Consider the following 72089-nt stretch of genomic DNA (forward strand, 5'->3'; position numbering starts at 1 on the left):
TTTCTTAACAAGAATAAAAAAATCAAATAAAGAAGAAGAAGAAACACATAATGATACAAAATTACTTGGAAGAGGATAAACTTACATTCATTCAATTAAAAAATAAGAAAAAATAGAAGAAGAAAAAATGTAACATTCGAGAAAATATTTTTGTGTAATTGCAGCAAATTTCGATGTAAAACTAAGACATTTATGTGTATTGTTTAAGAATTTTCGGTGGATTTGTACTGATAAATTTTGTATAATTTAAAACTCTTATTCTTTCTCTTCCTCATCTTCTGCTATTTCTTATTCATCTTTTTCTTCTTATTTTACTTTCTAAAAAAAATACATAATGTTGTAAAATCAATAGAAAGAGGAGGAGGAAAAAAGTGCAATAACAACCGCAACAATAAAAAGAACAACGAAGAGGATGAAACATACAAAAAAGAAGAAGAAATGCGAAGAAAAAGGAGAAAGAACGCAAAGAAAGAGAAGAAGGAGGAGGAGGAATGCGGGATACAAACGTTGGAGGAAGAACGGCGTAATTTCACGCGTGCGTTATGAAAGTGAGTTTTGTTGGGTTAGGATTAACTTGTATAAACTTGTATGACAAAAAGAATTGTATGTGTAATAGATCTGAAATATTTATAATTAAAAATTATAGCTAATACAGTGCATTGTGAATGATATTTTCTATAATTGGTAAAAAGTTTAAAGTAATTAAAAAAAATTAAATAGTTAATATTTTTATTTGAAATCTTTTATTAATCATATAAATGTTAGGTATAAAAGTAAAAAATATTGAAATACATCTAAAATCTATTATTCAATAAGTACAAAATACTTAAGAAGAGGTAAATTGATAAGGATGAACAATTTTAATAAGTTTTTGTAATATTAAAACAAGACAAAAATATGACACAATTAAATAAGAGATAAAAATAGGAGTTAGAAATAAATCAAATATGACACAAATAAGTTAAAAAGGTTAACTTATGGGTTTGTGAACAATAAAAAAATATTAATTTAGCTTTTAAAACACAGAGAATTTCCACTAACAAAATAATTCTCAAATGTTATATGATAATTATTAATTATTAGTAAAAATTTTAAATTACAATTATCATTATAATTACTTATTTTATTCAAACAGCCAAATAGGTTCATAAATTGTCTTTTCGATAATTACTTATGTGATTTAATGATTTTAAAAAAGAGTACAAATTGTCAAAACGTTTTTATTTTAAAAATATTTTATACACAATTTATAACTCAATCAAAAGCAAATGTAAATCACGTTACATTGTATATCCCAAACAAAATAATTGAGCATCCCAACATATACTGTCCAAAAAGAAAATAAAAATCATGTTACAGTGTATGTTTTAGGCTTTCGGCCAAGCCAGCTTTTTCATAAGCCATGATCATGATCACAAGCTCTCATCGCTACAGGAAAGAGCAGAGGCACGTGTCCTTAAACAAAAGCACTAAGAAGAAAATCTGTATCTAGCATCTATATCGTAGTATTCCTATTATAAAATATGGGTAAACCACAAAAAATACACCTGAATAATTTTATTGTGGACAAAAACGCACTCAAATTTTTTTATCGAAAAAAATACTCTCAAATAATTTTAAAATGCGATAAAAATGGCCAACATTAAATATATATAATTCTCAAAAAATATTTTAAAAATTGAATTTTGATGCGATTTTTTGCAAGTATGATTAGAAAAATAAAATATTTTTATCCTGAAAATTTGATAATTTTTTCTAAGTATATATATATTTTTTGAGATTTTTTATTTAATGTTCAATATTTTTGTCGTGTTTTTAAATTATTTGACGATATTTTTGTCTATAGAAAAATTTGGGTGCATTTTTATCGAGGACAAAATTATTCGAGTGCATTTTTAGTAGTTTACCCTATATAATATTATATAAAATATATACTATAAATTAAATAAATAAAAATTAATAAATTTGAAAAATATATAAATGTTGTAAAATAAATAAATAAGGAAGAAGAAATAAATATAAAATAAAGAAGTATAAATAGAAGACTCTAGTACTAATATTTACCAATATAATAATTTCAATATAATAGAGATGATTCATATATATTTACTAATATATGTAGTAATATATATGTAAGAGAGAGAAAGAGAGAGAGAGAGGAGTGTTTTATATATTAGCAGTGCAAATATAAAAGAGAGATAAAGAATTGTTGTTATTAATTGATAAAGAAGTGTTGCTATTAATTGTGTGTACGTATGCAAGACTATGCTTTACTGTTTATAGAGGTAAAATGTTTACTTTTTCAAACCTCTTTAATATAATTCAGTTTTGAAAATGTGAGCTGCCTACAATAAATGGGCATCCACATCATCATCTTTATCACAACACTTCCTCTTGGATGACCATTTAGGATTATGTCTCATTAAAATCTTACTAAAGAAAAACCTAATGGAAAAAAAACTTTAGTGAAGAAAAAAGAGTACAATATCCTTTGTGATGGAGACTACCTCATTAAAAACTTTATCAAGAAAAATCCAATGGAAAAAAAACTTGACCAAGGAAAAAAAGTACAGTCTCCCCCTTTTGTCACCATTATTTAATATCTAGAAATCGGCGCATTCCAATATGATATACCAATCTTTCAAAGGAGAATTTTGGAAGTGACTTTATAAATAAATCTGTCAGATTATCGTTTGAGCAGATCTGTTGGATATCAATTATTCCTTGATTTTGAAGATCATGAGTGAAGAAGAATTTAGGAGAAATATGCTTTGTTCTATCACCTTTGATATATTCACCCTCAAGTTGAGAAATGCATGTTGTATTATCTTCAAACAGAACAGTTGGAGCTATTTTTCTATCAGTCAATCCACAAGTTGATAGAATATATTGGATTAAACTTCTGAACCAAAAACACTCACGACTTGCTTTATATATCACTAGTATTTCAACATGATTAGAGGATGTTGCTGCTATCGTCTATTTTGTGGATCTCCATGATATAATTGTATCACCATATGTGAATAGGTATCCTGTTTGAGATATTTCTTTGTGTGAATCAGACAAGTATCATGCATCGCATAGCCAACTAATTGTGACTTGGATTTATATGGATAAAATAGTCCAATATCAACTATTCCATGAATATATCAAAAGATTTGTTTGATTTCATTCAAATATCTTTTGGTTGAAGAGGAACTATACCTTGCTAGTAAATTCATAGCAAATGATATGACAGGTCGTGTATTATTAGCAAGATATATAAGTGCTCCAATGGCACTGAAATATAGTACTTCAGGACCAAGGATATTTTCTTTTTCTTCTTTAGGACGGAATTGATCCTTTTTTACATCCAAAAACCTTATAATCATTGGGATACTTAATGGATGTGACTTATCCATATAAAATCTCTTCAAGATATTTTTCTGTATGTTGTTTGATGAATAAAGATCCCATTTTTTGTTTGCTCGAGCTGCAGGCCGAGACAAAATTTAGTCTTTCCAATATCTTTTATCTCAAACTCTTCTTTTAGAGCTTTTATAATTGTTAGAATCTTTTCAGGAGTTCCAATGATATTTAAATCATCAATGTACATAACAATTATAATGAATCTAGATTGTATCACATGGGCAGATATCATCATTCTTAAATCCATTTTTGGCCAAATATTCAGTAAGATGATTATACCACATTCGTTCAGATTGCTTTAGACCATATAAAGATCTTTACAATTTTACTAAGTATAACCCCTACAAATATTCATGGGATGGTTTAGATATCTTTAGTCCTTTACAGACTTTTCTATAAATATCACGATCTAATGATCCGTATAAACAGATTGTTACTACATTCATTAAATGCATATGTAGTTTATGGTATGTGGATAAATTGACCAAATAACACAATGTTATTGCATCTACTACAGGAGAATATATTTCTTCATAATCTATATCGGACTTTTGTGAAAACCCTTGCGCCATAAATTGAGCTTTGTAGCGTATAACTTCATTTTTATCATTTTGTTTTCTCATAAATACCCATCTGTATCTAATAGGTTTTACATCTTCTAGTGTACAGACTACAGGTCCAAAACTATATCAGAATTTTGAACAACTGTATGTGTCTTTAATATGTCTTTATCTTTTTCAACAAGAATAGTATTTACCTCTTTTTTTCGAGAATTTTTGTCTTTGGAATCGACAGACCTACCACGCTTCTAACGTAAGTTTGTTTCGGTGGCTATTTTTCCGATTGGGATATCAATTCGAATTAGAGCATTTTCTGCTGGTATATAGGATTTAGTAATCCTTTTCGTATTAGAAAATGCATCAGACAATTCATTTGCTATTCTTTGTAAATGTATAATCTTTTGAACTTCTAGTTCACATTGCCCTGATTGAGAATCTAAATGCATCAAGGATGATGTATTTCAATTAAGTTCTTTTTCAATAAGCTTATTTTCTCCCCCTAATCTTGGAGATTTTGATTCACCAAAATGACAATCTGCAAATCGAGCTTTAAACATAACTCCTATTTGTATCTCAAGATACCTCACTATAGAGGGAGAATCATATCCCACATAAATTCCTAATTTTTTTGGGAGTCTCATTTTGGTACGAGAAGATGGGACAATTGGAACATATATCGCACACCCAAATATCATCAAATGGGAAATATTTGGCTGCTGACCGAAAGCTAATTACAGATGAGAGAATTGATGGTAACTTATTGGTCTCAAATGAATAAGTGCTGTAGCATGTAAAATGGCATTCCCCAAGCAGAGGTTGAGAGATTCGTTCTCATAAGTAAGAGTCTAGCAGTTAATTAGAGGCATTTGATAAGTGATTTTGCTAACTCATTTTATGTGTGAACATGAGCCACTGGATGTTCAACGCTTATTCTGTTAGCTATACAATAAGCATCAAAAGTTTGGAAAGTGAATTCACCAGCATTATCAAAACGAATTGCTTTTATTAGATTTTTTGGAAATTGTGCTTTTAATCAAATAATTTGAGCAAGTAATCTCGCAAACACTAGGTTACGAGAAGACAAAAAGCACAAATGTGACCACCTCGAAGATGCGTCTATTAGGACCACTAAAATATCTAAAAGATTCATATGGAGGATGAATAGGTCCACATATATCGCCTTGAATCCTTTCTAGGAGTTCAGGAGACTCAAATCCAATCTTTACTGGTGATGACCTTAAAATTAACTTTCCTTGAGAATATGCAGGACAACAAAATTCACTAGATTTAAGAATTTTCTGGTTCTTTAGTGAATGTCCATGAAAATTTTAATAATTCTCTGCATCATGGTTGTTCTAGGATGTCCCAATCGATCATGCCAAATTATGAGTTCATATGGGCTAATAAATTTCTAGTTTACAATGACATGTGATTCAATTGTACTAATTTTAGTATAATATAACCCAGAAAAAAGTGAGGGAAACTTTTCTAATATAACCTTTTTATTTGAATAATGAGTTGTGATACATAAGTATTCATGATTTTCCTCATTTATTGTTTCAATATGATATCCATTTTGCCGAATATCTTTAAAACTCAACAAGTTCCTTAGAGATCTGGTAGACAATAGTGTATTATTTATTACGAATTTTGTTCCTCCAAAAAATAAAATTATAACTCTTCCAAAGTCTTCTATCACATTACTTGAGACAATAATATTATTAACATATTCTTCTTTTGGTACAAGATGAGTAAAATATAGACTACTTTTGATAAGCATATGCAAACTTGTACTATCCGCAAGGCAAACATCTTCATTATATGTCCTTGTCATTTTCTTCAAAGATAAATAATAATAATAAAATGAGTAGTAGTACATGCGTAGTAAAATTGTATTTCTGATTGAAATTGTTTTTCTAATAAGCATTGTACATAAAAATAGTGTCATATACTAAAATTTTAGTCTTATTACTATTATTATTATTTTAGAACTTGATACATTTAGTAATTTTAAAATATATAAATATTTTATTAAACATTATTTATAGGGATAAGTACTTTTTTCGTCCCTAAGGTTTGAGGTCAAAATCAAAATCGTCCCTGACCTTTTTTTGTTATTAAAATCATCCTCAACGTTACAAAATGTTATAAAATCATCATTTTTTTTACTTTATTTTACCAAATTACCCTTATCAATTAATAAAAATAATATTAAAAAATAAAAATAAAACCCCACCCCGATGTCTCTTCATTGTCTTCCCTCCCCATCCCCTTCTTTCTACCATTTCTGCTCTCATGGACCCCTCACCGCCACCGCCATCTTATCTTCCGCCCCCCACCTGCACCCCCACTCCCTTATCTCTTCCCTTTCTTCTCTCCCCATCCAAACAGAAAATCTCACAACAAACTCAGATTATGCAATACAAACAGAAATTTCAGTTCACACAGAAGATGAAGATGAAGAAGATGCAAAAGAAGAATCAAATTTCTATTTTCTAGTCCAACCACAGCAGCAACAAGCAAAATCAACAGAAATGGCAGTTCAAGCAACAATTCAACAATCCTCATTGTCAAGTTATAGTTACAAATATGCGGTGCCATAATTTCAGCAACAACAACAAAATTCATGCCAAACTTCAAAAATCATGGATGCAGAAGAAGAAGAACTCGATGCAAACTCAGATTCAACAAACAATTCCACAACAAATTTGCAGAATGTATCAACAATTTTAGATCCAGATTTTTAATTCCACATCCAAACAAAACCGCATCAGAGATATCTTCTTCTAGGAACAAGTTCAACCGATTTGAACACACAAGCAACCTAAATATCAATTCTGCAATCAGATTTCCTGATTCAGGGACCAGTGATGAACGGATTTCTTGCTAGTAGAGAATTCACAAATCAGTTCTCGTTGGAAGTATAGTTTCTAAACTAACAATAATCCTTTCATACAAAAACTTGTTTGTCACTAAAGCAAACCCAATAAAAATAAATCGAAGTATTCAAACCTCGGGTCGTCTCTCAAGGAATTGCAGGGAGGTGTGTTTATTATTGGTTATGGAAAATTATCTTTTTGGGGTTTTTGAATAAGGAACAAGAAAAATAATTGCAAGAAAGTAAATTAATAATTAAGAAAACTCTTAACAAGATATGAAAACTAGACGTCCTATCCTAGTTATCCTTATCAATTGTGATGAGAATTGTTCATTACTCCCACTTAGTTAACCCTTACTAAATAAAGGAAAGTCAAGTGGACTAATCAACTTGATTCATCAAGTCCTAATCAACTCCTATGGAAAGACTAGCTTTAGAGGTATCCAAATCAACCAGCAATTTTCAATTAACAAGCAACAAACGAGTTTGATAACTCAAGTGTCTCCAATTAATCAATTCAAGCCAAGAATGTAAAAATCTAAATAAAAATCATAAATATGAAATACCTCAAATTGCATTAAATAAGAAAATCAATTCTAACATGGAGTTCATAAACCAAATTGTCAACATAAAGTAATCAATAAGGAAAATAAATAAAATAGAATTCTAAAATAAATAAAAGTAGAAGAGAAACTAAATTAAAGGAACATTGAACCTAGAACTGAGACGAAATAATCCTAAAACTAAGAGAAATCATAAAACCTAGAGAGAGGAGAGAGCCTCTCTCTCTAGAAGCTACATCTAAAACCTAAAATTTTTGTGAATGAAAAGTGTTTTCTCATTCCTCCACTCTGCAGCCTCTAATCTGTATTTTTTGGGCCAAAAACTGGGTCAAAAACATCCCAGAAATCGCTGGGGGCGAATTCTGATACGCTGAAATTTTGCAGATGCGATGCGTGCGCATTGCCTATCTTCAGGTCAACTATGAAAATTTATATATCATTTCGAAGCTCCGAATGTTAGTTTTCAAACGCAACTAGAACCGCCTCATTTGGACCTCTGTAGCTCAAGTTATGATCAGTTAAGTACGAAGAGGTCAGGCTGGACAGCTCAGCAATTCCTTCAATTTCTTGTATTCCTTCCACTTTTGCATGTTTCCTTTCCATCCTCTAAGCCATTCTTGCCCTATAAACCCTAAAATCACTTAACACACATATTACGGTATCGAATGGTAATAAGAGAGAATTAAAATTAGTAATTTAAGGCCAAAGGAGCATGTTTTTAATCATAGTACATAATTAGGAAGGAAAATGTAAAACACGCGAATTATATGAATAAGTGTGCAAAGAATTGATAAAAACCACTCAAATTAGCACAAGATAAACCATAAAATAGTGATTTATAAACCAGCTTACCTGTATGCCGGAACGCAACCTTTTGATGCCCGTGGTCATCCGTGGCAGGGAACAAATCCGGTCAAGGACGAAGCAGCAGCAGATCTGACAACAGGTAGCGGCGCCGAGGACGGCACCTCCGTGAAGGGGGAGTAGATGCTCGCGACGTCCTGGGTTGACGGAGTGGCAGCAGCGACCGGCACCGGAGAACATAGAAGACACAGCAGCAGCTGCAACAACAGTAGAACTCGTTGCCAATTCCAAAACCTCCTTTTTCTTAATCTTCTGCCCTAATTCCTTACTCCAGCGATGGCGACGGGACTACCCTAATTCCTTACTCCAGCGATGGCGACGGGACCTCACTCTTGGTGGTGGTCTTCCCTTGGAATCGAGACGGAGGACAAAGCGGCGAGGGCTTGCAGGGGCAAGTGGCGGCTTCGGGAAGAGGCAGGGAGAACTCGAACAGCAAACAGCAGAGGGTCGGGAGTTGGACGGCAGCAGCGGTGCCTCCATGTAAGCTTGCGACGGCCGGTGGCATGACCTCCCCCTTCCCCTTCCCCTTTCTTTTTCCCTGCCCCCCCACCCTCTGCGTGATTCCCCCTTCCCTTTCCCCTTTGTTTTCTTTCTTTTTTTTCTTTTTATTTTATTTTATAATTTTTAATTATTTTTATTATTTAATAAGGGTAATTTGGTAAAATAAAATAAAAAAGGACGATTTTATAATGTTTTGTAATGTTGAGGATGATTTTAATAACAAAAAAAGGTCTAGGATGATTTTGATTTTGACCTCAAACCTTAGGGACAAAAAAAGTACTTATCCCTTATTTATATATATCATACTTGAAATTCAAATACAAAGGTAATAAAACTTAACAAGAAGTTTTTTTACGTTATTTATTTACATAAATACTTAACGAACCTAAATATTAAACTTTTTTATCATTGACCAAATGGCCAATATTTCATTCAGGATCCTAAAAGAAATAAGATATTTCATAATGAGCTGTGTAATTTTTAGCAATATCCTTTGAAACAAAATTTGTCTCATTTTTCTTGTCATTCTTTTTCAAAGATGCTTAATAAGGATCAACTATGTGCTTTGGTGTACGATAGGTACGTGACCAATGACCCTTTCCACCACAACGGAAATATTTATTCTCTGTTGATTTATTTTGCCCTTTATTTCTTTCTTTATCCAACTTCTGGTGAGATCCTTTCTTATGAACATAATTTTACTTCCTTCCACAATTTTTTTGTTACCAAAACCTTGCCATTTACTTATTTTGGGATTATGATTTGTCGCATTTGCTTTAGGAAGGCGGTGCCAACTGAGCACATTTCATGATTTCTTAAAAGTAGTTCATTGTTACGTTTAGCAACAAGAATGCAAGAAATTAGTTCAGAATATTTAAAAAAAAAATTTCTCGATACTGCTGTTGTAGGAGCACATTCGAGGCAAGAAAGGTTGAGAAAATTTTCTCTAACATATCATTATCAGTTATCTTTCTCTACGTAAGTTCATTCGTGAGCTAATTCGAAACATTACTTAATTGTGTTCATTTATGGATTTAAAATCCTATAGACGCAAGTGTGTCCACTCATATTGGACTTGAAGAAGTATCACTGTCTTTTGATGATTATACATTTTTTCAAGATTCTTCCATAGATCTGCAGGATCTTTTAGTGTGAGATATTCATTTTTTAATCATTCGTCAAGATGACGACGAAGGAAGATCATGACTGTGACTTTATCCTTTTAGAATGCATTATTTTTAGTTTTAATGGTATCTTTAAGATATATTGAATCAAGATGAATTTCGGTATCTAGTATCTATGATAAATAGTTGTTTCCAGATATTCAAGAGTATTAAATTCAAGATGAGAGAATTTTGATATAATAAAAATATATTACTTGAATTTTCCTAAATTTTGATCAGAATCTCATATTAATAATATGTTATAAAATAAATAAATAAAAAAATAGATATAAAATAAAAAATATAAATAAAATACTCAAATACTAATATTTATCAATATAATACTCTTAATATAAAAATGATATATATATATATTTATTAATATATATATATATATAAAAGAAAAAAAGAATGTTTATATATTAACAGTGTAAATATAAAAAAAGATAAAAAGTATTATTATTGATTATATGTACTTATATAAGACTATGCTTCATTATTTATAAAAGTAAAAATTACTTTTTTAAATTTGTCTAATATAATTCAATTTTAAGAATGTGAGCCGCGGAATTACGCTTTTTAATTTACATATGGATGCATGATACGTGCTGGACTCTAATATGGGGGAAGGGTGTGCTTAACATTTTTGTAGTGTCAGTGGGAGAACAATTCGGACTCTGCGAGTTGAGATCACCACACGGACCGTCCGATTTGTTCTTCACCAAACGCACGGTCCGAGTTCTTGCAGCCTGGACACACGTCGCTCAGCAGCGTCTCTCCAAAGCGGTGCCCTCAAACCCAACAAAGAGCCAAGGAACCTACTCTCACCATCCGAATACACCCTTTTTTCACATTTCACTTTCAACCTTATCCCCACCTTCTTCTTCTTCCTTTCTTCAGTTCTGAAACTTGCATGTTAGAAAAAAGAAAATCATGCCAAAATAAAATAAAATTAAAGATGTTGATCGATCTGAGCCCCATGTTATTCATTATCTCAGTCATCCTGATTATGTAAGTGTTATTTTTAAATTTTTTAAATTTTTTATGTTTATAATTATTATTGTTAGAAATTTAATTATTATGATTGTTGTTAAAAATGCAGTTTAGAAATATAAATAGAATAATTATTAGGATTTTTCAATATTTGTTAGATTTTTTTGAAATTTTTCTGAAATTTTTTTACTATTTTTTAATTATAAATATTATTATTAGGAAATTAGTTATTATTATACTTGCTAGTTTTTTATTTTAAAAATGTAAATAGAATGGTAGTTATTTTTTATAGAGAATGTAATATTTTTTTAATTTTTTATTAAATTTTATTATAATTATAAAGTCAAAGAACGTGTATTTTTTTAAAATTTTTTTAAAATTATAAACTATAACTGTTATAGATGAAGTTAAATATTAGGGCAAAAAACCATATTAAGCCACATGCAGAAAAAGTTTAACCAAAATACGCCAAACAGAAATTTGTTTCAGCAATAAGCCAAGAGGCATTTTTATATAAATCGAACCACCATGGTTCGAACTGTATTAACTAGTAATTCGAACCAACTTGGTTCGAACTACTACTGGAAAAGTTTGAATAATTCGAACCAGATTGGTTCGAACCAAGAAAGCATGTAATTCGAACCTGGTTGGTTCGAATTATGGGGAGAGAGCTTGGTTGTAGTAATTCGAACCAGGCTGGTTCGAATTACATGCTTTCTTGGTTCGAACCAGGTTGGTTCGAACCAAAGAGAGGTTGATTGTAGTAATTCGAACCGGCTTGGTTCGAATTACATGTATGATGGTTCGAACCAGGTTAGTTCGAATTAGTAGGAATCAGAGCTCTATATAAACGCTGTAAACGTGAATTGCTCTCAATAGAGGACGTAAGATGGCTAGTGAGGAGGAGAGTTTTGCTGTTTTGGTACACCACAAAGGATCCATCAAGAGGAAAACTCGGTCCGGAGTGAAGTTCACAGATAAGAATCCTCTCTATATTGTGGTGAATCGAACGACAAGCTATGATGACCTGGTTAGAGCTGTGCTGATGAAACTTGGCCTGGAAGGTGCGAAGCGGATTAAGAAGTTTTTCTATCGCATTCCAGTCACGATCCTGCACGATACGGTGAAGTATGATTGTCTGACGATTGGTAGTGATGAGGACCTCCAAGTCATGTTTCTTTGTCGGAGGCAGTTTCCGGAGGTCCGCACACCAGAGTTGCTGGCAAAGCTGGTTGATGTGGTATCCAGCTCAGGGGGTTCGAACCGGAATACCGCCAATGTAGCCACGGCAGCTGGCTCCAGTTCGATGGCTACTGTGGCCTCTTCCTCCGTACCAGTTTACGAGCCAGCGGCCCAACTTGTCGCCTCTCCGTCATTTGCTGTTGATTTGAATGACGGCGTCCGCGACGAGGTAGGATCCTTTGATGTTCTGGCAAACGCTTTACAGGGCGTTCCACCGGTTGGCGTCGGAGACGGAGAATTGGGTGATCCTGATGAGGACGACGTTGAGCCCGAAACGATTGAGGATGATAGCGGGGACGAGGTTCAAGCGGCTGGGCCTGCATTGGCTGGCGGTGGTTCTAGCTCTGGCACACAGCAGTATCCACCATATTTTTCTTCTCTGGACCTGGACGCCATGACGCATGAGGGTGCGCTAGGTCACCCTGTTGGATTCGGAGCTAGAGATGCGGAAGGAAATGCTGGTCTCACAGAGTTCCAGGTTGGTCAGCAATTCCAGGATAAAGATGAGGCCCTGTTAAGTGTGAAGACTTACAGCATCTGGCGAGGGGTACAGTACAAGGTGGTGGAGTCCGATCACCGCCGGTATGTGGGCAAGTGTTCGGAGTTCGGGAATGGGTGCACATGGTTGATTCGGCTCAGTCTCCGGAAGCGCAAGGGCATTTGGGAGGTCAAACGGTACAATGGCCCTCACACTTGCCTGGCCACATCCATATCAAGTGATCACAGAAGTTTGGATCATTCTATGATTTCGGCGTTCATTATGCCAATGGTTAGGGCTGACGCATCGGTTAGCATAAAGGTGCTCCTGAACGCCACGGCAGCGCATTTTGGTTTTAGGCCGACTTACAGGAGGGTTTGGATGGCGAAGCAGAAGGCCGTTGGCCTCATCTACGGTGACTGGGATGAGTCATACAGCGAGATACCTAGGTGGGTGTTGGGTGTCCAGCTGACGATGCCTGGTTCTGTTGCGGTCCTCAGAACGAGCCCGGTTCTAGTTGGAGGACAGGTGGACGAGTCTCAAGCTTATTTCCACAGACTTTTCTGGACTTTCCCTCCATGCATCGAGGCATTCCGGCATTGCAAGCCGCTAGTCAGCATTGACGGCACACATCTATATGGTAAGTATGGGGGAACGTTGCTAATTGCGATTGCACAGGACGGGAACTCCAACATTCTACCTGTCGCATTCGCACTAGTAGAGGGTGAGAATGCGGAGTCGTGGACATTCTTTCTCTCGCACCTTCGGCAGCACGTGACCCCGCTTCCCGGTCTGCTGGTTATATCGGATAGGCACAACGGCATCAAGTCTGCGCTTGAGGCCCCGGACGGAGGTTGGTTACCACCTTCTGCGTACCGTGCATTCTGCATACGACACGTAGCAGCCAATTTCGCCCTTACCTTCAAGGGCAAAGACGCTAGGAGGCTTCTCGTGAATGCAGCGTACGCGAAGACTGAGGTTGAGTTTGATTACTGGTTTGATATACTGAGGTCTGAAGACCCGGCGATGTGTGAGTGGGCGAACCGTATTGATTACTCCTTGTGGACGCAGCATCGCGATGAGGGGAGGAGATTCGGTCACATGACGACGAATATCTCCGAGTGTGTAAACTCAATCCTCAAGGGTGTAAGAAATCTTCCTGTAGCATCCCTGGTGAAGGCAACATATGGTAGGCTGGCCGAACTCTTTGTTCGCAAGGGGCGAGAGGCTGAGGCCCAGATGGGCACCGGACAGCAGTTCAGTCAGCATTTGGTGAAGTGTATTGAGGCCAACTTGAAGACGGCCAGGTGCTTCACGGTGACGTTGTATGACCGTGATAACTCCGAGTTCACCGTAGCGGAGACCACTCCGACTGGTACTTTCTCATTGGGTACTTACCGAGTATCGCTTGCCTCCCGGACATGTGACTGCGGGTACTTTCAGGCTCTTCATTTCCCGTGTCAGCACGCACTTGCATGCTGTGCCTACGCACGTGTGAGCTGGAGCTCCTATGTTCATAGCGTCTATCAGATTAGCTCGGTGTTCAATGTCTATCGGATGGGATTCACACCTCCAATCCCGGAGGGCTTCTGGCCACCCTACGATGGGCCCACGGTGATTCCGGACCCAAACAGAAGGCGTGCGAGAGAGGGGAGGCCTAGATCCACAAGGATACGGACGAATATGGATGAGGCAGATCCAAACAGGCCAAAACGGTGTGGATCCCTGAGGTCTGGATCCCTGAGGTCTGGCCAGCTTTGCGGGGGGTCACCTCACCCTGCATGATGGCGGTGATCTCATCTAGGAAGCGTGGACTCCCGAAGTCCCCAACAAACGAGTCTGACCCAACAAAGTCTGCCCACTGTGATCCTGATATGCGCCAAGGTGTACCACCCTGCTCAGCCTGATCATCCGCTGGCACACCAACGAAGTAATCTCCAAGCGGGCCCGGTCCAGGTCCAGCGTCACCAGTATCAGCCCCGTCACCGAGCCCTGTGCCATACCACTCACCTCCATGACCGCCATCGTGTGTACTAGTACCTCCATCGTGTGTGCCTCCTCCAACGTGGCCCGGCTGGTCGTCATCGTCGTCCCCAAGGTCAGTACCACTCCTCGCCGTATGATCCGGCCACCTGAACTGACGCTGGCTCCTCCATGTCCCTACACCCATCCTCCTCTCAACCCTGCGCCTGTCAGGCACGTCATCCGGAGCATCCATGTCAGGCACTCGCCCCGGACCCCGCTGTGAGGCCTCAACTGGTATAGGAACTGATCTCGGATCCCCCAGGTCAATGTCCGGGGCCAAGAACCTCTTCCCATACTGACTCCACCACTGAAGGAACTGATGAGACGGTCCAGGGTCGGCAACAACGTCAAACCTCAATACACTGTCATGACGAGCGTCCCAGTATGCATGCCACTTCGGCATGGAAGAGGGGAACCATCGATCGCCGCCTCTCCCGTCCTTGGACATCAGAAAGTCGATGTTCAAGGCGGGCCGCGGAGGGGCCTGTACCCCTCCAAACTGAGGAAGAACACGATCTATCTGATGCCACTCTATGACAGCAAAGTAGATCAGCGCGGTCACACTGCGCCACACCGCCATGTGCCGAGGCTCCAAAACCTCCGGGTGCAACACCTGAAGTACGTCGGGGCTACTGTACGGCATCCATATAAACTGCAGAACAAACCGACCCTTATCAGGGCAACTGTACGACCCAAGTGTAAAATATTTAACTAAAATGCATCAGTTATTAATTAGCAGACTAACCTCCCTGGACTGTAACCGGTCTATCCTAAGCCTCCACGACCGCACTCTCGGACCCTTCTCGCTACCGGAAGGGTTGTAACCTGCCCATCTGCACCATACACATGAGTTACATATACTAATATCTGTGTTTACATTATGCAATAGAGTATTAACATACACGCAATTCTCTAAGTCATATTGAAAAAGAATAGGCCCAGTATAGTACCTCGACGCCAACGGCCAGCTAAACGTCTCATGTCCTGCAGGCCTAAACTGAGGAAACCGGCAAAAGATCCAAGACTGCAGTAGCTGGAGCGGGCCCGCTAACTTCACAACATGTCTGTTTGCCACTCTGCACATGCACCGGTACAACCAGGCCAGTGCTGCCGAACCCCAGCTGTACGTACCCAGCTCCTCCAGCCTCGCTACATATGGAAGCCATCTAATGTGAATCCGGTTGCCAGACTTGTCCGCAAACAACTGCGTGCCTAGCAACATCATGATGTACGCACGGACATATCGGCGAACAGTGTCATCATCTGCATCCTCAGGGCACTCACCAAAGGTCTCCTGAAACCAGCTGCAGTTCACTGCGTACTTCTGAACCTGACTGGGAGGAGGTATAACTCCTAGCAACTCCTGGAACCAGACCCAGGGTGGACGGCCTCCATCGATGTATATATGGAACTCTGACAGGCACCCACTCACGTAACGGCCATCGACTGGCAAACCCAGCTGGTATGCCACGTCCTGGAGTGTGATCGTGCACTCTCCGAACGGCATATGAAAAGTGTGCGTCTCGGGACGCCATCTCTCAACGAATGCACTGACGAGCGCCTCGTCTAGCCGGAACCACCGGTCGTTCAGCCGTGCAAGATGGTATAGCCCTGCCATCTGCAAGTATGGAACGTATCTGTCATCAAGACGCATGCCCTGCTGCCGCCTCATGCTCCTAATGCATCGCTCGGGCTGCGCATGAAAAGAACCCCATACTGAGATATATAACTACACAGGTTTTACAGTAAACCGGTTCACATATACCGGTTCACAGTAAACCGGTCTACGTAAACGGGTTTACATAAAACGGTTTCCATAAACAGGTTTACATTAACCATTTTTCTAAATTAAACAGCATAACATTACATGAAAGATAACTAACTGGAAAACAAACCCTAAACCACACAACTAAACCGCTAGCATATACCACAATTAACGAGACCCATTAACAAGAAACAAATTCAATAAACCGGCTTACTTAAACCACCTAGCATTAAACAACTACCATAAACCACATAAAAAAACCGCTTGCGAAAACCGCTAACAAAAACCGCTAACATAAACCACCAACATAAACCACTACCAAAAACCACTGACTTAAACCACTAACAAAAACCACTACCCTAAACCACCACCCTAAACCACTTACATAAACCACTAACTTATACCGCTAGCTTAAACCACTATCATAAACCACCTACATAATCCCCTCACCTAAACCACCTACATAAACCACTAACATAAATTACCGTCTAACCAAGATACAAAACCACTAAGGCACAACTAACGCTTGAATCAAAAAAAATTTCCGTACTAACCTCGTCGTTGATGACCCCGGCTATATGAGCGACTCCGTCCAACCGATATAACTGTGCCGGATCGTCCCCCATCAGCAGAGTAGTCCGTTCAGGTCTTTCTCGGAGAGAATCTAGGTCGTTTTCTCTGAGATTTTGTGGGGTAGGGGGGAGGGATAATGGTTCGAATGAGGGTGATTCGAACTCCTTATATAGTCGAATCACACATAATTCGAACCAGCCTGGTTCGAATTATGAAGGAGTGCATTAGGAGTAATTCGAACCGACCTGGTTCGAATTACATGGACTCGAATACAAAGCATAATTCGAACCACCCTGGTTCGAATTATGCATGAGAGAAGTTCGAACCTTATTGGTTCGAATTATGTGTGGGAGAAGTTCGAACCATCTTGGTTCGAATTATTCAAAAACGTGGAACACTAAATCGAACCATCTTGGTTCGAATTATGAAGGAGTGCAATTCGAACCAGCTTGGTTCGAATTGTATTAAAATACACTTTGGCTCATTGCTGAAACGAAATTGGATTTGGCGCATTTTGGTTACAAGTTTCTTGCTCTGGCTCAATATGGTTTTTTGCCCTAAATATTATTGTTATTGTGAGAAATTGTTAGTACTTACTAATGAATGACCGATTAGTGGGATTATTTTTATTAAAGCACGTTAGGTTTTATTATGAGAGTATTTAAATTTTGTTAATTGTAATCATCATTATTAGCAAGTTAATTGTTGTTACCGTTGTTAGAAAATGAAGGATGGCATATACTGGTTAGTAAGCTATTTTTTGATAGTTGAGGAAAAAATATTTAAAATATAGTAAATCAGTAATTAATATTAGATATTATGATAGATGTTGTAAGTTCATAATTTTGATTAGGAATATATGTATTGGTAATTATTTTCATTAATTGTTAGTTATGAATAAAATTAAGGAATAATAATTAATTTTAGAAGTTAGAATAATTACTTTTATAAGGATTCAGTAAAATGATTTATGATAGTAAGTTAGGAATTGTTAATGAGCTGACTATTAATTTGTTATCCTTTTTGTAGAAATTAAGAATATTGACTTGTAATCACCCAGTTCCTCCGGATCGGTACAACAATAGGATGGAGGACCATTTACAACTTACCGGTTTTTATCATGTATCTCAGATTGGGGTAGTGCAGTGTCAGAAAGCATTGGTGAATGCTCTGATCGAACGTTGGCACCCCAACACATATACGTTTCACCTTCCCATTGGTGAATATGCCGTGACTCTTGAAGATGTTGCTCTAATTCTTGGTCTTCCCACGGATGGTCTTCCAGTCACAGGGATGACAATGAGTAGTTTTGAAGCCTTGGAGGCGGAGTGTTTGATTCAATTTGGAGTTGCACCGCGTAAGTCGGACTGTAGAGGTAGCTGCATAAAACTGACATGGCTGCGGGATCTAAAAGAAAATTTAGAGTTAACTGATGATATTAGTATACAGAGGTATGTGAGGTGTCATATTATGTTGCTGATCGGGACGATCTTGTTTGGGGATAAGTCTGGGGCAGGTGTGCACTGGAAATTTCTACCCTTACTTCGTGATTTTGTTAGTATTGGACAGTATAGTTGGGGAGTGGCATGCCTAGCACACCTCTACAGGGTGTTATGCAGGGCATCTCGTTTTAACTGTAAGGAAATAGATGTTCCACTAACACTTCTACTCGGTTGGGCTTGGATCCGACTGCCATATCTGTCGCTGCTACCTAGGAAACCCCGCAGTTTTCGATAGCAAACAGGTAATAATGTGTTACAATGTATCCGTATGTTGATATTTAAGCTTCAGTTGAGCTAATTGAATATATCATATTAGGTGGCGTAATTGGGAGCGTGGTGACCGACGATATAGATATCTGAATCTAGCTCACTTTAGGAAGGCATTTGATGAACTTCAGGAAGGGCAGGTGTGTTTTATTAAAGAAGTATTAGTTTCGAGTTTAAGGTCTGGGACATAATTATGAAGCATTGTTATTGTTATTGGTCTTGTAGGTTGTAATCATGAGTTTCGTTTATTTTTCTCAGTTTGTTTGGGTTGCTTATGCTGTGCATCGCGTGGATCCGAACATCATTCCTGCTGAAATCTACATGCAGTTGGTTGTCTGGAGCGCTACAGTTCCGTTGGTATCATTTGAATGTATTGAGTGGCATGCTACCAATAGGTTTAGGCGACAGTTTGGTTTTGTTCAGGGAGTACCTAATCAGGAGCGGAATCTGGACAAGGCGCATGGAGAAGTCCTGACTGGTCCTAAGAATCTTAACTGGGCCACATCACCGAGTCTTTCAATTTGGGTGATGCATTGGACAAATAGGTATAACTACGTTCTATCTGAGCTTCCATGCCCTTCACAGCATCCATTGGATAGTTACATGTACTGGTACCAATCAAAATTTGGGGACCACTTGAACTTGTCCAATCTTGTGGGTCAAGAGAATGATGAATATAATCAGGATATGGATGAGGGTAATCAGGATACCGATGCGGGTAGTCAGGATATGGATGATGACAATGAAGAACAAGAGCCACACTCGCCGCATATATCACCTCCAAACCCGCCTCCAAAGGAACAACCTCAGTCCTCAAGCCAGTATGTACCTCAGACACAGTTTCCCGCATCATTTTCAATACATCAACAATATTGGGGTATGTCACAGTTTGAAACAGGAGAAGGAGGTTCTTTTAGCCATTTGCTTGGGTTCATGGCTGCAGATGCAGGATATTCACAATATGGCCATCAGCCTGAGTTCATAGCAGGTAGGTATTCGTTGGATGCGAGGTATCCGGGCCATACCTCATCGGTTGCTTCTGGAGGGTTTGTATCTATTGACTCTAGTAGGAGTGATGGTGGACGCGGAGTTCTTAATAATTAGAATCCTAACCGTGTTTCCATGGGACTCATTGAGGAAAATGCTAACACACTCGAGAGAGAAACCGATGCGTATCTAGTAGATGACCCGGATGATGAGGACGACGATGAGGAGGATGAAATAGAGGAGTCCGATGAGGATGAAGAATCTCGTAATGATGGTATTATGTTGTGTATTTTGCTTTACATGTTCGATTAGTTATTTATTTTGTGTTCATAAATGGTATCTCTGTTTGGTTTTTCCTAAATGATATGTGGTATCAATGTCGGTTTGATTACCTGATGTGCTACATTTAATTGTATTTTATAAATTGTATACAGGTCAGGCACACACTCCGGATGACAAAGTCAAAGGTTACAATCTGAGGATTGATCCACCACATCGTAGCGCTAATCGCTACACTCCATCTGTCTTAAAAAAGGCGGCCAAGAAATGCAAAAACTTTGTGAAGGATGTAAAGTGGGCAATCAGAAAGTAGTTGTGGTGTAATGTATTTATTTAAGTTTTAATCATGTGGATTATATTTAGAGTACTTTGTATCTGTTGGACATTATGTATTAATGAGCTGGACTATGGTAATAATTCTATTGTATAGAGTATTTATGCATTAATGACCTTATTCAGGTATTGTTGATCTGGACTATGTATAAATGTTTCATAAAATCTTAATATATTGCTACAGATATCATATCATATCAATATACCTCAATTGGACAATTGAGATCATATTATATCATGCTACAGGTATCTTATAATTAGTGTTATAAAAACCGGACCGGACCGACTGGTTCAACTAGAAAACCGGTAAACCGAACCCTCTACCGGTCCGATTCGAAATTTGGACCACATAAGGTTGAAAATCGATCTTCCGGTCAAACCCGGTTATACTCGGTTCAATCAAACCGGTTAGGGTTAAAAATACTAATTAATTTAACATAAAAACAAAAAACAAATATTATACAATGTTACATAAATATGAGATTTCGAGTGATTTTATACAATGTTACATATATCAGGTCAAGTTAAATCAAATGGATAACTCATTCCATACTATATAATGCCACACATATCATATCATCTTAGACTGTGAACCTATTGAGCATCTCTGTCGGCATTTGCACCAGCTGACTGACGGCATCTGCTACGACTGTGTCCCTCAGCCCCACATAGCCTACATCGCCTAGGACGACGTAACATTCGCGTGTCCATCTCATTCATGAAGCGGATCATCCTGGGGCGACCTTTGGTGACGCGTCTCAGGTACGGATTCGGTACGAACCGAGGTCCGTTGTAAGTAGGCCATGTCGTAGGATTACCTAATGGCCTAAACCTTGCTCGGTACACCCGCCGAACTTGGTCTATCTTATACACATCATGCACATACAGTTTTCAATCCAGTCGCTGGTTGGTACAACATGCGAACACATGTCTGCAGGGGATCCGGTCTACTTGGAACTCACCACAGTCACATCAAAGGCCACGTAGATCGACTGTAAACTCCAGTCCACTTGGCATCTCACGCACCTCAAAAACCTCATTCTGCCGGTTAGAGCAACTAACCTGAATGTTTCCTGATGCAAGTTGGTTTGCATGCAACTTCGAGGTCACGACATCAGAGAACACATGGCCAGCATTAATCCGCGCTTCTGCCTCCGCTCTTTTTCGGGTGAACAACTCGTTTAGCCTGTAGAATGTTGCCTTCACAAGAGCAGTAATAGGAAGATTGCATGCACCCTTCAACACTGAATTGATGCATTCCACTAGATTCGTCGTCATATGACCCCATCGGTATCCACCATCAAATGCCAATGCGTACTGTTCGCGAAGAATTTGGTTTAACCAGTTTGTATATGCTTCGCCCCGTTCCCGTAATCGTTGGTAACGCACTTCGTACTCCCGCACCGTCCTCGAATATCCTGGAGGATAACAACATAAAAAAAGAAAAATAATAGAGGTCAAAACAAATGTTGAAGGTAACTCTGTTAATAACTTACTTAAATTTAGTAAATATTTACTGATGTTGACGACCAATTTTTGGAGGTACGGTGCTTTGAACTTTCTCAAAAAATTCGACTCTATATGCCTGATGCAAAACATATGAAAAGCTCCAAGAGGTGGCCAAGCTCCGTTACTGCATTCCATAGCTGCATTGATGGATTCGTGTCGGTCGGATATTAGACCCACACCATCCCGAGTGACAACATGTTGACGAAGGTTACTAAGGAAAAAGTGCCATGCATCAGAAGTCTCTCCCTCCACAATAGCGAACGCAATTGGGACGATATTGTTGTTGCCATCCTGCGAAACTACCACTAGTAGACAACCCTTATACTTTCTGTACAAGTGAGTCCCATCCACCTGGACAATTGGCTTACAATGTCTGAATGCCCTAATACAGGGGTAATAACTCCAAAATACTCGATGCAGTACTCGAATATAACCCACCAAGTCATCACCTTGATATGCAGGCATAGTCTCAAAATGGACCACAGCTGATAGCTCCTTATGACACATGGCCTCAAATCATATAGGCAACGCTTCAAACGATGCTTCCCAACCTCCAAATATTTTTTCTACTGTCCTTTGCTTAGCCAACCATGCTTTCTGATAACTAATAGTGTAGTTGAATTTCGATTGCACTTCTGCTATAACCGATTTTACCTTTAAGGAGGGGTCAGCCTCAACCAATGGCTTTATCGCTTCTGCAATTGTGATAGAATCCAGCTTCGAATGATCCTGTGAAATGGTGGCTCTGGTACAGGTGTGACTACCATTATACCTCCTTATAACCCAACAGTACTTCCTGCTGATCATGCTAACCCTGATAAGCCAATCACACCCTGACCCATACTGCGTACACTTAGCATAAAATGTCAACGGCTCAGACTCATACACCCGGTAGTCTATGCTTCGTCGTATGGTATACTCTTTTATCGCCTTAATAACAGCTTCCCTAGAACTGAACTCCATACCAACGGCAAATTCACCATCTGCGACAATAGAAATTTCTGCTGCGACAACCACCATAGGAAAAATCAAATTAATACACAGATATTTCAAAACCGATCACAAGGGTAAATCTACATTCACTGCCTCTTGTATGATATAAATCCAAATCTGACAACATGTTATTATGTCACTCTAATAAAAAAAGAACAACAGCAGAAGATGTAAAAACTGGACCGGACCAGCCAGTTCGACCGTCAAACCAAATGAACCGGAACCTAACCTGTCCGGTTCACTAGAAATGAACCGTACAAGGCATCGATCAAGTGCGAATGATAATTACAAACTCACGTAATATTTAATAATCATATTCGAGAGAATTTTATTATTACCAAATAAGTAATTGTAGTACACATATAACAGTGAAAAAAATAAAATATTTATTGTTATAAAACACATACAATTTCAAGTTTGTTATTTAACATTCGTGCTATTTTTTATTTTTTATTTACATATGACCGGGTCAATCGGTTCATTCCACTAACCCAGCAGTTGAACCAGTGACCCAGTCACCTGAACCGTTCGACCACCGGTTCGATCATGAGAACTATGACATCAACGCATTATTAAATAATGGTAAATAAATACTAATTTATTCATATCTAAATCAATAACTAACTAAAAAAACTAATACGACGAATTACGTACCTGCAGTCATATATTCCGGAAACTCCGGAACATGCATGGCTTCCAAGTCCAAAACTCGCATGAATGATGGCTCCTCAAACGGCACTTCGTTTGCGAGTGCATTTTCCACCTCTGTCACATCTGGAGCCGTAGTTCCATCACCTTGATCTTCATCTCCATCTGGACCAACAAACTCGTAGTTACTTTCGAACTCTTCTTCACTGTCACTATTATAATCTTCCCGTAGAATATTCCGGTCGGCCTCAGATTGTTCAAACTCAACATACAACTCGATGAACGAGATCTGAGCCCGGTTTTCAATATACATTGAAAACATCTCTTGCATGCTCGCTTCGTCCGTCACATATTTGGTTTGAAACTGGACGAATCCACCAAACACCGATATGGGATATCTGTATAGAATATAGGATATCTTTCTTGCCCTCTCAGAATCAATCTTTTCACAGATCACACCTTTGAGCTCCTCAAATGAGATGATAAAAGGAATAACAACATCTAGCAGATTTTCACAAATAAATTTTACTCCTTCAGACGTTTGTAGCAAAATATGACCAAAATAATACACTTTTAGTAACACTCTGTCACTCATTTCTGTCAATCACAAAAAAAAAAGCATAACTTCAGCTACTAGATTTTCAAGAGCAAAACAAGTAATAAAGAAACGAGAAAGAAGAAACAGAAGACGCATCCGTTCAAGAAGGGGAAGAAGACGCGAGTAACCTACCAGTTCACTTCACACTTTTATATAGACCTCTTTAACGAACTCGGACCCTTCGACTAGGTTAACCTAATTCAAAAAAATATTAAAAAATGAAATCGGACTATACGATTTCATCTCGCAGTTCATCAACATAATTCCCAGCCTCACACAAAACGGAGGGTTCGAGTTCATTTCAAATACTAAGCATGGAACTCGGACCATGCGACTTGTTCCCCCATTTCAATTAAAATACCATACTAATGTAACACGGAGGGTCCGATTTAAAGCATCCGAAATTTTATTTCTTATTAGCATACAAATCGGACTGTGCGATTTGCTATGCAAAAGTTTATAACCAAAGAACTCGCACGGTCCGAGTTCTTCTCCCTCACACTGCCAAAAAGCTGTCCCACATATACGTCTAGTCCCCTATGAATCCATATCCAAGAGTAGCACACATATAGGTTCCATTTCCATAAAATTGAGCCGCGGAATTACATCATCATCTTTATCACAACAATAAGCATTTTTTGGGATACATACCTCTATGAGTTAATATTCAAAATCGTCCCTGAAAGATACCTCGTTCTCCATATGATTCCTCGAATGATAAACTTAATCAAAATTGTCCCCGAAAGATGTCGAGCATAACCACGTTAGTCCTTCCGTCAATTCGTCCGCTGAGCTGGCTAACGTCGGGTGACGTGTACCGTTAAGTGCCCGCATGGCACAGTAACAAAACGACGCCGTTTTGAATCAATGGCCTCCAGAAGCTGAGACGACGTCGTTTGGTCTCCAGGAGAGATTCTAAACGTTGCAACCCATGACCCCCTCTGCCAACAAGCATCTCACTCTGTTTCGCTCCAAAACTTGTTGTCTGCGTCAAGCTATGCCCTAAGCCTTCGACCCAACACTTGAAGCAGGCCATTAACCTTCATCAACGTAGGAAGACTGGTAGCCTTAAAGAGGTATTGGTACTAAATACAGCGGTGATCGTCTCCTGGAGCAACATTGATAGTGGAGGAAGCCATCTCGACTTTTATAGGTAAGGATGGATCGTTTTTATTGTTTATTAAGTTATTATGTGGCATGATTTTTTCGTAGTGGCGTGAGTCATGGGTTCATCTGATTGTGGGTAGGGTTTGGGGTGAGTAACAGTTTGCATGACTATTGTTGTATGATATGAGTGGGTTGAAATGGTTTGCTGTCACTGGCATTTGTGATGATTTGTTAAGTAGGGTTCTTCCATTTTAGTGATGGTTCTACTGGGTTGTTGCATGTTTGTTTTGGATTTAAGGTTTGGTTTGGTATGTTTTATTTTGTTTGATAATGGTATTATTGTCTCTGTTATTATAGATGGAGGGTCCTCCCATGAATTTTGTCTTTCACCATGGTGGAATGTTTAAAAACTCTGTTGAGGGAGATATGATATATGAACCCGACAACACCGAAGTCTTGATGGGTGTTGACTGTTGATGGAGACACACTTGATGTGTTCTTTTTAAGGGGCTACTATAAGGAGTTGGGATACATTGAAGCTGGAAACTGTTGGTCGAAAGCTCCTGGAGTGCCCCTATCTTCTGAAAACTGTTGGTTTTTGTCATTCTTCTGCATTTCTTCTTGAGAGTTGATTTTATTTTCAATAGGATTACTATTTTGGTATCCATTTGGTGTTTGGCTCAGAGGCTATTTAGTGATTTTCATTTATCCACTCACATACAAAAAAATGTTTAGTTCTCTCTCTTTATTGCTCTGATTTCTTCTTATCTAATAATTTTTTCCTAACTTTTTTGTAAAAAGGTTGTGATTGAACAAGCCATGGTGAGCTAAACACTATTTTTCACTAAGTCAGGGCTTTATCAAACTGTGATTTGTGTTCAGTCCAAACATAGAAATGTGTGCCTTTACTTCATCTATTCAATTCTCTCTCTCTCTCATATACTCATATATATATATATATATATATATATATATATATATATTTCACTAAGTCAGGGCTTTATCAAACTGTGATTTGTGTTCAGTCCAAACATGGAAATGTGTGCCTTTACTTCATCTATTCAATTCTCTCTCTCTCATATATATATATATATCATTGCAAAAGCCTTGGCCTTGGGTAATCATGTAGGATTATACTCCAGTGGTTGCTATCAGTTTTTGTAGAAAATGTAGTTATTAGAAGGGATATGTTCTTCATATATCGTTTGTATGAACAATCTTGTATCTTCTTTTCTTAAATTGCAGGATATTGAAGTTGGAAAAACTGTGCGTCCTCAGCTAGCTAAGAGAGTTGCTAATGCAGCTGAAGCATGGAAGAAGGTTCGCTTTACTATTTGCTAAGATTTTTATGTATGCACTTGAGATTTCTAATTCTCTATCCCTTTTCTTATATATATAGGTGATTAAAGTGAAAGCAAGAGTTAAATCCTCTCCTACACCTACTGCATCTGCACCAGTGGCAATCTCGACTGAGACCATCAAAGGGACAAGTTCTGCGACTGCTAAGAAGTTGGCCAACTTTATGACTTTTGTGCCTAATCCAGGCTTCAAGCACCCTAGGAGGAATGATAAACTACATTGATGACAAAGCAATGTTCTCGGGCTGATTTAGTTTTTTTGTATAGGACAAATGAGTAACATTTTATGGTTATTGTAATCTGATACTTGTGATAGCCCTTCTCTTTTGGTGTAGCCTTTATTTTTAGGATTGGATACCTTATGAATTGTGGTACTTATTACAATGCTATGACTACTTACTTTGATTACTTATCCTGTTTATGGCTTAATCTTATAGCAACCGTGATATTGATTTGTTTGCAATATTCCACAATGCCAGTAATTGAGACTTAGGAGTTAACCTTAAACAGCACTAATCAAAAGTCTATTCTCATTCAATTAAACCAAATCAATACACCATTACATACACCATTACATTTCAACAGGATTTTGTCTACTTACAAGTACATATCAAACATCAAATGCTCACATTAATCATAGCTATCACAAACATGAAAATTACTAGCAGTTTCAAATATCTAACTTCAGCTTCCAAGCTACCCATTCTCCATGCCTCCTTCACCCTCCATTCATCATACTCACTTTCAACCTGCAGTTCAGTTTTGGAATCTTTCTTAGCACCTGCTTCAACCACTGCTTCACAGTCATCAGCATCAACCCACTTAAAGTAATTACAGTGACTGTCCTTCTGCAAATTCAAAAATCAGACAAGAATACAATGAATCACACCCAATAACACAGAAGAAGATGGAAAAACTTCAACACTTTCAAAACAACGTACCCGATACCTTGAACATGCATAGAATAATTTGTCTGGGTTCTCTGCTGTCCCAAATTTTTTTATCACAGCCTTCAATCTGCAGAAACATGCTTCCTCATGACTCTTCCTCCTCATTCGCATCGAAGTACTGGAATCGTTACTCTCGTGTGACCGAAGAGATACCCCACCACTACGACATCCATTTCTCGTCTCCATCCTCCCAGCCACCCAACAATTCCAGAATGCGACTTATTTATCATTGCATTTAGGATTAGGGTTCATCAAATTGAGGGACTGATTTGATCTCTTTAAATGAACTTACCTTGTCAGCAATCCCATGGTACATGTAGATCTCAGCCACCCAAGCACTTAACGGTACACGTCACCCGACGTTAGCCAGTTCAGCGGACGAATTGACGGAAAGACTAACATGGTTATACTTGACATCTTTCGGGGACAATTTTGATTAAGTTTATCATTCGGGGACTCGTATGGAGAACGAAGTATCTTTTAAGGATGATTTTGAATATTAACTCATACCTCTATGTAACACACGAAATATAATGAATTTAGATTTTTTAAAGTTTAAATTTTATTTTAAAAAATAAAGTGTGATCTTTTATTATTATTTATTTTATAAATAAGATCAAAATTAAATATAAAAAAAAAACTATTCAAAAATAAAAGATCACATCCATCACACTTTTTCAAATTTTAGAAAATCCAAATCCAAAAGTAATAAGCGTTTCCTTTGTGCCTGAGCCTCAAATCACTGCCTCTGAGCCGGTCTTCACTCTTCTTCTCCCCAGACCACAGCCCTCACTGAGAAACCCACCGTTCGAGAAGCTCACCGCCGTCTGCAACGCGTCTCTGCTCCGGTCGCCGTCGCGGTGAGGCCGTCGTCGTCGCAGCTTTCTTTTTTGCCCGTCACCGTTGCCCCTTTCCTCTAACCGCGTCGCTGCACCGTCTCTGTTCCGGTCGCCGTCGCTGTGAGCCCGGCCGTCGCCGTCGCTGTAAGCCCGGCCGTCGCCGTCGCATCTTCTTGTGAGTCCGTCACTGGAGCCCCTTTCCTCTGCGCCCGTCGCTGTCTTCATACGCCATCATCTGCCGGTAAGTAACCCTCTCTCTCTTACACACATTGTGAATGAGTCGAATCTGCACTAGGTGAAGTTGTGAATTTGTGAGTATTTTGATTTGATATATTTGCTTGTCTATCATTTGGTGAAGTTGTGAATCTTGCTGTGAAGTTGTTTGTGCAACTGAATCTTATATTCTTATTCTCATCATGAATTAGAATTTGTGCTGCAATTTAGATATATTTGCTTGTCTTTCGTTTACTAGGTAACTGCAACTTATTTAGGAAGCTGTTGTTAGGAACCAGTAACCATGATGAATTCAAAATGTTGATTGATATATTTGCTTCTATTTTTCTGTTTTTTGGGAGGGTCTCCGAAGCTACTCACTGAGATTCAGAAGATGGCATCAAGGCAAATGGAAGAGATTCAGAAGAAATTGGCAACACTAAATTACCCAAGAGCCAATGCCCCTGCACAGTCCCTCCTTTTTGCTGGCATGGAGCGCTATGCCCTGTTGGAGTGGCTCTTCTTTCGGTATGTGATTCTTTGTTTCTTCTAAGTCCTTTTGTTTGGTATTTTGGTGAAATCAATTATCTATGACGAAAACAAGTTAATGTAAATCTTGAAAACTTTGGTAGGTGTTAGGTTTGAATAATTGATATTTTTACAACTATCAAGATGTGTGTTTTACTGTGCTCACAGTTTTGATTCACATTTTCAAAATAATTGGGAAATAAGATGATGGCTTGATGGGTATAATAAAAATTTGGAACAAAAATTATTTCACATATGCTTGGCATTATAAAAGGAGTGATTGAAATTAGTGCAACCCAGAATGACCACGTTCCCACCCTGGCCAAAGGAATAATTTTTATGATCCACAATTTCACAAAGATACAATGAAAACGATGTGCTAGTTGCCACCCATTTTCCACCATCTGCCTAGTGCCCAGTTGCACAACTACCAAAACCTTCCAATTTTAGTATCCCTAAATTTTACGGTTTCTTTATAGTCTACCCTCTACGTTCCTTGCTTAGCCTTAGCTAAGTTCTCTTTCACAGTGTTCAATAATGTTAACATGCTTTAGCCTATGTAAAACACTATTTACTAAATGTGTTGATTTCCTGTATATTTAACAAGAAATGACATTTGGTCCTCGTAATTGCAACAGGCTATTAGGTGATAAGTCACCTTTTTCTCAACAAAACTTACAAGGGGATGTCCTTGATCGTGATGAGGAGACAGCTAGAATTCAGTGTAAGTATTGTCATTGTCATTACTCAATTTCTGAAATGGCTACTGGATACTCATTATCCAAGCTATCTTTGTAGTACTTTGTGATTTGAATGTATTGTTTAAATATATATCGTAGCAGAAGAAAATAAATCTTGTGGTATGTCCAAGTTTGGAGCTGATTGGTTTCTTATAACATTTGTTCAAAGCCAAACCATCTTTGAACCCTCTAATTATCAACTGTATTCTATGAATATCCTGTTAATGATTTGCCTCGTGTCAATTTCATGCAGATCAGGAACTCTTTACTTCTACGTTTAGTGGCAGTCTTTTTTTTTCATTTGATTATTCAGTGGTTGTTTACTTGTGACTTGCTCAACTTCATTTCTGTCATACACAGCACATCTGTTTCTATTGAATTATTATTTTGAACAAATTTGTCTTCCTTGCTTCTTCTGGTTGTGTCTTCTTTCAGAATTTTGGTTCTTATGATTTGCAGATTTGGCAGAGATTGCTAAGTTTCTGGGTATTACGATTGCTGTAGATACAGAAGCAATTCAGGTTAGTCATTGATGTTACATATTTATATATGTAGCTATAAGAAGCTCAGAATAGTAGCCTGCTGCTGGATGCATGCTAATGCGTTGCTTTTAAATTCCTTTAGTTTTTGTTGTTATAAGGGCCCGTTTGGGAAGCTTCAAAAGCTACTTTTTTGTGCTTTTGACTTATGAAAAGTCACATTAATGGTGTTTGGTACAGTTTTTTAGATATGTTTTTAACTTCCTGAAAAGTTGTTTAAGAGCTTTTGAAGAAATTAAAAAATTTGACTTCTCTCCTTCTCAAAAACTATTTTATCACTCCTATTTATTACACAACTTTAAAACAAGTACTTCTATAATAACTTTCCAAATACAAAATAACTTATTTATAAGCTGCTTTTAATATAAGTCCTTATGTTTTAAGCTTTTTTTTCAAAAGAACTTAATTAAGTTGTTTACCCAAACTGGCCCTAAGAAGCTTTTGGAGTTTTTGGTAGTCAGAATGTTCTTTTTTTTCTATATTTCTTTTTTTCCATTGTACTCATTGCTTAAAGATAACATTATTCTGTTCCTTACTTTTTTTCTTATCCTTTATTCCTAGTCTCTTCATTTTCATACCTTCTTTTAGTTTTTTGGTATAAATTTCATTTTTAGATTAGTTTCTTTTATTGCCTTAGTTCACATTGAATTCTATTAGTGCTTACGGGAAACCTATTGAAGTATTGATTATTCTTTTCTTAAGAAGCATTTGAGTAAGTAGATACAGTGTTGGTGTGAATTTCAATTTTTCTGATTATCGTATGATGTCTTAATTGTATTTCAGTTAACATCATGTTTCTTGTCTTGATTTTGGGAGTGTGAGTTATTTTGAGCTAAGTGCTGAAGGCAGAATGCCAGAATAAGCCACAAACAATCAAGTGACATGATACAAACCCAGTTGATGTGAAACAAAGAAATCATTTTTGCTGTTCTAGTGTTCTATCATATTCTGTGGCTTAAACTGCCATCAAATATAGATAGAGTTGTTATTAGTCATCGACTTAAGGAAGTATGAGGCATTGCCAATGCAAGGATTAGGGTAAAATTAGTTGATGAGTTGAACATTAAAGTTTTTTGGCAGGTTCTGGCTCATTATGTGTCTAGTAAGTGCCACGAGTGATTTTGTATCTAACCAATAGTAAAATTCCCAGAAAAGCATGTCTAATCTTTGCAGTTTGTCGTGAAGAGATTATTCTAGCACTAGCATGTTAAGATATAAATGTCAATTATTTTTAGCCTTGTTTCTAGATTTTTTTGTTATGCTTCCCTTAGAGTCCTTTGTTTGCCCTATTTTAATGATATAATCTAGGATGAAGATTTTCTTTTGTCCAAGTTTTATCTGCTATGCTTTGTTGTAATATTCATGCATGTCATGGTTATCACGTCTTTCCGAAGCTGGTAAATATTAGGCATATTTGTAACAGGGACATGGAAGCTATGAAGACCGTACTGAAATGCTTCGTCTTATTGTAGATCTAGTGGAGGCAACTATCTATGCTGATAATCCAGAATGGAGGTTGTTACTAGTTAAGTGGTATTTTTTTTCTTTTTTCAATAATTATTGTTTGCACATATTGAATTGACTTACATTTGCTTTACATTCTGTTTCTGCTAGTGTTGATGAGCAGGTATCCAAGGATATACAGTTGATAGATTCCATTGCTGAAAAACAAGCCCAGATTTTCTCAGAAGAATGTAAATTGTTTCCAGCAGATGTGCAGATTCAGTCCATATATCCATTGTAAAGGATTGCTTCCTTTAGTCTTTCTATAAATTACTTATCTTCATATTCAGTGATTACTAATATGGCAACAAATCTTGATTTCAATCATTTCCTCATGTGCTTTTTATCTAAGGTCACCAACACAGTAACATTCTGTTTCTTTTAATCAAACTTCATTTAGGCCAGAAGTTTCTGAGCTCGAGGCAAAACTTTCTGAGCAGTCAAAAATTTTGTTGAATCTTCAACAAAAGGTGGATGACTTAGCATCCAAGGTACAGAACATTTTAATGCACTTCTTGTCTTTGGATAGGTGTAGAAATTAATCGGCAGCTTGAAATCTTCCATCCATTGTTTCTGCCTCCATGCATATTAATTCACCTAGTAATGTCTTTTATTTCTCATTGATAACTGAATCAAGCTTGTGATAATCCTGTTTTATTTCTAGAGAGAGAGAGATTTCAACACTAATAATCACCCTCAAACATTATTATGATTCTTCCTGTCAATACTAAAACTGAGTTTCACTTTGAGAACTCATTATAATTATCACTTCTGTACTTATTTTCATACGGTTGCTATTTTTTCCTGATTGTAGCATGCTTATAATCCAGATGAGGAATATACTGAGGTGGAATCCCAACTTCGGTCACATTTGGAATCTTTCCTAGAAACAGCTAGAACATTCAATACGATTTACACAAAGGTTCGAGCACATTTAGCTTTAGGGATTGTTAAAACATGCTATTTTATGAGCTGAGAAACAATCACAGTAATGAATTCTATTATTGGTGTAGGAAATTCGTCCATGGACACATATGATGGAGGTCCCCCAACTTCATGGGTTTGGACCAGCTGCCAATCGTTTATTGGAGGCATACAAGATGCTTTTGAAGGTAACCTGCTTTTGTTGCAAAGGATGTGTTTTCTTAAAACCCTCACAACTGTGCAAATTATTAGAGTTCAAATTCAAGAAGTGATTTTTTATTAGTTTATTAGTTACAAAAGTATGTGTCATTCAAATATGGAACACCATCAATGCTTTGAACTGATTATCCTGATGAATGGATTCATTTATTTTTATGTTAAGATGGTCATGCTGAGTGCAATTCACATTTACTGCTCTGGGATTTCAAGTTTGAAAACATGAAAAATAAAAGAAAGCTATCTTTTGAATGATATTTTCAATGACTTTGCATATATCATAATTACATCCTTTTATTTGAAACAGTTTCTGGCCAACCTACGGAATCTTAGAGATTCGCATGCAGCTCTTGCCTTCGGATCTTCTGAGACATCTGAAGAGCCCTCTTCTGTAACAAGAATAATTTCTGAATGTGAATCAGCATTGACAGTCTTAAATCGTGATCTTGGAATTCTCTCGGCTTCCATCGCCCGTGAACAGGGAGAGAAGATGAGCATTTGATGAATTAATAGTAAGAGAAATGTGAGATCAATAGTCGAATATATTCTTTGGCATGCTGTGATCTCCTTGTGCATACTGCACAGTGTCCATATTGCGTTGAAATCAGAATAGCTGTCTTATCATACTGGAATTTAAAAATGTAAGTTTCTTCTGTTGAAGGTGCTAAATGAGATGGTAAAAAAAGGATATGAGCATAAATAAATTTATTACAGACATGATACATGACCGGTAACAATAGTAGTAAGTAGTGTCGTTTGATCTATATATGATAGGGTGTAATAGTATACCTCCTGTTTGTTTCTTTTGGTGAAAACTATTTAAATGCAAGTGTTTCAATTTGACTTTTTCATACGAAGGGGGCCACCTTCCTTCCCGTAATAAACCTACATGCTGTAAAGTTTCTCGGGCAGGCAGTAACAACTTTGCAAACTTGATTTTCTCCACCTCATCTTTGCCATCTGCAAATGCAGGTGTTATCATATACAAACCTAAGTATGAGTTTACAAAACTGTCTTTTATGTTCCTTTATTCAAAGAAATGAACAACAGGACAGTTCGACCGAATTAACCAACAGATAGCCTCTAAATTGGTTTGGACGTTCAATTTAAAGTAAAGTAAAAACCTGTTGTCAGGAAACTAACAAAAATTTGGAGAATTGGTAAACCAGTTCAGCTTTTAGCAATTAACAAAAAAAAAAAAAAACGATTCTTCAAATATATTTTATACATAAATATATTATTATATTATGTCTAATTCAACTTTAGTTAAATCTCAATTAAATTTTTGAACTTTATAATTTTTTAATTCTACTTGTTCGATAACTGATTTAATTTTTAATACGGTGTATTTGATATAATTTGTTGGGCAATTTACTGAATTAAATAAACTGGCCCTTAAAATTACCACAATACACAATTTGAAAAGTGGATACTGAAATACATTTTTTTTTCATAAACTATGTAAACCGCGACATGGGTATCGTGGTTTACAAATGCACGTAATCCGCTACAGGGGTATCGTGAATTACGTTGGAGGAAAATTATCACATAAACCGCGGTAGGGGTGTCGCGGTTTATGTGTATTTTGTAGACGTGTATAAACCACTACAGAGGTCTAGCGATTTATGCTTTAGTGTGGATTTAGTTCATTTTTCATGGAGGATGAGTTTTTGGATGAAAGATCGGTTTGCAATTTTTATGTATGGTGCAACATGGGTTGGTGCTTTGATTTAATTAAAATTAGTCTCTTGAACTCATAGAGTTACAAACAAAATTAGAACACCTTAACTCAAGAGAATCACAACTACATAGAGAATCGCTAAGAATAACAACGTCACCGTGAAACGAACAGCAAGTACAACTTTACTTAATAGTACAACTAAAATAGGACAAGAACACAAATAAGAAAAGAAATATGAAAGCTAATCATGATGACCTAATGACACCTATGCTTCGGAACTGGGGGCAGATCCTCACTGAGGGCAAGTCCTGCGAGTGTGTCCTGTCTGTCTGCATAGCCCACATCGCTTCGGCCAACTAGTATCGGCCTCATCCCTGGTGTTATGGATTCTTGTTGACCTCGGTCGCCCTTCTATGGCACGTCTCATGTTAGGATCAGGAACGATAGTAGGACCGGAATACGGTAGCCACATACCCTCTGGAATAGGGGGCAAAAACCCCATCTGGTATACGCTGAACACCTTACCCATGGTATAAACCTCATGGACGTACATAGCCCAGTCTAACCAGGACTGAGCACAGCATGCAATTGCATGGCAACACAAGTAATGGAGAGCTTGAAAGTACCCGTAGTCACAAGTGCGATCTCTGAGGGAAACCCGGTATGTCCCAAGCGAGAAGTTATCGGTAGGAGTCGTCTCAGCTACGGTATATGATAAACCACTATTTCATTGTTTATCTTGTGCTCATTTGGGTGGTTTTTATCAGCTTTTCACCCACTTATTCATATGATTTGCATGGTTTTACATTTGCCTTCCTAATTATGTGCTTTGATTGAAAACATGCTTCTTTGGCCTTAAGTTCCCTATGTTTTAATCCTCTCTTATTACCATTAGATGTCTTGATATGTGTGTTAAGTGATTTCAGAGATTACAGGACAGGAATAGCTCAGAGGATGGAGAGGAAGCATGCAAAAGTGGAAGGAATACAAGAAGTTGGAGAAACTGCTAAGCTGTCCAGCCTGACCTCTTCGCACTCAAACAGCTATAACTTTAGTTACAGAGGTCCAAACGACGCGGTTTCAGTTGCGTTGGAAAGCTAACATTCGGGGCTTCGATTTGATATATAATATGCCATAGTTGCTCTGACGCTAGACGACGCGACCGCGTGATCCATGCGGCCGCGTCGCAGTGACAAAAAACCAGCGTGGCAGATTTCGCAACCAGCGATTTTTGGGGTATTTCTGACCCAGTTTTCGGCCCAGAAAGCACAGATTAGAGGCTATAAAGTGAGGAAATCCATTCATCATGAGGAAGCTCTCATATTCACAATTTTAGGAGTAGATGTAGTTTTTAGAGAGAGAGGTTCTCTCATCTCTCTTAGGATTAGGATTTATGATTTCTCTTAGTTTTAGGAGTGGCTCTCAATCCCAGGTTCTTTATTTTTATTTATTTTTTTAATTTTATTTATGAATTCTTCTATGTTACAGATTACTCTTTGAATTAATGTTATTTGAGGTATTTCAGTTATTATTGCTTTCTTTTATTTACATGATTATTGCTTCCCATCTGAAGGCATTTTTATTCCAGTAGATTTACTTTTTTCCCTTTTGGTTTTGGTTAAGAAATCAGTAACTCAGGAGTTATCCAATTCAACAGCATAATTGATAATTGTTATCTTGCCAATTGAATTGAACTTCAATAATCCCAATCTTTTCTTAGGAAATAAATAGGATTCGAAGATCAAACCAATTTGTCCCTTGACCTTCCCTTGCTTTAGCAAAGGTTAACTAAGAGGAATTAAGATTCAGCTTTCATTACTATTGATAAGGATAACTAATTTGGACTTCCAATTTCTCATACCTTGCCAAAAGTTTATTTTACAGTTATTTATTTATTTTAATTGCCATTTAAATATATCTGTGCTCATTGCCCAAGCTCCAAAACCCCCAATTTACAAAACTCATAACCAATAATAAGAATACACCTCCCTGCAATTTCTTGAGAAGACGACCCGAGGTTTAAATACTCGGTTATCAATTTTAAGGGGTTTGTTACTTGTGACAACCAAAACGTTTGTATGAAAGGACTTTTGAAGGTTTAGAAACTATACTTGCAACGATGATTTATCCGCAAATTTCTAGACCACGCAAAAGTTCTCTCATCAGTATACTCAGACTGATGTCTGTCAAACAGAGTAACCGTGAAGCACCTCGCATCTTTCAAGTTGCGCTCTATCGCCTTGACTAGCGCCTGGCAAAACCGTTGGCCTGATCCCAACTACGCCTCTGCTGTCTGCCCTCGGATGACAAAAAGCTTTGCTAACCTCCCATATGTGGATTTGACAAGTGCAGTAACCGGTAGATTCCGTGTCCCCTTCAGTACAGAGTTAACACACTCGAATATGTTCGTCATCATGTAGCCGAACCGTCTGCCTCCATCCTGGTGTTGGGTCCACTTATCGTACTCCAGTCGGTTGGCCCAATCACACATGGCTGGATTCTCAGTCCTCATAATATCAAACCAGTAGTCAAACTTGGCCTCAGTCTTGGCATACGCCGCATTCACGAGCATCTGCCTTGCATCCTGACCCTTGAAACTGAGAGCAAAATTAGCTGCAACGTGTCGAATGCAATACGCTCGATATGCATGAGGCGGTTTTCAACCACTGTCTGGTGCCTCCAGTGCAGCCTTAATGCCATTGTGTCTGTCGGAGATCACCAGAATCCCTTCCTGTGGGGTCACATGTTGACGCAAGTGGATAAGAAAAAAGCCCACGACTCAGCATTCTCCCCTTCAACAAGTGCAAACGCAACTGTCAATATATTCAAGTTTCCATCTTGTGCAATAGCCAAAAGAAAAGTCCCGCCATACTTCCCATACAGATGCGTACCGTCAATGTTGATTAGTGGCTTGCAATGTTTAAAAGCCTCAACGCATGGATGGAATGTCTAGAAAAGTCGATGAAACTACTCTGTAGACTTATCAACCTCATCACCTACACGCACTGGTGAAGTCTTTAACAAAGCTACGGTTTCGTCCATCGTTGCTTGCATCCCAAGGATCCACTGGGGTAACTCCGCATACGACTCTTCCTAATCCCCGTAAATCTATGCGACTGCTTTCTGCTTTGCCTTCCACACCTTCCTATAACTAGGCCTGAATTCGTAGGTTGACTCAGTAGCTTCTTGCAACACCTTTTATGGTAACCGCTGCATCCGCCCTAACCAACAGATAGATCCTCACACAAATTACGTAGTAATCAAGCTGTCGGTGGTCGCTCGAAATTGAAGTGGCCAGGCAAGTGTGGGCTCCATTGTACCTTCTAACCTCCCAGTTACCCTTGCGCTGCCGAAGTGCCACGCAGATCATCCATGTGCAGCCGTTTCCAAACTCCTTGTGTCTCCCAACATACTTCAGATGATCCGATTCCATAACCCGATACTGAACTCCACGACGAATGCTATAATCCTTAACACTCATCACAGCTTCCTCCTTAGTATGGAATGATTGGCCAATCTGAAATTCCCTAGAAGTATTGTCCTCGTGTAATCCTTGGTAACCGAAGGTGTGTGCATCATCCGGTTGTTGACTCACTGCTTCCAGGTTCAGCGTCGAAAAATGCGGCAGTTGTTGGTGGGACCCAGAACTGGATGGCCCCTGAGGTACAGGTGGGGCCACTGGAGTCTCCTCCTTACTATCCCCTGATATATGATCGGGCTCATCGTCCGAATCATCTTCCCGTATCGCGTCCTCAACCTGATCCGGCTCACCACCACCAACAAGACCAGTAATGAAACCAAGTGACCTAGCTGCCGGTGCTAGAACAAGTGAAGGTGCAGCTAGGAGACAACCAGGTGCAACAACAGGCATCGAAGTAGAAGCTCCCCCCACCGTCGTCGACTGAGGATTTGGCGCTGAAGCCCCGGAACTGTCCACACGGTCTTCCAACTTGGCAAACAACTCGTGTATTCTCATCTCCAGAAAACTCCACCGACAATAAAATAAGACCTCTATGTCTTCATCCGACCCTATGACAAATGTTTCATACTGCACACCACTTGACGCAACTGCAATCGGAATCTTGTAGAACACCTTCTTCACCAACTTGGCCCCACACAACCCTGCCTTCTGCAATATGTTCTTCTTCAGATCCGACAAATTATTAGTCGAACGGATAAAAACGCTCAGCGGTTCTTTATCGGTGAACTTAACACCATGCCTATTATTTTTTTTCAATTTTACTGGAGCAGTGGACTAGAACCAACAAGCTCTCTTCACTATTCATCTGTGAAAGTGTGAAAATGACCTCCTCAAATGCCCCACTCTCTATCTTGAGTGGTATTTATAGGCAAATTTGACAAAGCATAAACCGCTACACCCCTGTAGCGGTTTATGCACATCTACAAAACACACATAAAGCGCAACACCCCTACCGCGGTTTATGTGATGATTTTCCTCCAACGTAATCTACGACACACCTGTAGCGAATTACGTGCATTTCTAAACTGCGATACCCCTGTTACGGTTTACCTAATTTATGAAAAAAATACATTTCGGTATCCACTTTTCAAAATGTGTATTATAATAATTTTGAGGGTCAGTTTATTTAATTCAATAAATTGCCCTAATTTGTTGCATTCGTACACCATCAATATTTACCATTAAACGGTTAGTGTGCGAAATTGTACTCTGCAGCCGATCTAGCGGCCATATTTATGATCATTCAAATAAAGTAAAATCAATCAACTGCCAATTGACGGCCTTAGTCGGTTTGAGCAACAAGAAAAGTGCAACAGTCAATAGATAGATTTTTTCAAAACCTATTAATAGTGGTTCAATTAATTCGATTGGGGAAATGCGACGGTTTTTTTTTTACGATTTTTTATTTAACATTTAGCCTAGCTCTTGAAAGTTGAAACAGCAAATGATAAAACATTTGTACAATATCCATCTCCACTAGAATGAGTGTGAGATGGTAAATTAATGATAGTTTATAATATATTTTAAACAATATTATAGTGTTTAAAAATTAATTAAAATATATACAAACTAATATTAAATTTAATATATTTTTTATTTAAAATTATTCTTACACAGTAATTTAACTTGAGGTATAACTCTTTCTAGTGTCGAGGTATAACTCCTTTCGGTTATATAGAGTTTTCTATCCTAAAAGTACAGACGTCGAACTATACTTCAGTCGTCGAGAAATATCGGAAGAGATTGGGACCTGTAAAGAGACTCCATTGCTCAAGTAAGAAAAAGTATAAAATGAGGTATATGTTATTCAGAGTGAATAGCGTACCTTTCACGTAGTTAGGATTTTGTATTTATAGAGATGTTGTGTTATAGGCAGTTACTTAGCAGCCTAATATTGCGGAGCTGTTAAGGATGTCAGCCTAATTTTGTGGTAACTGCTCTTGAACATATTCAAATAATTCTATTATAGCCGAGATTCTCTCTAACTGAGGATAAGTCACCTTTATTATCTCACTTGGATTCTGATTTATAGGTATAATTAGGTCAAGCTATAACTAACGGATTAAGAGATAAGTTTGGGCCGAGTTATAGCTAATAGATCAATAGGTGAATTTGGGCCGAAGTATAGGTTTCATTGGCCGAGTTATAGGTAATGGATCAAAACTTGTTCTCTGAGTAATAGATGGCAGTTACTGACTGTAACAGTCGAGTTTGAGGTATAACGATCGAGTTATAAACATAACGACCGATTCATATGTTGGTAATTTGTGAGTCATGAAAATCCGAACGTCTTGACCTAATATCTGAATTATATCTTGTAGCCGTTGAGTTATAATGACCAGATCACAACTCCCAAACTTGACTTGTTTATTTTTAAGATAAACAGGTTGAGCTTTTATGAAAATTGAGTTATAACTCGGTAGGATGCCGTAGTGCTATAATTTTAACTCTTAGTAGAGTATTTTTTTTCTTTCATTTGGGCCTAGGCCCCGATGTATAAAAAAAATGCTAAAGATAAACTATACTTTAGTATGACTAATAATATTACATGTTGAGTATTAATTGGTAGTAATGTGTCTTTAAAGATAGAATTTTTTCCGTGTTGAGACGAGTGGCTAGGGGTGGCAAACGGGTCTAAATCCACCGGATCGACCCGCATAATCCGCTAATAAAAATGGGCCAAACTGAAAAATTGAGACCACCACACATCAAAAGTTCGCTTAACCCGCTCTGCTTAAACCATGGGCTTTAGCGGGCTATGCTGGGACGGGACGGACTTCCCCGTCATGCTCAATGTGTTTTTGGTCAGGGGTATTTTTTGCAATTTTTTTTGCCCAAAATCCAATAATGTTATTGACCTACAAGAGAATGAAGATGAAAATTAAAGATGTTCTAATTTAGTGTTTTGGATTATGTTTATTTTGTTTTGGGCAATTTTAGTTTTATTATTTTATTTTAAAAAACTTAATTTATAATTATGTTTATTACACATTTATAATTATAATGACTTTAATATTTGTGAATTTAAAAATTTTAATTTTTTTTATATCTTTAGAAATTGTAAATTTATTAAAATAGTTATGAAATTATATATATTATTTAGTAATTAATAATAAAAAAAAAAAGAAAATTTGACAGACTTGACCCACGAGGCGCCAGTCTACCATTAGACGGGGTGGGACGAGGTTTCAGAACCGCCTCATTAAGGGAAGACTTTTAATGGAGTGGGACGGGACGGATTTTTCCGTTTGCCACCTCTACGAGTGGCGCCCTTACGAAATATCAAAGAACTACACTTATTCGATGATGCTTATCCTCGTACAATCCAAAGAAGATATAAAACCATAACCACAGAAAAATTATCATTGTTAGTAATGTGAACTTTATAGAGTCTTTGGTTACGTTGCGAAGCAGTTCGCGTCTACATCTTCGTTAACGTTCTAACATATCTGGAGTACTACAAGAAATTCCCAACGTAGTATATGAACAAATTAAACAGCGCCGAAGGATAAGGTTTGAGCGCAATTGGTGTTATTCCTGGCTTTGATTTTGATTTGCTCTGAGATTTATCTGAAGATGGTGATTGCAATTGAGATTTTTCATCATCATAATCTGATGATACTTCAATAGATGAGGACGAGGAAGGAGCAAAGTAATTCAATAGGAAGGACATCAAAAACGGAGAATTCTACTAATGGAATTGGATTAGTTAAACTTTTGAAAATAGTTTAGAGAATGGATGAATTTCAGAGTGAATAAATGAATAATGAAGATGTATTGGCTTATGTTGAGGAATTAGTGGACTATAACTTATACTAGCATGTTATGATTTTATAAAGGAGAGTTTGGCGCGTTAATTAGTTGGTCATCTTGCTTATCGAGTAAGGAGAGCATCTTAGAAAAATCATATCAAGTGGTCGTTTGTGGCTGCTTTAGACCCAGTCCTGCGTTTGTATAATTTCGTATTTGAGAACTTTTGTATTTGCCCACGAAAAAAAAAAAAAAAGTAAAACGATAATTTTTGGATAAGTTATGTAAACAAATTAAATGGACTTTATTATGTAATTATAATTTTCTAAAAATTGCTATACATTTGTGTTGTTTCTAATTCTATGTACGTTGAGATGCATACCATGCAAAAACCCCTATAAAATGTCGTCGTTTACGAAGGAATTTCACCAAGTATAAATCGTAGTAGAATTTTGTAAAGATCTATATTTTTTAAAATATAAATATAAATAAGTTAAAATTTATTTTTATAAATTGTAGTTCCTTATTTTTAAAAATTACTTTATTATAAATAATTAAATTAATTTTATAACTATTTGAATTTAATCAAACTCATACATATATATATATATATATATATATATATATATATATATATATATATATATATTATGATGAAATATTTTATATAATTAAAACTATAATTTTAGTAATTTATAAGTAATGAAAATTATATGTATATTTTAATTATAATTTGAATAATTGATATTTTTAATTTAAAAATAAAGTTTAGTTAATAATATTATTATTGAGCTAAATATTTACCGATATGAGTAAATATTGGTATTTTTCGGTAAACTTAATTTTGTTAATACCTCACCGTATATCTTTTATTGTTATGTTATTAATGTCATTTATATTAATAACTCATATATATTATTATTTGTGTTTTAATATATCTAATTTTTATACCGTTTACAATATTTATAACTTGAATTGCTGTTACCAGTTCCAGGCCACGACACCCAACCTCCTTCATTTATCATTCTTGACACCTCATTAGCATATTATTATTTAATTTGCTATTATCTCATCATCATTAACATTTTTGGCCGAAGCCATAAGAGAACCAAAGGAAAAGAAATAAGATGTGTGATTTATATGTATACATACATGCACATATATAACTGTAGATCACCTTCAAGCATGACACCTAATGACTTCTATTACATTAATCATGATCTCACCTTATCATTCTCTAATGTCACCGAATTCAAGAAGAAAGAAAAAGAAGAGTGAATACCCATTCGATCTTTGACAATTATTTCGAAAGGACAACGAGATTTCTAAGAAAAAAAAACACTCAATTCAGTCTTTGATATTTTTTTGGGACTGATTAGCTCCTGTGCAAAAAAAAAAAAACAACATTAATTTTTTTGGCACAGGAGCCTCGTTGTCCTTTCGAGATAATTGTCAGGGGCCGGGTTGGATTTTTTTTGTCAAGGACCTTGTTGTCTTTCGAAGTAATTGTCAGGGGTTGTTTTGCATTTTTCTCGAAAAAGAATGAAGGCCGAGAGGGAGAGAGAATAAAAAACCATGGAACCTTTGATTTTTGGCGCTTGATTTTTTGAGATTTGTAACTCTAATAAAAAATCTAATCCGATAAGTGTTCGTATCTTCCTCCTCTACACGTTGGCGTAACTTTTGTTTGGTGAAAGCTGACAGTGACGTAGCTCCCCTTCCACTTGAGTTCGACCAATTGAAGTTCTAGGAGGCACACACAATTTCTGACGCTTTCCTCTTCAGCAGCTCGGTCAGAAAGTTTTTCCAGAACTTTCGTTGATTTGATTTCATTCGGAGGTAAGGTTTTATTTTAAAATTAACAATTTTCAATTTAAGAATGGCCAAAAGTATAGTAAATAATTGCAAATATGTTAGTAATTATAATGTTATTGAGTTTAGATTTTTAGCTGTGAATGATTGGCTGTGTTTGTGACTGAATTTTTGGTTATGAGAGTGAATGGAAATTGATTTCTTAATTAGAAGTAGTAATTTTGAGAGTTTATAAATGATTTTACAAGGATTGGAATCATATGTTGATTATTGAGAACCTTATGTTTGAAAAGTGATGATAGAAGGCTGGTAAACTGTCAAGAAGTTATGGAAGTGAGGAAGCCCGTAAGCGTGGTGAAGTCGAGTCTTAAGGGGAGGTTCTGTCTGAGTTCTCGTAAAAATAAATGAAAAGGTGATTTTGGTTAATGATTAATTTGAAAAGAACATGGTCAGAAGGTTTTGTAAAGTTTGAATGAACGTGCGAATTTTTCATTTGGTTTTAATAGCAAAGGATTTGAAAATGAGCTAAATTTTATTAAAATAGAAAGAGTCGTAGCTTTAAAGAAAATGATTTGATTATTGAAAACTTATTTAATATTTTGAATGGTGTGATTATTGAAAATGATTTGTTATTTGGGAATGTTTTGAAAAAGGTTTAAAAGGTGGTTAGGTTGGGACCCTTGAAAGGTGGCAAAACCCGAATTTCAGAAGAAATACTACAGAAGTTTTTACAAAACTCTGAGACTTTGCTTAAAGCATTATTTAAAAGAAAACTGGATTTAGGGTTCAAAATAGTTGATTTTCAAATTATCAAGAAAAGTACTATGTTTTAAGTTTAATCTATTGAGAAAAGATTTTTGTTTTAAGTTATAATTTGAGTTCGAGTTATTAAGTAAAAGAGTTTTTATTAAACGTTATGAAGTTTGATTATTTAGAAACTAATCGATTTAAGATTATCATAGATGAGTGAATAGGTGGTGATGCGGAGGTGTCATTGATTATTTAGTGATGCGGAGGTATGTGTAATTAATCGATGATATGGAGGCTTAATAAAAAGAAAGAAAATGAGAACTAACGAAGGAAATAGATTCTTAAGAGGAAAAAGAATGAGAAAGAATGAATAAGATAGATACTTACAAGTGTATGTTAAATAGGTCTTGTGCCAAAGTGCTAATGCGGAAGTGCCACCTAACTGATAGCCTAAGGTTGCTAATGCGGGAATATCCGCCTGACTGATAGCCTACGGTTGCTAATGCGAAAGGACCCGCCTAACTGATAGCCTGAGGTTGCTAATACGGGAATGTTCGCCTAACTGATAGCACTGTTTCTTATTGTGATACACATTAAAATGTTATTATGATGAGGCCTAACTGACATGGGTAACCGTGATGCCAAGGTGTCTAACTAACACAGTAAAAAAATCATATTCGGGGTTTACCCCGAGTAACGTCGGGTTGTTGGTAGACAACCGACGCATGAGCTCATGGCCTGCATAGGAAAGGCATGCATCATATTGTTTGCGCATTTGCATTTGATTGTGGTTGTTTATCTTGTTTATTTGTGATTGTGCTGTTGTCTTGGTGGCTTGCTTGTATGCTTGATTGGACATTTTACTTGTGCTGTGGACTTAATAATGAGGTGGGAGCTGATGTTTGTGGTTTGAATTTAGGTATATTATTTGTGATGCTGGCTTATTTAGATATTACGATAATTGAGGAATGTTGTTAAGAGACGAGGAATTGTTAATGTGACGGAGATTTTATTTAAGTAATGTGATTTAAAGAAAGGGTTTTACACGGCTTTAGGTAAGATTTAAGAAGGATTTTAAGGGTTTAATAAAGAAAACTATTTCGGGTTATGAGTTAACTATTTGTATATTATTCTGTATATTTTTACGACATTCGCTATCCCTACTGAGAACATGCGAGGACGACATTCTCTCCCCCCTACAGATCTTCTATTTCAGCAACATGCCCGGGAATCCTTGGCGCGGAGCCGCGACTGAACATCAGAGCTTTATGTAAATATATATCCATATTTTTTGTAGTTGGTTTTGCCTTAGATTTCCCCTCGCCATTTATTGTCTTGGATTTTTAGAGGGGCAAGACTTGTATTTTAGAATCTTGGAATAAGTCTATGTATATATTGCTATGTGAGTATATATATTTTTGTGATTAAGAGTTTTAAAGTAAAGACCTTTCATTTTCTTAATTAGAGTTTCGGTTCGTATTTGCGAAGGCTCAATATTCAATAAACGTAGTATATAAATAAAGGAATATATAGAGGCAAGTAGCGCTCAAACTTTTAGTACGATCATGAGGTACTAAAAGTTAGGGTGTTACAGATCTAGCGGTTTATGAAGACATAGTGGGTGTAGGGTAATCCGCTGCACCTTGTAGTGAATTATGTACACTTGGATTATCTATATATATATATATATATATATATATATCAATGGAACATAATTGTGAAGAAATAGAGTGTCATTTTCACAATGAAGAGTGAGGAGAGTGTCCTAACTCTAGTGCATTGTCTGTAAAAATTCAAAAAAATAAAAGGCACGGTGTTAAGTTCACTGATAGTATATTTACTTATAAACCAATTTTAAAATAATTAAAATATATTTACTTATACACCAATTTTAAAATATGGTATTCCAAAATTTTGGAAAGAGTAATAATCCAAACCAGTCCCTAAAGATTTTAAAAGCGGACATTTTAGTTCCCAAGAAAAATGAATACACAAAAACATTTCTAATGTTTTACTCCGGCAGATAAATCAGTCTCCAATTCATTTTTCAGCGGAGTAATTATCCAAATCAGTCCCAAGAATTTTAAAAGTAGACATTTTAATCCCCAAGAAAAATTAATACACAGATCAATTCCCAATATTTTTTCTATCAGACATAACAGTCCCTTGTTTATTTTCCAGCATGACTCACTAAATTCTTCAAGTAATTACTAGAAAAAGAATATTAGTAGATATTATAATCAAATTAACTTTTAAGGTTAAGTTAAACCTATTTGATTTCTAATATGGTATTTTTTAAAAAAAAAAATTATTGAACCATCCTCACTACATACACAATTTCAAATCCAACAAAAAGAGATGTGCTAAGTTTCATATTCTCTTAAATTAAAAGTATATTATTGTGGTTTGTTTAGTTTCATGTCTTGTTGTTTGTACCTTTCATTTTGTTATGTTGAGTATTCTCTAACTTCAAACTAAATATGTCTTTCATTTTAGGCAAAAATAATGATAAATTTATTAACTAGATTCGTATGTATGTATTTATAATATAAAAAAAGATTTTTACATAAAAATATAAAAAGTATATATATATATATATATATATATATATATATATTGTCATTCAATAATAATAATAATAATAATAATAATAATAATAATAATAATAATAATAATAATATTGTTTAATAAAGTTATTAGAGATTATTCTACAAGAAATTCAATATTTGATATTTCTGTATTTAATATAACTTAGCTTGGTGTGATGGCTAGGAATTAAGTATAGTCAAAGTTATTCTTCAATTTTCACTTGAATCTGAACTTGGTTACCAAATTATCAATTAATACAAAAAGCTAACTGAATTTCTACTTCATAATAAATACCATATTAGAAATTAAATATGTTTAACTTAATCTTAAAGGATAATTTGATTATAATATCTCCTTATATTCTTTTTCTAATAAATACTTGAAGAATTTAGTGAGTCATATCGGAAAATGGATAGGAGACTGTTATGTCTTTGCCGTTGCCCTTGCATCCGCCGTCGTCTTTGCGGGGCCCATGTCACCGCCGTCGTCCTCGCCGCGAAGCCAGTGCCGCCGTCGTCCATGGGTGAAGTCGAAGAGAGAGTTAACGAGAAGAGAGGAGACGCGCGTATGGTCATCACCGTCGTGTGGAGCCGCGAGTCCCATCGCCGTCGTTGTTGCAAATGGCGTCGACATTGCTGGAGAGGCATCAACAAGCCTCTGTCGTCGAAAAATGGCACTACCGTCACCGAGATCCACTGACGGTAAGGGTTTTGCTTCTAGTTTTATTTCTTTAGAATTCCGCGAATATTATTGTCACTGCGTGGTTTTTACAGTTGCCGTCACCAAGGTTCTGGTTGCCGCTGTTGCTTGAGATAGTTGTCGGAGCTACTGCCGAATCGGTTCAGAGGTCACGACTGCTTCATTCTTTTGTTGCAGTAAGTATCTTTGTCTCAGAACCTTCACCATTAGTATTCCGTCATATGTTATTAAGGATTTTGCAACACTGATGATTTAGGATTGAGTTATCAAGGTTGTATATTGCGATTAAAGTCATTTCTATTGTTGCAGACGTAAGCGGAGCTATGGACGCAGCTGCCACTATTGCGGCCCAAGGGAGAAAGGAATTTGTTGCATTAGAATCTCTGTGGGTTTGATTCATCGAGGTAGGGGTTTGTGTTAAAATAAAAATGTTTTGGACTTTGAATATCTGACAAGTTTACTAGATTAATGCAAATAGATGAATGCCTGTGATGTAAATGATTTTCTACTATGACTGAAAGGTTATGTTTGTTGGTTATTAGTTGATTTTTGAATTTCTGGTAAAATTGATTGAATATGTTGATTTTGGATTTTAGATTGAAAATGATAACGAATGGTTTTGAATAACGGACTTGGAAATGTTAAATTGAAAGACTGATTTTGGTCGTGTTGAGGATTAAAAAGAGGGGACCTGTGATGGGTGGCAAGCTCTGGTTTTTATGGGAGGTGCTGCCAAAATTTTTCTAAGAATTTAGAGTTATTTTGGTTTTTATTTTGAAAATGAGTTTGATTTGAATTAATTGTCAAAAGAGACAAGTTTTGAATATTTTAAAGGATTTCAAAGAGAATTAAATTTTTATAATTTGGTTGATTTATGATTTTAACTTATTTGATTTTAATAACAACGAGAAGAGATTTAGTTAACTAGCTAAGGATATTAAGAGGTAAATTAATTATAAATTCAAGGATTTGGGAATAAGAGAGTAAGTTTGAAGGTTATGCTTGAATTAAGATGTGATTAGTGACAATTGGTTTTGATGGAGGTCTGATGATGATTTTGAGATTGAGAGAAAGGATATTAATTGAGTATGATCGAGGTATGGTGATGACTAACGATGATTTTGAGTAGGCTTGATTTTAATTGATTGTGAATGAGTGGATTGAAGTGGTTAGGGGTTGTTTTGTTGAGTTAGAATCTGTTTTGGCTTATGAACCTTGGAAAGTTGACAAATCCTATTTTCAGTTAAAAACTGATTTTTGGCCAACTTCGGTGGGCCGAAACTCAGTCCTCGCTGTTGAAAACTTTTCAAAATTAGATTTTTTATGAAAATACATTTGTCCATATTTTCAATGGTTTAGGAATGGTTGAAAAATGAATTTTCTGGGAAAAATTATGAAGGTTTGGACTTTAGGCTGAAAAATTGGTTTCTGCAACATATTGGAATTTTTCAAGTTCTGATATGTAATGCATAGGCGAAACTCATCGTGCGTACGCGGGAGTTGGCCACTGCCAACACTCATGCGTACACGAATATGAGCTGCGTACGCGACGCAAGTCCTACGTACGCGAGCAAGCTCCACTGCCCAAACTTTCCGTGTACACGAAGGTGGTCCGCGTATGCAAGTTTTGAAAATTTACACTCCTGCGTACGCGAGTATGTGCATGCGTACGCGACCACCCCCTGTTTTCTGAAAAGTGGATTCTTAAGTTCTTAACCATTCCTCGAACTTTCTAAACCTTTATAAAACTCAATACGAGTCTAGAACCAGTGTAATTAAAGATAGAAAAGTTAGAATTAAGAGTTAATGAATTGTGCTGGTTAATTAATACAGGATGAACAAATTGTGAGGTGGTGTATGATAAGGAATAATATGATGATGAATGGTAAATGATTATCATGAGGGATGATAATGAATAACCTTAATTGAGATTGAATATGAATTGAGATGAGATTAAAGAGGAGATTATTGATGACATTGAGAATGATGTTGATATTGAAATTGATAATGAGAATGATTCTAATTGAGATAATACTTGCCTAGGCAGATGCAATGACATCGATCCACTTACTCCTGATTGAGAATGATATATGATTTAAAACTTTATCTGATTCCCAAATTTCCCTGGGTAGATGCAGCGGGTCGGCTCCACTTGTTTCAGGTTGAGATTTGAGTTTCTATTGACCCTCCGTCACAACATGTGGCCGGACACTTTTAGACCTTTCCGGATGGTGCCCCCAATGCATTTGATATATGAATATGAATTTTTGAGCTTGGGGATGCATGCACGCAGGGACTGTTCAATGCTTAGCTACCAGGACATGTCAGGTTGGCTATATAACCGACAGATGAACTCATTAGCCATAGGGCAGGCATACATTATTTGCATTTGTGTGTATTGTTTGGGTGTGAATCTTGTTCTTGGTTTGCCTAATTGAGTAATTGCATCTATCTGCTATTTGATCTAATTGTTCTATTTGTACTCTCTATTTGTGTATGCTTTGCATTGTTTTGTCTGCATTTGACAACGGAAAGATCCCTCATGCTGGCGGTAGTGACGCTGAGGGTTGTTTCTGATATGTGGTGATGGAGGTTGAGACAGGTGGACTAGGTGTTGCTTTATTACTCTAATTTATGTATTGGTTGGTTAGGAGTGAGTGATGTAAGTTGGAAAGGAATCCCTTAGGCATGTCCTTGGTACTTTTCATTTCTTTAAACTATTTGCCTTACTAATTTGTAAACTAAAGAAGTTTCCTTACGAATTTTTAAAATAATTTTTCCACAAAACTTTTCCAAAAGGTTATTTTAAGGATAAACTGTTTTATAATGAATTAATTCTATTGGCAAGTATTGCTTTGCTTTGATGGTATTCCCTTTTCTACTGAGAACCTATAAGGACGATGTTCTCATCCCCCTACAGATTTTCTTTTTCAGTGATATATTCAGGAAGCTTTGGCGTGAAGCCATGATTGAACTACTAGCCTATCATATATGATTGTACTTTTGAAATTGGTTTATTTATTAGATTTTTCCCTCGATAATTATTGTTCTGATTTTTAGAGGGGTAGGACTTGTATTTGATAAGTTTTGAATAAGTCTATGTATTCATTATGTGGATATAATTTTGTGATTATGTGGTTTAAAGGAAAAACTTTTCTATTAATTAAAATTCGGTTTGTATTTCGTGAAGGCACAATATTAAATAAATATAGTATGAAATTAAAGGAATAGAAGTAGGTAATGCCTGAACTTTTAGTACGATCATGAGATGTTAAAAATAAAGGTGTTACAATCAAATCCTAATGGATATGTTCAGTTATGTTTTATTGGTAATTTGTATTTTCTTAGTTAAGGTTGTTTATTTGGAATTAATATTAAGAAAAATAATTGAAAAAATAATTTCAATACAACAATATAAAAAGAAATCTTTGGGAACAAAAATATTTAAATATAAAAATTATTGTCAAAAGCTGCAATACAAGATAATGGTGTTAAAATCATGGTCAAAATCTTTAATAGAAGACAAGAATGTGAAAACCATTTTTAAAACGGCTCCGTCAGGTAGACAACAGAAAATCTGAACAACGTGAACAATGGATCGATTTTTTTGTCCACCAAAAATAAAAAAAATCCACCCCAATCAAGTAACAAAAAACTCTTTTACTTTATCTTTTCAAATTTTTAACCATCTGCCGGTTCTGCCTCTCCTGGAAACCCTATCAACGCCATTATTATCCAATCAACCTCCACTAGATTTACAACAAGAACAACCATCCATTTTGTATATAAAATGAACATCCATCCCTTTTATATATAAAATAAAATATAATAATGGATTTACAACAAGAACAACCATCCCTTTTGTATGTAAAATGAACATCTACATGCAACTAAAACCTCCAATAAATACCTTGTCGAAAACTCCACAATATTGTCATCTGAGTGAGTATAACGATCACCGATGTAGGAAGATGGGAATGTAGAACCTTCTTCACCAGTGAGGAATCCATTAACAGAACAAAAACTAACGTATACAAACCCAAACACGTTAATGAGGGTGTCCAGTGAAACAATGACGGCGATGAGCGGGGCTGGTCGTCGAAGGAGCAACAGTGACAAGAGATCGGAGGCAATGATGGTGTCTGGAGTTGGAGAGATCGAGTTGGAGGCAACACTTTTCCGTCACACCGAAGCTCTGTCACACCCCCTCCCGACTCTTCTTCGTGTGTTGCTTGTGTCGCTTCGTATCGAACCCTAATGTGCAGAAATTACAGAAATCGCTCCATTTCGATCTCGCCTTAGCTGTGCAGGTAACCCTAATCTCTTCCACGCCTTTATCACTCTTCCTATTCGCTGGTACACTGACGCCAGCCTCTCCTCCTGTTTGCCATTTTCCGTCGAGCTTTTCTATATCTCATGCCATTCACCGCCTCTTCTCGAACTTTGGAGCGTGCTGCCGTCATTCTAGTCATGGTATGGTTTCTGTGGTCCAGTTCTTATTGTTTTTGCTGTCCTCTTACGCATGTATAGCTATTTTCTTTTATTTTTCTTTTGCTTTGTTTCTTTCTTTCTTTCTCCTTCATTTTCCTTCTCGCACTTCTGGATCTACCACCACTCATAGAATTTTCTGTTCCAGAATATGGAGAATCTATCCTCAGATTTGGTTAATTTATGAACTTATCACTTTCAGTTTTTCTGGATTTTTATATTCATATTTGAAATACTGATCGTGTAGATTTTGTTGTTCAATTAGTTCATTCTTTTTTCAGTTACTGAGATGATTATATGGCTTTAAATATAAAACATGAGCAATACAATAATGTCTATGAGTAAACTATAAAATATTTTATATTGTAACATTTTAGCTTGGAGTGTTCTATTTTACACACTCTGCAACTTATTCTTCAATCCTATGCAAAGCAAGAGCTAATAGAATAGCAGTAATGTCTGTGAATATTTTACTTAGGAATTAGAACGTATAGATGGCATATGCAACATTAAGATAAAACTATATTAATGAACTTGATGACCTTTTTTCTTTGGGAATTATTTGAGATCCCACATGGCCAAGGTCGTGATGGTGAAGACATTGAGTTAGGAGCATATGGAATGAAATCCGGAGAACTTGGTTTGAATCTTTTCTTCAAAAAGGTGTTTGTTCTTAATCCTTATATTTATGTTGAATACCATTAATAAACTTTTTTTCTTTTTTACCCCTCAGTTTTGTAAAATTAGAGAATGACTTTAAAATCCATATTCAATCATCAAAGGTTAATTTTCATGGGTAGATGTGTCTACTGTTTGTTGAGTTTTCATGAGGATATTGCATCATGACAGGCCAACAGCTAATTTTCTAGTTTTTCTCAGGACTCTGGTCCATCATTATTGGGTCAGGGGGTGGTGAAAATCCCTTGTTCAAGCATCATATTCTGAATTGATGTTCCTTGTTGCAGGCTGCTTTTTTTGTTGTTATCTTTGCTCCAGATGCTGGCAATGAAGACCAACATAATACTAGGGATGCAAAGTCGCAAAGTAGTGAAACTTCTTTGGTACCGCTAGTATCCAAAAAATCAAGTTTACTAGATGCGCTTATTGATGAACGAAATTCTTATGCCGGTATAGAAGTAGCAATGAGTCCAATCATGAGTATAGTCTAACCGACACGCAAATATCGCATCAAACAATTCTAAAATCTATGACCGATATTATTAATCCTGGGACGTTCTCCCTAGGAATTGCCTTAGAATGCACATCATTGATTAGGAAGTCTTTTGTGGTTTTGAGAGTTGGTGCAAGAGTTCAAGCTAACAAAGGTAAACAACAATTAATTGAGATAAAAGCCTTAGCTAAGGGTAAGCATTGGAAGTTCCATCATTATAGTTTCCTTCAATTGTGATAAGAATTGATTATTGCTTCACTTAGTTAACCCCTAATAATGGAGGAAAGTCAAGTGAAAGTAACTAACTTGAGTCACAAGTCCTAGTCTCACCCTAGGAAGTCTAGCTTTAGTGCATTCCAAGTCAATTAGTAATTCTCAATTCCTAATCAACAATTGATATCCACTACTTAAGTGTCTCCAATAACTCAACCCCTAAGCCAAGTAAGAGAAATCTACTTCATAGCTAGGGTTGTCATTATCACAAATAATTGGTAGGCAATCATAGAAGACATGATGTAATGGAGAGAAAAGAATTGAATTAAAGCTATCTAATCCAAGCAATAATCAACAATTAAACAATTGAATGAAATTCCTCAATTCATTAACCAAAATTCAAAGTAACAAAGTCACAAATCTAGATCCAAGTGAATGAATCAAGAGAACACTAATTGAGAGTAGAAGAAGAGTAGATCTACAACTTGCATCAAAGTAAAAGTGAATTAGCAATGGATCTCACCAAGAAATCAAAGGAGAATTGCAATGGAGAGAGTAAAATCCTAGAGAAAAGTTTGAGTTTCTCTCTCTACAAGCAAAATGTAACTAACTACCCAAAATATCTAGAATTATCTCTAATTGTCCCAACCCTCCTAATCCTTGGTCTTCTTAAGCTTTTCCCTCCAGAATTCTGCCCCAAAACAGGGCCTGCAACTGCCTGAAATTGCTGGTCATATTTTCTTCTTAAAAAATCACGTGCGCCCATCGGCGCGTACACGCACAGTACGCGTACGCGTCCATGGGGTTTTTTGCGACCTACGCGTAGGCGTACAGTGCGCGCGCGCATCCATGGAATTATGGCCCAGGCATATAAGCGTGCCGGCTTCTCGTCTCGGCTCCATCGCGCCGGCTCTGAGGGTGCACATCCGCGCGTACGTGTACGGTGCGTGTGCGCGTCCATGCTCAAACTCCAAAACTCTAATTTATTCCATGCTCCTTCCATTCATGCATGCTTCCTTCACTCCTCTTAGCCATTTTTTGCCCTATAACTTCTGAAACCACTTAATAAACGGATCACGACATCGAATGGTAATAGAGGAGGATTGCAATATATCAATTTGATGCAAAAGAAGCATGTTTTCATCTATGAAGCAAAATGGTGAAAGGAATACAAAATCATGCAGTTTTATATGAATAAGTGTGGCAGATCATTGATAAAACTCTTAAAATCTATGCATGATAAACCCTAAAAACGGGGTTTATCACTTATGCTCTACATTGAGAGGGCATGTGTTAAAGAAGAAGATGCTTGCAATCTGGCATATAGTTTCCATTGTCAATCTGCCATTCTCAGAATCATGGCATATGAATTGCTTTTGCAGAAAAAGTTGTTGCATCTAGAGTTACTTGGGTAGGATGAATCTAAGGACAAGGAGAAAAATACCACAAAATCTGACAAATCTAATGCCACAGATTTTCATGAACTTAAGGGAATCTGGTCTTCATGGTTCAAAGATTCTGTCTTATAAAAACTAATAAAGTCATATACTTGTTGTGGATATAAGAATGATATATATTATGTTGCAAAGGTTAGCTTTTTTTTTCCCCCAATTTCCTGTTGGTTTAATAGGTGTGGTTGTCTTTGTTGTGATTCAGTTAATTTTATAGGCTGCCTTCTCCTTATTTTATTGTCGTTGTTTGGTCTTGTGATCCATACTAAGATAAATAGTGATTCTTCTCGTTGTTATGTCACCAATCAATACAATAATATTATTAGATTAGAAATTAGTATTCCTTTTCTAATTCAAGTACAGCATGAAGGTGTATAATTTTATTATGCAACTGGATGTAAATTTTCAGGTGGCCACCAATTTATTCTCTGTTCATGTGATGGAAAAATTATTAGCTGTAGGTGACTCAGGAAGTTTACATGTATACTCTTTTCTAATTTATATGTATTACCTCATTGACTTTAAAAATATTGTGCACTTGTGCTTGCTTGTTTCTGTACTTTATCTAGTAAAAACTGCTTGCAATTTTTCATCATTTTGCTCAAAACTTGCTTAATGGAAGCCCATGACAAGTCAAGATCTGTGACCAAGGCTCCTGCCATGAAGGGTTAGTATAATTTTGGTTTGTTTTCTTAGTTTCTTCTTATACAATTCTTTTACATGGTTTATTTCATGTGCTTCTTTTGAGCTAAAGATTGGATTTAGTTTCATTATCATAAATGTAAATTCCATACTGAATAAATAAATGAACAATAGCATGCTAATGCTTATTAATCCACTTTTCTTTTTATTTATATTATAGTTTGATTCCATTGATTTTCTTTGACGTGGAGTTAAATTTTTGGTATTCCCTGTTTTTCATGGTTGTTAGTAATGGGAACAAGAGCTGATGAGGAGGTATTTTCATTTTTCTCTGAAATTTTTTATTATAGGAAACTATATGCCTTTGAAAAGTTTTTCTTCTAATCATTTAATAATGTACAGACAATTGATAGATTAATTGAGACTGGAAACAGTGAGCAAATCTTCCAGAAGGCAATTCAGGAACAAGGAAGAGGACAAGTTTGTCTCATTCTGATACTTTCTCCATCTCTTCCTCTTCATTTTCTTATTTAATTTTCTAGTTCTTTTTAAGTCTTATTTAAGTTTTTTAACTCTATAAGATATATGTTATTTTTGTTAACATACCTGAAAGTTCATGAGAGAAGCAAATTATTTTTCATATTAGATAATCTTAAAACTCAACTTTGATGTTAACATATTCAAAAGATAACAAAACATTACACTACTAAGGTTTCATGATTGTCTTCACAAACAGGTTATTGATGAAACAGTTTGACTTAAGGGAATTGCAATTTGGCTTATGAGAGAAGCAAAAGAAGATATTGAATACCAAGGTATATATATACATATATATATAAATAAACAATTTTTCTTGTTAATTATCATGCTCAAAAGAGACCATAATATTATTATGGTGAGTTCTGTGGTGACTTACTGTTCAGTGGCTAAGGGTGGCTTTCTTTTGACCATCCAATGGAATAAGGACACGCGCAGCAAACAATCAAATGAAAGAGTGCACTAACTTTCCGTCAAAACTAGCCGTTAGTGCTAAGTAGGGTAACATTAATAGTTTACTGCAGGGGCATGGATGGGATTTTGAATTCCAAAAACAACACTTTGACATGGGCCAAAGTTTGGGTCTGACAAAAACGTATAATTAAAAAACTGGTTGGATGACCAAAAAATTCTTAGACAATAACTAACGTTTATAATCTAATTTATAAATTATCTTATTTAATATTTAATAATTATTATTAAAATAATTATATAATTTTAAATATAATAAATATATATTTATAGATGTATAATAAACCAATTGATTAAATTAAAATTTTTTCATATTAAAAATCTTTTGTTATCGTAAATCATAAATAATCTTAAATTTTAATTTAATTAATTTAAAAAATTTTGTAAAATTCAATAATAATCAAGATACTTTGGACAATACACACGCTTTTTCAATAATAAAATGTTGGCTTAAACTAAAAGCGTGTGCATTGTCCGAGGAGTCTTGATTATTGTTGAATTTTATAAATACAAAATTTTCAAACCAATTAAATTAAAACTTAAGATTACTTATGCTTTATGATAACAAAAAAATCTTTAATATTAGAAAATTCTAATTTAATCAATTATTTTATTATACATCTATAATTACATATTTGTTATATTTAAATTATATAATTATTTTAATAATAATTAATAAATATTAAATAAAATAATCTATAATTATTTATATTAAACTAATTTTTATTGTTTTCTAAATATTATTGATATAATTAATATTGCTACATAACTTGTCTCTTTAAAAGCAACGAAAGGTTCTTTTAGAATTTTTCTCACTCAAGTTTTAGCTTCTAACACAATAAACAAATTCTTATTCTCAAAGAAGTACTTTAAATTTTAAAATTACAACGATGAATTATTTTTTTTCAATTGAATCTAATACTTAAATTAATATAACTAAATTTTATTTCCAAACTTTTTTTTTATGGTTTTCATTTCATACATTAATTATGCTGCACAGAATTTATAATTAATTTGAGTCAGCAAGTCAATAACCGAATATCATTCTTAAAGCTTATCCTAAGACTCCCCATATTCAATTAAGAGGTTGCGGGTTCGAGTCTCCTATCTTTCCAAATTTAAGCCAATGAATAATAGCTCAAATGGCATAGTCTCCCCATACTCAATTAAGAGGTTGTGGGTTCGAATCTCCTATCTTTGGTAAAAAAAAAAAAAAACATACAAAAAATTACTGCATGATTTTTTCTCTTTTTCTTTTTAAATCAGACATATAAGAACCACTTTTATCTTCTTTTTTTGAAGCCAACTTTTTAACTATATATTTTTGTCAGACCCAAACTTTGGCCCATATCAAAGTCCTGTTTTTGGAACTCAAAATTCCGCTCATGTCCCTGGAGTAAATATTTAATGTTACCGCACTTAGCACTCATTGCTAGCTTTGACTAAAAGTTGGTGCACTCTTTCATTTGACTATCTACTACATATGTGCCCCTATATCATTGGATGGTCAAAAGAAAGTCATTCTTAGCCACCAAACAACAAGCCACCACAGAAGGCACCTATTATTATATGATAAGCATGTACTAATACTATGTTATTTACATGTTTGAGTAGATTTTGTTATTCCAAAAGGATGTTTTTGTAGTTCCATTTCTTTCAGCAGTCCATTTAGCATTTTAATTTAACAATGGAATCCATATTCTGGATCTTCACAAGCATCAAAGTGGTGGGTCTTGCTATTTTCAAGAAAAGATCAGTTGCAGAAATGTTAAAAATATACTAGAGAGTAGAGATAGAGTAAAACAAAAATGGAAAGTAAGAATAATATATATCATCACATCACATATGCCAGATAACATAACCAGACATGATGCCCTATAATATAATAATCACACAAAGTTACTGTGGAAACTAGCAAGGCCACTGCACTTTATTGTGCCAAAGGGATACTATCACAGGTTACTAGCGGACTAATTAAGTAGATCATCTTGTATTAATATATTAGATAGTACTTAGTAGTTGCTACATTGTTCGATCACCTTACTTAACAATAGATAAGTAGTGTTATAGCTAGTAATTTCTCATGATCACTATGTATATATATATGTGCAGACGGACAAGGCTTCTATACTTGGGGAAGCCATCAATTACGTGAAACAGCTTCAAGAATGTGTAAAGGAGCTGGAAAAGCAGAACAATGATAATAAGAGGGGCCCAACAGAGCCAGTCATATTCCTCAACAAGACTCAGCTGCTGTGTCGGTACAACGAAGACAGCAGCAGCGAGGAGGAGGAGGAGGTGGAGGAGGATTGGCGTAGCAAGGAGGAAAAACAAGTGCTCCTAGATGTTGAAGCAAGAATGCTGGAGAAGGAGAAGGAGGTGCTGATTGAGATCCACTGCGAGAAAGAGAATGAAATTGAGGTGAAGATATTGGAGCAGCTTGAAGATATTGGTGTTATTTTTGAAAAGGGTTAGTATAATTCTTGTTGCAATTTTAATTTAACATTTGAACTTTGCATAGCTCATGTGTTGCATTATTTATTTACTGTAGGTTATTACATGTTCATTACTGGTCGAAATTGTATTAGTTTGTCTGTTAATATCTGTGTTTATACTTCTTTTGTTTGCATTAGTTGTTATGGTCTTCATTAACTTTTGTTGATCTTTTATGTAGCAACCAGCCTTTTCAAGAATCATTGGAACACCCACATCAAGAAAAAGTTCAAGAAATTGGGAATTGATCCTGTCACACACAAATTACTCTCTAATAACACCACTAACCAAAATCAAATCAAACCAGAACAACCACCACTTTAAGAGCAAGAGCAAGAACAAGATCATCATGAGTCTTCCATACTTGTTGAACCTGAAATTAAGGAGGATGAGAAGCCTGAGGCAGAGGATCAATTCATGACCTCATTGTACCACCTATTTAATTAAATAAGAATTGATGAGGACTATGAAGATGACGGGGATGAAGATGACACTAGGACTATAGTTGATAAATTTAGTATGGTTGAACAATATACTGAGTTTATGTTTTGAATTATAGTTGATGTATTAATACACTTTGTTGATGTATGGTTGTTATTTATTATTATAGTTGATGTATCAATACACTTTATTTATGTTTTGAATTATATTGACTTCCTTGTTTATAGTAATTTTTTTTTTATTTTGATAATACGATGAACTTATTTAAGTTTATATTTATTTTATATGAAATCAGGTTTATTTTGCAATGGAAAAATAAAAAAAATTCTATTTTACCTTATTGACGAATTTACAGACGGATTTTCTGTTTGTATTAAGAGGTTGGAATGGTTTTCCAAGGCTCCAATTACCGACAGAAAATTCGTCGAAAAATCTGTTGCTAATTACCGACGAAAAATCCGTCGAAAAGGTTGACGTTCCAGGAAAATTGAGGGGAGAATTTATCGAGGAAAAATCTGTCGGTAACTGGTAAAAATCTGTCGGTAAATTACTGACGGAAAAAAATCTGTCGTTAAATAATTTTCGACGAGGCTTTCACAGAGGGACGAAATCTGTCGGTAATTTCATCGGTAACAAAAAATTTGTCTATAATAAAAACCAAATCTGTCTGTAATTCTGTCTGTATTAAACAATTTTCTAGTTGTGAGTCTCACCAGTTGTCTCCGACGACAATGGTGAATAATGGTCGTGGAGGTGAGAGGGACTGACACGGCGTCGGAACTATGGTTATGGTGGAATTAAGAGTAACTGTCTATAGTGTGAATGTGTTTAGGTGCTAATTCTAATTTTTTAAATTTAAAAATCTGTTAATAATTATTTAATTAATTAAAAATCTAAATTTTAATTTCAATTTTACCTTTTTTTTTTAAAAAAAACTGTTGTTCACAATATACATTATTTATCTATACTTTTTCATTTTAGAATCATAAACACAAAAACAAGAATGTGAAAAACGTTATCAAAATCCACAATACAAAGGCAACCTTGATAAACTATTGCCTAACCCATTACTTTTTGAAACCGATGCATAAAAATAGACAAGGATAAAAACTGTTTCCTAAAAATGGCTTCATTACGTTAACAAATGCAAATTTTTTTTTTATTTCTTTGCCTTAGATAAAAAAAAAATTGGTCTACTATAATCGGTAATAGTCATATACTCAACGATTTGAAAATCGTTGCTAAAATACTGTCTAAAATTTATATACGGTTTTCTACTACATGACATTATGACGATGGTTTTCACTTTTCAGCCATTTCTTAATACCATAAATACTATAATATGAGTTTTGAGTGAATGGAATGATTAGAGTATGGTCTATTTATATTGCACCCCACATATTACATGATTCTCATGAAATAATTAAAGTTGCGAAGTTGGTCATTTTTGCTTCGAGCAAAAATAACATATGGTGGGGCAACATAGTTAGATATCTCCTTGAACATTTCTCTTGTGCCTCCTTTACACTCAAACCAAATATGTCTACGATTTTTATTAGGTTAAAGTATTATTTTATTTATTTTAATTAAGTTTTAATTTTGTTTCTAATTTTTAATTATCTTATTTTTGTCTCAAATTTTATCATTCTATCTTTTTCAATAATAATTAAAAGTTCTCAATGATTTAGATAAGGGAGTTAAATTTATAGTCACTTTTAAACTTATAACCTTTTAAGCTTCAAATTAGGATGTAAAATCTTGTTGTTGTGGAGTTTGCAACATTAATTATGAAGACAAATTCATTTTGTCTCTTACCGAATAAATTAAGAATTGTGCAAAGAAGAGAAGTTAACTATCTGTGTTACTATGGCATCTATGAAGTTAATTAAACAGGAGATAATTTTATTGTCTCATAATGAGTAGATAAAAAAAATAGAGAAAAAAAAATAATACAGTTATATATTCTGGTTCAACCACCATATGTAATGTGACCTATATCCAGTCTCTACCATAGCTATAGTAGAATTTTCACTATATCAAAGATTTACAAATACTAATTTTCAAGAATTCTACTTAATTTTGTTAGGGATAAACCAAACTTCTAACCAAGCTTAATTTAGCTAGATTCACTCCCTAGACTCTCAACACTAAGTATTCATCCAATTTATCAAAAAAAATTTTCAAACTCATGAATATAAAACAGAAATGATAATAAAAGAGATTGACATAATTTTTGGCTTTTCTCTAAGCTTACTCTCTTTGTCTTTTCTTTCAATGACTTTTACTGATATCTCACATATTTGTCCTTTTTTCATTGATTTAAACAAAAAAAAATAAAACTGAAAAACAAAAATTTCAATGTAAAACTATGAAGGAGATGAAAGTATAGCTAATGTGCTATGAAGACCTAAACAGTGTGCTCTCTCTCTCTTACTTTAATTTTTGGTCGTTTAACCTTTTATATAAGAGTAAAACTTCCAAAACTTATGCTAGGTAAGGATACCAATTCTGAATAGTAGAGCTCCTTTGACTTTGTCTTCTTTCCCAGAAATTAGAGTAGAGATGCAGAGAAGAGATGGGAGAGTAGTAGAGTTTCATGACTAGTAGAGTTGGCTGAATTTTGGTCTAGCTGTTTTTCTTTTTTTTTTTCCCTTTTCTTTGACTTTAAAAATCTGCACCATTGAGCTATTCTTTGGCTCTAAGTTTCAATTGTGACCATTAATTTGTAGCAGAGAAGGATAACTTCTATTTTTTTTTTTTTTACCTAAAAATGTGCAGCCGAAAATGGTTACTTCTACACCAAATCAAATTTTGATTTTTTCTTTTGCCTTCAACTTTAACTTTTTTCCTCCTTTTCCTTTTCAATGATTAAGTTTGGAGAATCACTTTTTCACTGTCCTTGAACCCACTTCTAAACATGTCATTTAGCCTGTGAAACATCTTATATTCTTATCAATCTTGGATTGTGGGTATTGCACGTTGTTCACTGGTCAAAGGAGAAAAATGAAAGTTGGCAAGTGAATTTAGCACATTAGTTACGAGAGCAAAAAGAAGGATGCGAGTGTTAGCAATAGACTTTGGTCTGTTTTATTTGCAATTTATTTTTCTGCAAAATAATCACACACTTCAAAAAAAAAAATTCAAACTTTTAACCTAATTAATAATATTTTGTTATCATCAAATAATTATTATTGTTCTTCTCAAACTCAATAATAAAATTTTTATTTTAAAAAAATATTTTTTCTATGTTGTTGTCTACTTCTTTTTCTTATTTTTCTATTATTTTTGTTCTCAAATCAGTATACTCGTTACTATGATCACCACAAATACAATTTTTGCTACTATATCAGCAAATCATAATAGAAGAAAGGATTTTTTGGAAGAATTTTTTTTATTTTAACTAGAAAACTAAATAAGATGAAACAATAAGATACTTAAAGCAACATAGAATATTTCAGACATTAAAGACGAAATTAAAATTAATTCAAACATCAAAAACTAAAATAATACTTTATCATTTTTACTATCAAACCATCTTTCTTTGAATTTAATTTGTCGTCATTTATCTGCATATCAACATATATGCTTCTTGATATAACAATACATAATTGATATGAACATATTAAAGAGAATGACACTACTCATATAAAAATGATAAAAACAATTTGTTTAAAATTGTTTATTTGGTCACAGTTAAAAAATATATTCTAAAAAATATAAATTAATAATAAAAGTATAAATTATGAATAAAATTAAAAATCTAAGAGAAGAAATAATTATATTAAGGATAAAATATATTTTTTGTCTTTAAAATTTGTTAAAAATTAAAAAAAAACTCTTAAATTTTAATTTGTTTTAATTTTATCCTTAATATTTTTATTTATATCAATTTTATCCTTATCTTTAAATTTTCTAATCAAACTATGGTGAATACTATTTTTTTTTTTCAATTTGACCCTTCAAACCATATTCTCTTTCATCATCATCTCCAAAATATTTCTTCTCTTTTTTTCAAATACCATTCACCAAATCTGTTTCCATCACTGTCATTATCATTATCATTTTTTTCTTCTTAATCTTATCTTCAATTTCAACTCTACCTCTAACTACTTTCACCTCCTCTTTTTTATTATCTATATATGACATCTTAGAAGAAAACCAACCATCACAACTCCATTAAAAAAATCTCACACTTTCTTTAACCAGAACCATCTAGGAACCATCATTATAATAATATAAAAAGTCTGAAACAGGTTTGTGTAATAAATTTTTTTGAAGTAAATGAAAAATAAAACAAAAAGCAAAGAAAAGAGAACACAAGAAAATAAACTGATGATGATGAAAGAACATAAAGTTTGGTCAGAGCAAAGAAGTGCCTCTTGGCCCTCCGTTCGGAAAAGAAAGTGTCTAGCGAGAACTGTTTCAATGAATTGGAACCGTAAGGAGTAACGGCGTCGCATTACTAGGTTTGGATGGTAGTGGTAGAATTGACATACACCACTTGCAGTGACCAGAGTTGGAACGTGAACGACAGCTGAGTTGTTGGGTAGTTGTTGTTGATGATGATAAAGGTTATACTCTTTTGTCATTTTTTTGAATCAGTTTTTTGATATTTGTCTATTTCTTCTTTTATTTTTTTATGTTTAGAAATAAAATTAAAGGAAAGAGATTATGATAATGGTGGCGTGGTGGTAACGGGCGGAAGACCCAAAATTTTCGTAAAATTTTATGAGCTAATTTTAATTTATTTATTTATTAAAGATTTTATTTTTAAAAATTATTTTATTAAAAATAATTAAATCAAATTTTGATAATTAAATTAAAAATTTTATTTAATTTTATAATTATTAAATAATTTTTTATATTTAAATTATAAAATTTAACCATCATAAAAGAATAAAAATTTTATATGATTTAATTTAAATAATTAAAATTTTAAAATTTAATACATTAATTATATTATTTTATATTTTAAATTAAAATACTTGATTTGATGAGAGTTAATTAAAAAATTGATAATTAAATAATATTTTTTAAAAGAAATTTTTGAAAATAAATTAAATTTTAATTTATTCGAAAATCTTTAATTTCACCATTTTTTTTTTCAAAAACAAGCTTTAATTCTCAAATTAAAAATCTTAACCTTAATCTTTTTACTCCACCGCCTCACCACCACTCATTTCACTCACCTCCAACAACTAATACGTGAACATAACACATAACAGAAGAAAAAAAAAAGAAAAGGGGGAAAGGAGAACAGGAAGGGAAGAAAGAAAGAAAGGGGGAAAGAGAAAAGGGAGAGATCAGAGGAAGAAGAAGAGGAGAGTGAGGGAGCTGCCGTTCAGCTGGTCGCCACCGTTCGTCGTCACCGCTGCCAGCTGTGCCGTCCCCACTGAGCCGCTGAACCCGCCACGCCTCACCGCCGAACCCACCACGCCTCACCGCCGTCCAGCTCGCGTTGCCTCTGTACCGCCAAGCCGCTGCCATCGAGGCTCCATGCCAGCACCGTCACTGCCGAGTTGCTTCGTCGCCGAGCTTCCACGGTCGCCCCCGCTGGGTTGCCAGGTAGAGGGAGACCAGAAAGAGAGAGAGAGTTTGCATCCATTGCTGCAGTTGTCGCGGAGGAGGGTTGAGCCCGTCACTGCCGTGCCTCAATCACCATCGGTTTGCTGCCGCTGCTGTTATTGGAGGTTGTCGCTGTCATTGTCATCGAAAAAGGGGAAAGCAAGCGAGAGTGATGCCGGAGAAGGGGTTTTCACCGTTGTCGGAGCTCTTTGTCGTAAGTCTCACCACCAGGAGTTACCGTCGAAGCTGTCGCTGCTTCGTTCTTAGTTCCTTTGATATAGCGGAAATTAGCCGATTAAGAAATTAATATAAGAAATACATTGCAAGTATAGTTCTTAACCAGCAAAAATCCGCTTATCAATTTAGAATGGTTGTCATAAAATTAGAATAAAAATACTGGGAGCAGAAATCCCAGGTCATCTCCCAACGAGTTGACAAAAGGGTGCTATTTTATTAGTCACTCAGGAGTTTTCCGAGAATTTTGAGAGTTGGAGAACGAAAAAATAAATAAGTGTAAATTAAAGCAATAAAAATTTAAAGAGAATTTATATAATCAAATAAAAAGCCTTGACCGGGGGAATGATTAAATAGAAGTTATATCCTTGTTGGAATTTTCTCAAGTGTAGTATCAAGAGGTTGTTGTTTTTCACTTAGTTAACCCTTACTAAATAAAGAAAAGTCAAGTGATTGAGCTAACTCTTATTCACAAGTCCTAGTCCTCTCCCTTGGAAAGGATTAGCGTTAGTGCCTAGAGAGTTAGCCAACAACTTTTAATTTAACTAATCACTTGAGCATTCCAACTCAATGGTCTCCTTTTAATCAACCCCCAAGTCAAGTTGGGAGTCTACTCCATTGACATGAATATAACATTCATAGAAATATAAGAAGAAGACATGATAAATTAAATAAAATAGAAATTTAAAATTAATTAAAAGTAAAAATAATTCTTTGCATCAATAAATCCCAAAATGCAACATACGTATCTGAACAGGATTAATAAGTAATCAAAAGAGTAAAGGAATAAAAAAGTAAACTAGGATAATAGCGACTTCAACGGAGGTAGTGATTCTTCTCAATATCCAAAGCAAAAGCATAAAACTAGAAATCTACGAATGTAAAGGAAACCTAGAGGAAGTAGTAATTTTTCTCTAAGATTCAAAACTAAAACTCAAAACTATGCGAATGAGAATGTCTCTTGAGTTTCTGCTTGTCCCCTGGCTCTAGTCTGTGTTTCTGGGCCAGAAACTGGATCCAAACTCGGCCCAAAATCGCCCCCAGCATTTTCTGTGAATTTTGCAGGTAGCGCATGTCACGCGTACGCATCAGTGACACGTACGCGTCGCTGGTCAACTTCGCGTGTCACGCGTACGCGTCAGGCACGCGCACGCGTGAGCCATGCGTGCGCGTCGCTGCTCGCTGGTTGTCTCCTCTATTTCCTGTGCTCCTTCCATTTTTGTAAGCTTCCTCTCCATCCTCTAAGCCATTCCTGCCCTAATAAGCCTGAAAATACTTAACACACAGATCACGGCATCGAATGGATAAAAGAAAAATTAAAATACACAATTTAAAGGCTTAGGAAGCAAGATTTCAATTATGGAACAAAACTAGGAAGGAGTTGTAAAATCATGCAAATAGTATGAATAAGTGTGCAAAGACTTGATAAAACCACTCAATTGAGCACAAGATAAACCATAAAATAGTGGTTTATCAATCTCCCCACACTTAAACATTAGCATGTGCTCATGCTAAGTTCAAGGAGATAAAAAGAATGAATGGAGAAAGTAAGACTCATGAGATGCAACCTATGAATGCAACTATATGCTATGATGATTCTGTCTACTTGGTTAAAAACAAATAAGTTCTTCAAGGCAAAAATAGACCATATTTCACTAATTCAAATCATACAATAAAAAACAAGTAAACTTATAAGAAGATAGCTCATGAAAGCAGGGAACATAGAATCAAGCATTGAACCTTCACGGGTAGTGTATATCACTCTAATCTCTCAAGTGTCTAGGATTAATCACTCTACTCTTCTCTAGTTATGCTCTCTAGACTTTGTTCTTCATCTAACCAATCAACAAAAATTTAGTATACTAATGCAAACATCATGAGGTCTTTTCAAGGTTGTAATGGGGCTAAGATAAGGGTGAGGATATATGTATGGCCAAGTGAGCTGAAATATGAATCTTTGACTAACCTAAGCTCTTACCTAATACACACACACTCCATGTAACTCTAAAATCATGCCTAGCTACCCATAATTCCCACATTTGTATCACATACTCATGTACCAAATATTTCTTTAATTTTATCACATATGCATTGATCTTTTATTAAACTTAGCTTTAAGATAATTTTGTCCCCTTATTTAATTACTTATTTATATATATATGGATTTTTAATTTTCTGGTCTCACATGAGTATGCACTCAAATTTTCAATACTTTTGTCAATAAAACACATCACACTTTCATCAACCCAAGTTCCCACAGTTCCTCACACTTAATTAATACACAATCTCTATCTTAAGCTAACCAAAGATCAAATTCAGGTAATTAATTATTTTTCTGCTTAAGGCTAGTGATGTGGTAAAATATAGAACAAATGGGGATTAAAAGGCTCAAGGTGGCTAACAAAGGTGATTGAAAGGGTAGGCTATTTGGGATAAGTGAGGTAATAACAAACGATGGCCTCAATCATATGCAAGCATGTAAATATACTAAATAATGGACATGTAGAATGGAAAAAAATATAGATTACAGTTATAGAGAAGAGAACACACAAGAATAAAATATTATGGTTAAATAATGTAACCATGTAATTAAGCTCAAATCTCACAGGTTGTGTGTTCTTAGCTATTTACAGTCTTCAAACAAGTTTAACACAAATTTTTCAATTTAAATTTGTGAAATACTATAAAAAGGGTCTTGAAAAAAAACTCATTACTCTAACCAAGCAAAACATACATGCAAACAATTATTATCATGCAATCTATCCTATCTAGAAAAAGAAAAAGTCAAATGTTGGTGTTAAGAGAGAAAAGTTACCTCCAGAAGTCAATGACTGACCTCCCCACACTTAAGGCTTGGCACGGTCCTCTGTGCCATCAGTAAGGAGCAAGGGAGGGCTGGAAGCGTCGCCTCCAGTGTCTGGTTCGCCTTGGCTGCCTGTGCTACTGGATGAAGGGGAGTTTAGGGTGTCCTTTGGTTCTGGAGGTGGGTGTGTACCAACTATGAGGTCTTTTAGGTAGTTGTATCAGCGCTCTATTTGGTCCATTCACTGGTCTTGCCGGTCGAACCTCTCAAGGATCTGAAAGAACATCTGATAGATGGATGGTGCTTGTGGTGTGGATGATGGTGGAGTGGATGAGGGAGGAGTATCCAAAGATGGACCGGCAGGCTGGCGCGCAGAGGGAACTGGCAGCCTGATGTACTTCCCGTTCGAGACATACTGGTCGGCTCTAGGGATCATGACCTTCGTGTCTCCTACCCGAGATGACACACCTGCTGCAGAGACTAAATCTGAAACCAAGGCGGGGAAAGGCAGGTTACCCGTGATCTGTACGTGTTCCATGGCATCCCGGATGTGTCGGGGCAGGTTGAGGGGTTGCTCTGTCAGGATACACCAGATGAGGACATCCATGTCTGCTGTGAAGGTCGACTCGTGAGTGCTCGCAAAGACATAGTGGGACATAATCTGTGGCCACACGCGAGCCTCCAAGGTGAGTGACTGGGCTGAGATGCTCTTGGGTTTTGAAGGATGCTGCCCGTAGATCCACTTGCTGCCAGGTTGGGCTATAACTCCAAGTACGCTATTCCAGTCGAACTGATACATCTGACGCTTACGAGATGCTTCTTGATATGCATCCCATCCCTCAGGACTAGGTGGAAGGTCCAATGCTCTCTGTATGGCACTCTCGGAGACAGGGACCTGCTGCTGACAGACGAAGACGGTATGCAGAGTAAGCGAGTAGAAGTTTGAGTAGAATTCAACTACCCATGATAAGTTGGCCTCTCGCGGTTGCCTCCTCAAAAATCCCCACTGTCTCTTCTCTATTCGGGGCTTTACAAAGTCAACAAAGTGTGTTGGGACAATGAGTAGATGCTTATTGTTATAGTTCCTCTCAGCTAAGATGGGGAACATCTGTTCGCAATAACGGTTAGCAAACCGTGTGGAGTCCCGGGCGGAAAAGGCTTTCTCTGATTCATCAACTTTAATGATCCTCTTCACCCGCTTTGTTGGCGGCCTAACATTGGTAGATGGAAGTGCCTTTGCCAGTGTTCTCTTAGTTCCTCTCCTAGCCGGTGGCTTGTCAGTGGCCTTCTCTTTTCCTTTCTTGGTACCCATGCCTAAGGAAGAAGAAAAAGGAGGAATATGAACTATAGATAACCAAAACCAGAAGGGAGAAAATTCCAAGTGATAATGAATGCCAAAGGAAAGATGTTGGCTTAAATACATGGTAGCTACAACATGTAGGTAAGACATCAATTAAGAGCAATAAAGCAATTCATAAGTAAATAGATGCAAGAGGTGAAAGCATGCAAGGAATAGGCATGAGAAGCATAACTCAAGCATCCAAAATTAAATGTGCCAATATAGAGAGTATTTGTATGATGACAATTGTGAATAATAATCACAAATACATGTGGAGTGCCAAGGTTGTGAAAAAGAGGCATTCAAGTAAAAGAGTAAAACAAAATAGAGTGCAAGATGCCATAAGGGCTTTTTCACAAACACTTGGTGAGCAAGATAGAATAGGAATGAAAATAATATAATCCAAATGTATATGAGAGCCAAATTAAAGTCTCAATTGTCAAATCACTCCATATAATAACCACAAGCTTCAGGATAATAAGGTAATACCCAAATCAAATTCCAATACCAACATAAGGATGCATGAAAAAGAAAAGGAAAAGAAACCATAAATAAGTAAGCTAAAGGAAAGATAAAGAAGAAAGGAACATAAATAAATACAATAATTTAAAGAAGAATGAAAGAGGAGGGGAGAGGAAGAAAAGAAACCTTGATGAAGATGATGAAGAAGGAAAGAAGAAAGTAGGAGAAAGTAAGAAAGAATAAAGAAGAAGAAGAAAGAAAGAGGGGGGAAATAATTAGGATTAAAAAGAATTAGGATTGGGGGAGGGGGGATTTGAAATCAGGCGCTGAAGTGGATAAATTGTGTGTCGCATGCGACGTGTACGCATGCATCATGCGTACGCATGGATCGCGCTATTTTCAGGCGACGCGTACGCGTTAGGAACGCGTACGCCTGATAGGGATTGCGCGATTGGCGCGAAGGCAGCCTCGCGCACGCACAATTCTCTGTTTGATACGCACATGTGCGAACATTGTATACGACGCGTGCGCGTCAGGGACGCGCACGCGTAGATGGCCTTGGTGGAAAAACGACACTTACGCGTGATAGGGCTGGTGCTCCCAGCACAGTTCCAGCCCCACACCATCATAACTTTCTGGCCATACACCCATTTACGCCGATTTGCAGGATCACACGTACGCGTGAGGGATGCGTACGTGTGGTCTTGCTTGTGCCTAAGGCACGCTTCCAGCCCTGCTCTCACGCAACTCTCTGGTCAATTCTTCCTTGTTTCGCATACACATATGACGCGTACGTGTCAGCGACGCTTGCGCGTCGTGTGCTCTTTTTTTTATGCAGTATGCAGAATACAGAATGCAGATGAATATGTAGAATCTATGAATGACTATTATGAAAAACAAAAGAAAATAAAACTAGTAATGGAAAAGGAACAATCATACCATGGTGGGTTGTCTCCCACCAAGCACTTTGCTTTTACATCCTTAAGTTGGACGGTCCACAAGCTCAATCTGCTTCTGTTGGTGGGTCTTCCAAGAGGAAGACCTCTAGCTCTTTATTGTCCTTCATCTGCTCACCATGATATAGCTTTAAGCGATGTCCATTGACCTTGATGAATTTGGAGCTTGAAGGATGGCTCAGGTGAAAGACTCTGTATGGCTCTGCCTTTTCTACCCTGTAGGGGCCTTCCCATCTTGAACGCAGCTTGCCTGGCATAAGTCTCAACCTTGAGTTGTAAAGGAGAACTAGCTCCCCAGGTCTGAAATACCTCCTCTTGATGTGCTTGTCATGTACAGCTTTCAGTCTCTCTTTGTATAGTTTGGAGTTGTCATATGCTTTGAGTCGAAGGTTCTCCAGCTCTGCCAGTTGCAGCTTCCTTTCAGCACCAGCTTTCTCAAATCCCATGTTGCATTCCCTCACAGCCCAGAAAGCCTTGTGTTCTACCTCCACTGGGAGGTGACAAGCCTTGCCATATACTAGGCGGAAGGGACTCATCCCAATGGGTGTCTTGTACACTGTCCAATACGCCCAAAGCACATCAACAAGTCTGGTGCTCCAGTCCTTCCTATGAGGCTTTACTATCTTCTCCAGAATGCACTTTATTTCTTTGTTAGACACCTCTGCTTGCCCATTGGTCTGGGGATGGTAAGCTGTTACCACTTTGTGAACAATTCCATGCTTCTTTAGTAGTCCTGCTAATCTCCTGTTACAAAAGTGAGTGCCTTGATCACTCACGATTGCTCGTGGTGACCCAAAGCAACAAATAATATGGTTTCTAAAAAAAGAGACAATAGTGTTAGCATCATCAGTACGGGTAGGAATTGCTTCCACCCATTTAGAAACATAATCTACAGCTAACAATATATATAAGAAACTACTAGAGTTTGGGAATGGACTCATGAAGTTAATGCCCCAAACATAAAAAATTTCACAGAATAGCATAAGCTGTTGGGGCATCTCATCCCTCTTGGATA

The 72089-nt window shown here is 36.2% G+C and overlaps 4 protein-coding genes across 5 annotated transcripts; 1 reads left to right on the forward strand and 3 right to left on the reverse strand.

Annotated features, from left to right (window-relative positions):
- Positions 1-20975: 20975 nt before the first annotated feature.
- On the reverse strand, positions 20976-22036 carry LOC148549378 (uncharacterized). The gene is made up of 3 exons (XM_088495729.1): positions 21967-22036; positions 21444-21799; positions 20976-21245 (listed from the first exon to the last, which is right to left on the reverse strand). The coding sequence occupies exons 1-3, from the start codon at positions 22031-22033 to the stop codon at positions 20976-20978; spliced, it is 693 nt and encodes a 230-aa protein (XP_088351855.1). The 5' UTR covers positions 22034-22036.
- A 159-nt stretch (positions 22037-22195) lies between these two features.
- LOC148549379 (uncharacterized) lies at positions 22196-24126 on the reverse strand. The gene is made up of 3 exons (XM_088495730.1): positions 23538-24126; positions 22545-22891; positions 22196-22339 (listed from the first exon to the last, which is right to left on the reverse strand). Exons 1-3 carry the CDS (start codon positions 24124-24126, stop codon positions 22196-22198), a joined length of 1080 nt encoding a protein of 359 aa, XP_088351856.1.
- A 4119-nt stretch (positions 24127-28245) lies between these two features.
- AUG7 (nuclear matrix protein) lies at positions 28246-33785 on the forward strand. Of its 2 annotated transcripts, none has more exons than XM_016315221.3 (10): positions 28246-28624; positions 28959-29124; positions 29763-29848; positions 30324-30385; positions 31827-31918; positions 32018-32143; positions 32307-32397; positions 32721-32828; positions 32920-33018; positions 33354-33785. In XM_016315221.3, the coding sequence occupies exons 2-10, from the start codon at positions 28991-28993 to the stop codon at positions 33546-33548; spliced, it is 993 nt and encodes a 330-aa protein (XP_016170707.1). In that variant the 5' UTR covers positions 28246-28624; positions 28959-28990; the 3' UTR covers positions 33549-33785. The 2 variants fall into 2 exon arrangements, with proteins under 2 accessions (XP_016170707.1, XP_016170709.1); XM_016315223.3 differs by having other exon boundaries at positions 28970-29124.
- Positions 33786-37902: 4117 nt separating this feature from the next.
- LOC107611355 (uncharacterized) lies at positions 37903-39226 on the reverse strand. The gene is made up of 2 exons (XM_016313291.1): positions 39207-39226; positions 37903-38947 (listed from the first exon to the last, which is right to left on the reverse strand). Exons 1-2 carry the CDS (start codon positions 39224-39226, stop codon positions 37903-37905), a joined length of 1065 nt encoding a protein of 354 aa, XP_016168777.1.
- Positions 39227-72089: the final 32863 nt, after the last annotated feature.

Source organism: Arachis ipaensis, chromosome B8 (assembly GCF_059453495.1).
Source record: "Arachis ipaensis isolate K30076 ecotype BB chromosome B8, ASM5945349v1, whole genome shotgun sequence".
In the NCBI taxonomy this organism is placed as follows: Eukaryota; Viridiplantae; Streptophyta; class Magnoliopsida; order Fabales; family Fabaceae; genus Arachis; species Arachis ipaensis.

Coding starts and splice junctions, on each gene's coding strand:
- LOC148549378 (XM_088495729.1), bottom strand. CDS start 22,033: ATGCAGCTATGGAATGCAGTAACGGAGCTTGGCCACCTCTTGGAGCTT. Junction 21,800..21,966: donor TTTCATATGTTTTGCATCAG/GCATATAGAGTC, acceptor GTTATCCTCCAG/GATATTCGAGGACGGTGCGG. Junction 21,246..21,443: donor TTGCATCAGGAAACATTCAG/GTTAGTTGCTCT, acceptor GATGTGTATAAG/ATAGACCAAGTTCGGCGGGT.
- LOC107611355 (XM_016313291.1), bottom strand. CDS start 39,226: ATGCACGTAATTCGCTACAG. Junction 38,948..39,206: donor ATGCACGTAATTCGCTACAG/GTGTGTCGTAGA, acceptor AAAAAATAATAG/GCATGGTGTTAAGTTCACCG.
- LOC148549379 (XM_088495730.1), bottom strand. CDS start 24,126: ATGAGTGACAGAGTGTTACTAAAAGTGTATTATTTTGGTCATATTTTG. Junction 22,892..23,537: donor TCCGGAATATATGACTGCAG/GTACGTAATTCG, acceptor TTGTCGCAGCAG/AAATTTCTATTGTCGCAGAT. Junction 22,340..22,544: donor AGGCTGACCCCTCCTTAAAG/GTAAAATCGGTT, acceptor CTGCATATCAAG/GTGATGACTTGGTGGGTTAT.
- AUG7 (XM_016315221.3), top strand. CDS start 28,991: ATGGCATCAAGGCAAATGGAAGAGATTCAGAAGAAATTGGCAACACTA. Junction 30,386..31,826: donor TAGATACAGAAGCAATTCAG/GTTAGTCATTGA, acceptor TATTTGTAACAG/GGACATGGAAGCTATGAAGA. Junction 32,398..32,720: donor TGGATGACTTAGCATCCAAG/GTACAGAACATT, acceptor TCCTGATTGTAG/CATGCTTATAATCCAGATGA.